Source organism: Vigna umbellata, chromosome 9 (assembly GCF_029865625.1).
Source record: "Vigna umbellata cultivar VRB3 chromosome 9, Vumbellata_1.0, whole genome shotgun sequence".
NCBI lineage: Eukaryota > Viridiplantae > Streptophyta > Magnoliopsida > Fabales > Fabaceae > Vigna > Vigna umbellata.
In genome coordinates, this window is record NC_142173.1 from 25,984,805 (window position 1) to 26,056,893 (window position 72,089).

Genomic DNA, 72,089 nt, shown 5'->3' on the forward strand with positions numbered 1-72,089 from the left:
TGGAAAACTACGGAAAAACCATAAAATGATAAGGCATGGTCTACAAGAACCAGATTCTAGGCTCGGGAGTCGGTTACGTGTAGGGAAGGTGTTAACACCCTACAACGCCTGCCTTAAGGCAGTACCTTTAACTAAATGCACGAATATGATGTGGTTTTCAAAATGTTTAACTATCCCCTAAAATAAAACTCTAAAGAAACAAAATATATTTTTTAGTTTTTTGGGCCCGACAAGGATTGACCTTGCTCCTACGTATTCTCATTCAGAATGAGAAATCAGGGTTACGTAATTCTTTTGAATCTATTTGAGAAATTTGTTTGGAAATTGTTTGAAAATTTGTTTTGAAATGATTTTGGATTTTTGGGAAGTGAACCTGACAAGGACTAACCTTGCTCCTACGTATCTCCACTTTTGATGGAGAATCAAGGATAACGTAGTTCTGGCTAGAAATTGTCTGTTGCTTTGAAATTGTTGATGTTTTTAGTTTTTGAAAATTTTATATTTTTTGATATTTTTATAAAATAAACGGAAAAGGTATTTAGCACAAGGACGATGCGTGCGATCACACGTGTGCTCAACCTTTAAAATATTTTTGTAATTTTATTTAAGAAAGAAGAAAAGGTTTTAGCACAAGGACGACGCGAGCGGTCACACGTGTGCTTAAACCTTTAAACGTATTTTTTGTAATTTTTAAGAAAGAAGAAAAGGTTTTTAGCACAAGGACGACGCGAGCGGTCACACGTGTGCTTAAACCTTTAAATGTATTTTTTATAATTTTTAAGAAAGAAGAAAAGGTTTTTAGCACAAGGACGACGCGAGCGGCCACACGTGTGCTTAAACCTTTAAACGTATTTTTTATAATTTTTATAAGAAAGAAGAAAAGGTTTTTTAGCACAAGGACGACGCGAGCGGTCACACGTGTGCTTAAACCTTCAAACGTATTTTTTGTAATTTTTATAAGAAAGAAGAAAAGGTTTTTAGCACAAGGACGACGCGAGCGGTCACACGTGTGCTTAAACCTTTAAACGTATTTTTTTATAATTTTTAAGAAAGAAGAAAAGGTTTTTAGCACAAGGACGACGCGAGCGGCCACACGTGTGCTTAAACCTTTAAACGTATTTTTTATAATTTTTATAAGAAAGAAGAAAAGGTTTTTTAGCACAAGGACGACGCGAGCGGTCACACGTGTGCTTAAACCTTCAAACATATTTTTTGTAATTTTTATAAGAAAGAAGAAAAGGTTTTTAGCACAAGGACGACGCGAGCGGTCACACGTGTGCTTAAACCTTTAAACGTATTTTTTTATAATTTTTATAAGAAAGAAGAAAAGGTTTTTTAGCACAAGGACGACGCGAGCGGTCACACGTGTGCTTAAACCTTTAAACGTATTTTTTATAATTCTTATAAGAAAGAATAAAAGGTTTTTAGCACAAGGACGACGCGAGCGGTCACACGTGTGCTTAAACCCTTAATCGTATTTTTGTAATTTTTGTATATATATATATATATATATATAAATATTTTATTTTTTTTATGTATTATTAATATGTATTTTAACATAAATAGATATTTAGAATAAAATAAAAACAATAAAAAACCATAACAACAATAAAATAAAAACAAATAGAATAAGAAAAATGAGGGAACAAAATAAATAAAGAAAAACAAATAAATAAATAAGTAATAAAAATGAAACAAATAGTGAGGGGTGTCCAAATGAGAAAATGGGAGTGTCTAAACTAATTTTCCTTTTATAAATGGATGAAGCCTAAACCCAAACTGAAAGGGGTGAGAAAGTGAGAATAGGGGGTACAGGCAAGAAAAATAATTTTATTTCTTTTGTTATTATTTTTTAAGAACAGGATGGGCCTAAACCCAGGCCCAGAGAACGTATGGGGGTGCGTGGGTGAGAAACGGGGGCTGCGTGAAGGAGACAGTGTTTTTGTTTGTTAGGAACAGAACGGGCCTGAGCCCAAGGCAGGGGATGGACGTATGGGTGTAAGGGTGAGAGATGGGGGTGCGCCTAGGAAAGAAAAGAGTCTTCTTTTTTTTTTGTTTCTAAAAATATTTGGATCGGCCCAAGGTTATTTTTCCAAGCAGAAGCATTAGGGGTTCTGCCACTCTTCTTCCCATTCAAACATTCAGAAAACCTAGAGACCTAGAGCCCCTCTCCCAAACGAGGCAGCTAAAAGTGGACCTCCGCCCGTTCGCGCACACGCGCCACCGCCTCCGCCAACACGGCCGCCGCCAACCGCAAAACCAGGACACCACCAGTGCGTCGATTGCCACCACAGACCCTGCCGGTTGCCGTGCCAAGCTTCTCCCCTCCCTTTCTTCTCCGCTTCTTCGCGCGCGAGAGAGAAACTTTCGCCTCTCCGCACCACGCCGACGCCACCCCCGGTGAGGCCAACCACCGCGAGCTGCCGCGGCGTCACTATCCTCCTCCCACTCTTCTTCTTTTTTTTTTTTAATTTTTGATTGGTTTCAGTGTTGTCTGATATTTCAGGCTCTGTGTATTAATTTAGGGTTGATGATGATGGGTGTTGGAGGTTCAGTGAGGATGAAGACACGGTTCTATGGTCTCTGTTACATGATTTTTCTGTTGTGCGTTTTGTGTTTACTGTTTCAATTTCAGTATTGATGATTGGAGATGAACAGAGGCTTGAAGGCTTAGTATCAATATCTGGTTTGGCTCTTGGATTCTTGGTGGTTGGTGGATGGATATGGACCGTGGGGGTTGACAGAGAATGGAAGAATCAGCTTAAGCAAATTTGGGTTTCTGTTTGTTGGGATGAATGAGTAACAAACAATGTGCAGAAGCAAATCATGTATACTCAATATAATTGCAAGTTCAATACGAGCAGACAAAGCCAGGCATTATCAAGTCAAATGGAAACAGATATCAACCCAATAAGCACATAACAACCATCAATATCCCAAACATTCATAGTATATGAGCAGTTTAAGAGTGAAGACTTACCTTGCGTGTTCTAGCTTTCCTTGCTTCGTAAGTGCCTGCGAGCTACGACCATGAAGACGCTAACGAGATGGGATAGATGAAGATACTAACGACAGTGGACAGTGAGGGTCCTATTGTGTGAATGGGGAGGGGTCAATTTTTCTTTTTTTTCTGTGAAAATGTTTCTGGGCCTTTTTCCTGCTTGGTGGAGAATTCCATTCTCAGAGCCGTGTGAGAGTGAATGATAATGGTGTTGGAAGCGAGGGGGCCTCCAGAGTTTGGAGTTCGGCCCTGGTCTCTGCTGTGAGACTGATAGGATCCAGTCAAAAAAAAGAATCCCTATCCCCCTAAACGACTCTCCCCCTTAGCCATCTTCACGGGTTCGATCAAACCAAAGTCAAAAGCGTGCCTGTTCAATGGTTGCTTCCTGCCACCACCCCTACTCTGCTCTACTGCGTTTCCCCTTAAGGTAAGCTAGCTAAAGGCAGTGTAGACGCATGCATGGCGCAACAGAGAATTTGCACAAGAATGGGAGATAGCATGGAAAAAAGAAACAGACGGGAGAGTTGAACTTTGCCATTATTTTTGTCTCTTTTTGAAATAAAATAAATAAAATACAATATAATAAAATAGACAAAAATACAATAACTCAAAATAACAAAGTAAAATAATTAGAATAACATATAATAAAATAAAATAAATTTTATTAGTCACCCGGACGAAATTGGGTGTTGACAGCTGCCCCTCTTTACTTAGATATTACCGGATAATATGAAAATTTGATATTTTCGTATTATTGGTGTAAAAGCTAAGTAAAGAAGGAAACACTAATTTCGTCCGGATTTCAAAATGAAACAAGGAACAAAAGGGAAAGAATGAGGTGTAACAACCTCGCGGAGGGTGTAACAACCCTATGAATGAATGAGGTGTAACAACCTCGTGGAGGGTGTAACAACCCTATGGATAAGTGAATGAGGTGTAATAACCTCGTGGAGGGTGTAACAACCCTATGGATAAGTGAATGAGGTGTAACAACCTCGTGGAGGGTGTAACAACCCTATGGATGAAGTGAATGAGGTGTAACAACCTCGTGGAGGGTGTAACAACCCTATGGATAAGGAATGTGGTGTATCAACCTCGTGGAGGGTGTAACAACCCTATGGATGAAGTGAATGAGGTGTAATAACCTCGTGGAGGGTGTAACAACCCTATGGATAAGGAATGAGGTGTAACAACCTCGTGGAGGGTGTAACAACCCTATGGATGAAGTGAATGAGGTGTAATAACCTCGTGAAGGGTGTAACAACCCTATGGATAAGTGAATGAGGTGTAACAACCTCGTGGAGGGTGTAACAACCCTATGGATGAAGTGAATGAGGTGTAATAACCTCGTGGAGGGTGTAACAACCCTATGGATAAGGAATGAGGTGTAACAACCTCGTGGAGGGTGTAACAACCCTATGGATGAAGTGAATGAGGTGTAATAACCTCGTGAAGGGTGTAACAACCCTATGGATAAGTGAATGAGGATTGGGTTCGACCATTGCCAAACAGAGGGCCGTTGACAAACTAAAATATGAACTTGACTATTGCCTTGCAGAGGACCAATATACCAAAAGAAAACTTGAGCTCAGGATTTCAAATAAATTGGGTTTAGGTTGTTTAAGCAAAATTAGACCTTTTGTTTTGTTTTTTTTTTTTTTTTTTTTTTTTTTTTAAGAGCCAGGTGAAACTGGGCTTAGCGGCCAGTATGGAAACTAGGCTTTGGGGGCCAGTGTGGAAACTGGGCTTTGGGGGGCCAGTGTAGAACTGGGCTTTGTGGGCCAGTGTGGAAATTGGGCTTTTGGGGGCCAGTGTAGAAACTGGGCTTGGGGGGGCCAGTGTAGAAACTTGGCTTTGGGGGGGCCAGTGTGGAAACTGGGCTTTAAGGGCCAGGCGAGCTGGGCTTGGTGGGCCAGTGTAGAAACTGGGCTTTGGGGGCCAGTGTAGAACTGGGCTTTGAGGGCCAGGCGAGCTGGGCTTTGGGGGCCAGTGTAGAAACTGGGCTTCGGGGGGGGCCAGTGTGGAACTGGGCTTTAAGGGCCAGGCGAGCTGGGCTTGGTGGGCCAGTGTAGAAACTGGGCTTTGGGGGCCAGTGTAGAACTGGGCTTTGAGGGCCAGGCGAGCTGGGCTTTGGGGGCCAGTGTGGAAACTGGGCTTTGTGGGCCAGTGTAGAAACTGGGCTTCGGGGGGGGCCAGTGTGGAACTGGGCTTTAAGGGCCAGGCGAGCTGGGCTTGGTGGGCCAGTGTAGAAACTGGGCTTTGGGGCCAGTGTAGAACTGGGCTTTGAGGGCCAGGCGAGCTGGGCTTTGGGGGCCAGTGTGGAAACTGGGCTTTGTGGGCCAGTGTAGAAACTGGGCTTCGGGGCCAGGCAAGACTGGGCTTTCAAATTTCGAAATTCTTGAGACTTGTAATTTTGTGAGATGTTTTGTAATTTTGACAGAAATCTGATTTTTGCAAAGACATCAAGGCGTTGAAACCCCTTCATTACAATGTATTAAAATCTTGATGCGGGATGATGGATGTCAAGACCCTAATATGAGAGAAAAAGTTTGATCAACATGAAACAAATTGCTTGAAAGAGAAAATCTGAACGTTATTCTTTTTGTGTTTTTGAAGAAGGATTCGATAACCATTCATATGAATGAAGATGGTTTCGATCAGAAAGACTTTCTTTTTGAGTGGATTGACGCCACATATGAAAACATTTGTTTTGTTTTGTGTGTTTTTTTTTCGCTTGAGTCAAACGTCTTACTTGCAATCATCAAACTGGTCATTATTTTCAATGCTTCTAAAAGTGAGGAATGTCATACATCCGAGATCTACTTTTGAGATGATTACATTTTGACTTTTCCTTTCGAGACTTTAGGGCACACATGCTTGAATTTACTAGCAAGTGAAGGATGAGAGTTGTTTAGAATGGTTTGGAAGAGAATGGGATAGTCATGCGGGCATGTCACCTCATATGCTCCTTAACGGAGATGAGTGCCAAAGTGAAACACGAGGTTTCTAAAAAGTTGCCCCGGTTTGGTGTAATGAGTATGATGGTGAATCCATAATAATTTGGGCGAAAAAATCAAGTAAGATCCGCAAAGCTGCCCCAGTCTTGAGATTATGGGTTGATGAATTTCAAGAAAAAAATGCGTGGTGAGATCCACCAAGCTGCCCCAGTTTTTGTTGTTATTGTTTTTTGGCAAGGTGTTTCGTTTGGGAGAGGTAATGGGCATGAAAGGATCGGCTAACAGGATGGCGCAAATTGGTTTTATTTTCTTTTGCATGCTTTTGCCTAGTTGGCAAAGAGATCCCTTCTTCCTGAGACATTACTTTTTTCTTTTTTTTATTCATTTTCATAGTTTTTGTTTTGTTGTTTTTTTTTTGTTTTTTTTTTTGTTTTTTTTTTGTTTTTTTTTGTTGGACACATTGTAAGTCATTTCGTCTTATCGCAAAATTAAGCTTTATGAAAATTTAAGCAAACATTATTCAATCTGTGTGGACTTTATTAGGCTTGTAATGTGGCTAGGGCTAGAAGGTATCGAAAGAAAGGGTTAAAGGCCCAAATGAATGTTTGTCGGTTATATATTTTTCGAAACAAGGGGTATCATCTAGGCATCGCATCAACTATTTGACTTTTTGAGCACTTTGCTTTTTTTCTTGAACTTCGTTTTTTCATTCTTTCGTTTATCACCACTTTGTGATTTTTCTTTTTTATTGTTGTTTTTTTTGTTTTACCCTTTTGAAGGATTCTCTTCCTTTGATTACTGAGTGCTCTTTATTTGTACACTGAGTTGACTCCCTACTGATGAAAACCTTTGCCTGGGAATAATTTTGAAAAAGAAATTATTTTTGGCTCAAACGGGGTAACAATGGTTATAGTTTTTGCTTTTTGGATAAAGAAAGAAGGCCACACATCATTTTGAACTCTGATTGTTTCTTTTTCAAAAGACTAATTCTACGATTAGATGACCTCAACATGAGTCATTTTTTCTTTTCCCTTCTTTCTAGACCGCCCTTTCGGGTTTTTGATCTATGGGACTTATTCTTTTTTTTTTTGGAAATTCTTTTGTTCTTTTGTTTGCCTCAATGGATTCAGGGATCACTCAACTAGCGCGAACGACGATAATGTTGGCCAGGCCGATCTGCCCCAGTGTAAAGGTTTTCGTTACTGAAGGCAGTGACAGTGTTTGTTGGGGAAAATCCTTTATTTTAGAGAAAGTGAAGGGTGAAGGCTTTCAAGCAACACGTGCACAAACATCTCGAAAAGAAACATCAAATTGTTATTTTTAGACACTTGACCTCGGAAAAACTTGACATTCCAATTTTCTTTTTGATTATTCATCATTTTTCCTTTTTTCTATTTTCGGAAAACAAGAGTTTGACGATTCACAAGAAAAACAAGTGACTCAAGATTTCTTTCATTTTTTTTTTTCAATTTCGTTTTCCTTTTTTTTTTCCGTAATACCCTTTCAGGACTCGATTTCCAGCACTATTTGGAGAAACCCTGTAGTGAATGTTCGCATTGAAAGTCATGGATGAAGACGTGATACCGATGAGCATACTTCTCCATAGCAAGACACTCCACAACATCAAATTCATTTGTACAATGACTTATGCTCTCTTATGTGGTCCTAAAGCCCACTTCATTTCTTCATGGCATCTGTAGAGACATTCACAAGTCGTGCCTCAATGTTGGGTTGACTTCCTTCATACTTTAACCATCTTGAATGGATCAAAGTTTGCCTTTGCGCTTGAACCAACAGCACTTTTGGTGGAATGACCGATAGCCACTCCATGGTAATCACCTTTTGTATATGATGCATCACGAGTCTTGAGGTATTGAGGCTTTAAAGGCTTCATGTAACAAGTAGGGACCAAGCCTTTTTATGCAGGAGACTTGGAAGAAATGTTGCATAAGTCAGAAGATTAGGAGTGAAACTCATATGCCTTTCGTTTTGATCAACATTTTTTCTGCCTGACAGCTTGGTGGGAAGTTGAGTTTGGGTCGAGTCCATTTTTGTCTCAGAGCAGTTTCAAAGGGTAGGCCAATGGTATTTGAGCAGTGAGATGTGATTGAGCTCTTTCTTCTCTCCTTATCCCAAGCTTAGACCGAACTTGTTAACATTCGCCATCATGGTAGTATCGTGTCGGATTTTTCCTCACATTAATGTTAATTCTTTCTCCAAGTATCCTCAAGTCTGCAAAGTTTGAGGAAATACTACTCATCATATGCTCATAGAAGGGTGATTGTAAAGTTTTTGAGATCATGACGACCATTTCCGTGTCACTCATAGGATACCCTACTTGAGCAGCAATCTCTTTCCACCCTTGGGCGTACTCTTTGAACGATTTGAACTCCCTCATCACGCTCTACAATTGCAATCTATCAGGCGCTACATCCAGATTGTACTTGTACTGCCTCAAGAAAACATCCACCAGATCCTCCCAAGACCGGATGCACGAAGATTCAAGATGAGTGTCCCAGTTTGGTGCCATGCCAACCAAACTATCTTGGGAAAGATGAATTAGCAACTTTTCATCACATGCGTGAACAACCATTTTCTCCCCATATGTCATGAGATGGGTCTTAAGACAAATGGTCTCTCTTTTTCATCTACGCTTTGGGAGGTATCACCACATCATCTGAGACTAAGCATAACCCTGCAACATTTGCAAACTTAGTGCATCCTTCCCCTTCCATGACTCTTATCCTTTTTCCAACATTTCAAATTTACGCCTGTCAGCCTCAACATCCACTGGTGCAACGACATGAGGAGAAGATTTCAACTCGGGTTGCTTTGTCATTATCTTGCTCACAACACTAGGCTGAATCATTTCGATAGGGACCATGAAAGTGCCCCAAGCTTCTTTCCTCTTTCAACTACGTTATTTCTGGCCATTTGAATGCAAAGTTGTCCCGAGTCCACTCCCAAGGGTGGAGTGTAATTCAGGAAGAGGACATATCGAGGGAAAATTGGTGCCCCTAAAACACTGTGTTGGGGATGTGGTGTGGGCGAACCTCTAGGATTCGGCTCATTTGCCTATTCAATTGTTGGATATCAACTTTCAACCCTTCTTGAACTTCTCCTTGGTTCTCCAAGATTTGGTAACTGGTTCGAGTCCTTTAGGGTATCTTGGATGTTTAACCGTATTTTGTTTTTGTTTTTTTTTTTTGAACTTTATTAGATGAAACAAATTAAGAAAATGAAAAGAAAAAGAAGAGACAATGTAGTTCAAATACTCTGGTCGGAAATTATAAAGCTGTGAAACATTGCCCCGGTATAGTTTGGAAATTAACATGAAACATAGTCAATAGGTTGGTTCAAACAATGAAACATCCACCAATCCAGAAGTTCACAAAATGTGAAGCATAGAAAGTCTTGGTCAACCATCTCGGGCCTTAGCCATCACATTCTTCATTTCTCTAGTCAGTTCTTGCAACAATTGAGGAAAGTTCAATCCCCTTAGGCAGACTCAACATCAATTAAGAACTTAGGGACGCCTTCAATGGCTTCATAGGCAAGGGAAGCTAGCTGTGAGAGACTTCTTTTCCAATTCTTTGTAACTTGTCCTTGTTCAATGACATACTCTTTCATCTGAATCATTTTTTATGGATGTCTCCTTTTTAGCTTGATGCTAACATTCCTTTTCCAGTTTCTCAACTGCTGCTTTCATCTACTGCTTTCATCTGCTGCTCAGCATTATGAAGTTACTTTTCACAGTTTGGGTAAGGAGAAATTAACTTGAATGACAATTTGATTGTCTTAACCATCTCTGTGATTCATTGGCTATTTATTAAAAGTCCGTGATCTTGGGTCTCCCTTGAAGCGAACAACATTGCCCCAAGCATTCTTAACTTGATGAAGCATTTTAGCAAAGGTTCATTCCTCATAAGATTTGCAATGTGGCCCGAGATGCAGGCGTTGGCGATCCTCTCACAGGATACCCAAAATTGTTTTTGTGCTGACACATAGGATCGTAATTAATGCAACATCAGATCCCCATGAGGAGGACATCAGGATAACTCCTGCAATGGTGTATGATACACGATCTTTGCTGCCAAGAAAACATGCCTTTTAAATTGTTTCCTTCTCTAAGCTTGCACAAAGTTACGCTCATCCATTTGCCCCTTTCATATCTGGTTTACACTGCAATAGCTAACCCGAGGGACATGTGGCATTCAATGTGTCTTTACTCATTCGAGAGGTATATCACACATACAACATTGGTAAACAACATAACATCTTCCCACCCTTTAGCTCATAACACTAATTAAGCTTCTAGGACAATGGTGACTAGATTCTCAAAGGGAATCTTATACCCCATCAATGCATTATAGTCGACGAAATCCTTGGCGTTAGAAAAGAGCATGACATCATAGGGGATCAGAGCCCGTACATTCATGAATGTTTCTCACTTTTCGATGCAAGTACCAACTCTAGGTATCCTTTAGAAATGCCCCTTGCTTTACCCTTAAGTATGAATTCACTTTCCAATCTTATAAGGCGCACTCTTATGATTATCACTTGCTGCAAGATATGGGTATATTGTCCGATTTAGTTGTATAGAGCTTTGGCCTTGAGAGGTGTATTTAAGATTTGCCCAAACTCTTCACCTCTGACAGGCTTACCAAATTCTTATACCCCTTCTTGAATGCATCTTTTTGGGTTGTCTTCATTTTCTTCAACAGTTCTCTCAGGCCATCCATATTACCCTTCTTTACTTCAATGGCTATCCTTTCCTTTAAAATGTCTAAACTTGAACCACCCTTGACTTCAGATCTCATGTTAATTTCCATTTTATCTTAAAGGCTTAGTCACGAATTTATAATTTCTTGACTAGAACCAGTGATAAGACCATAAAAATTCATGAGAAAAAGAAAAAAAAAAAAAATGTATCAAAAGACATAGTGATATGTACAAGGTGCTGGATTTTATTAAGCAAAAATGAGGGTTATAAGACTGCACACATCTCCCTTTGTGCCCTAATAAAGGTTCAACGCTTTAGATTGAAGGTCAAGTATATGCAACCTCACAAGGATGACTCCCTGAACCTAAAGGTCGATGGTCACTAGAGCTATGGCCCCCTTCACAGCATCTCCACAACAGTCGAGTAATCAACTAGATGTGGAGACACAAGTGAAGAGAGCAGACTCTAGCTGGAGTTCTCACGATAGCCAGACAGGAAGTACATCCCAGAATGACACCGCTACACAACTCCTCTAATTCTAAGTTACGCTCAGACCCGGGTATAGGGCCCCACTCATGATATGCACAAAGTGTGTGTGTGAAGGGAGAATGCAATGCATACCCAAACCCTCACCTGCAAAACAACCAGAAAAATTCCCAGGCAGATATGAACATGTTTCCTACCCTAGGGTTCAATATAGGACAATCCAAGCAACTCATGCAATTATTCAAAACATCAAACATAGATAAAGAAAATGGGAAGGAAAACATAAAGCAAAACCACATCAGAATCGAGCATCTAATTAAACGGCTTGACTCTCTAGCAGTCCCCAGTGGAGTCGCCATCTGTCGCAACCGGAATCGCGACGGGACGACGATCCAAAAAAGGAAACGGGTTTTAAAAAGAGATTTGGAGTCGCCACCATAGTTTATTCTGGAAAACTACGGAAAAACCATAAAATGATAAGGCATGGTCTACAAGAACCAGATTCTAGGCTCGGGAGTCGGTTACGTGTAGGGAAGGTGTTAACACCCTACAACGCCTGCCTTAAGGCAGTACCTTTAACTAAATGCACGAATATGATGTGGTTTTCAAAATGTTTAACTATCCCCTAAAATAAAACTCTAAAGAAACAAAATATATTTTTTAGTTTTTTGGGCCCGACAAGGATTGACCTTGCTCCTACGTATTCTCATTCAGAATGAGAAATCAGGGTTACGTAATTCTTTTGAATCTATTTGAGAAATTTGTTTGGAAATTGTTTGAAAATTTGTTTTGAAATGATTTTGGATTTTTGGGAAGTGAACCTGACAAGGACTAACCTTGCTCCTACGTATCTCCACTTTTGATGGAGAATCAAGGATAACGTAGTTCTGGCTAGAAATTGTCTGTTGCTTTGAAATTGTTGATGTTTTTAGTTTTTGAAAATTTTATATTTTTTGATATTTTTATAAAATAAACGGAAAAGGTATTTAGCACAAGGACGATGCGTGCGATCACACGTGTGCTCAACCTTTAAAATATTTTTGTAATTTTATTTAAGAAAGAAGAAAAGGTTTTAGCACAAGGACGACGCGAGCGGTCACACGTGTGCTTAAACCTTTAAACGTATTTTTTGTAATTTTTAAGAAAGAAGAAAAGGTTTTTAGCACAAGGACGACGCGAGCGGTCACACGTGTGCTTAAACCTTTAAATGTATTTTTTATAATTTTTAAGAAAGAAGAAAAGGTTTTTAGCACAAGGACGACGCGAGCGGCCACACGTGTGCTTAAACCTTTAAACGTATTTTTTATAATTTTTATAAGAAAGAAGAAAAGGTTTTTTAGCACAAGGACGACGCGAGCGGTCACACGTGTGCTTAAACCTTCAAACGTATTTTTTGTAATTTTTATAAGAAAGAAGAAAAGGTTTTTAGCACAAGGACGACGCGAGCGGTCACACGTGTGCTTAAACCTTTAAACGTATTTTTTTATAATTTTTAAGAAAGAAGAAAAGGTTTTTAGCACAAGGACGACGCGAGCGGCCACACGTGTGCTTAAACCTTTAAACGTATTTTTTATAATTTTTATAAGAAAGAAGAAAAGGTTTTTTAGCACAAGGACGACGCGAGCGGTCACACGTGTGCTTAAACCTTCAAACATATTTTTTGTAATTTTTATAAGAAAGAAGAAAAGGTTTTTAGCACAAGGACGACGCGAGCGGTCACACGTGTGCTTAAACCTTTAAACGTATTTTTTTATAATTTTTATAAGAAAGAAGAAAAGGTTTTTTAGCACAAGGACGACGCGAGCGGTCACACGTGTGCTTAAACCTTTAAACGTATTTTTTATAATTCTTATAAGAAAGAATAAAAGGTTTTTAGCACAAGGACGACGCGAGCGGTCACACGTGTGCTTAAACCCTTAATCGTATTTTTGTAATTTTTGTATATATATATATATATATATATATAAATATTTTATTTTTTTTATGTATTATTAATATGTATTTTAACATAAATAGATATTTAGAATAAAATAAAAACAATAAAAAACCATAACAACAATAAAATAAAAACAAATAGAATAAGAAAAATGAGGGAACAAAATAAATAAAGAAAAACAAATAAATAAATAAGTAATAAAAATGAAACAAATAGTGAGGGGTGTCCAAATGAGAAAATGGGAGTGTCTAAACTAATTTTCCTTTTATAAATGGATGAAGCCTAAACCCAAACTGAAAGGGGTGAGAAAGTGAGAATAGGGGGTACAGGCAAGAAAAATAATTTTATTTCTTTTGTTATTATTTTTTAAGAACAGGATGGGCCTAAACCCAGGCCCAGAGAACGTATGGGGGTGCGTGGGTGAGAAACGGGGGCTGCGTGAAGGAGACAGTGTTTTTGTTTGTTAGGAACAGAACGGGCCTGAGCCCAAGGCAGGGGATGGACGTATGGGTGTAAGGGTGAGAGATGGGGGTGCGCCTAGGAAAGAAAAGAGTCTTCTTTTTTTTTTGTTTCTAAAAATATTTGGATCGGCCCAAGGTTATTTTTCCAAGCAGAAGCATTAGGGGTTCTGCCACTCTTCTTCCCATTCAAACATTCAGAAAACCTAGAGACCTAGAGCCCCTCTCCCAAACGAGGCAGCTAAAAGTGGACCTCCGCCCGTTCGCGCACACGCGCCACCGCCTCCGCCAACACGGCCGCCGCCAACCGCAAAACCAGGACACCACCAGTGCGTCGATTGCCACCACAGACCCTGCCGGTTGCCGTGCCAAGCTTCTCCCCTCCCTTTCTTCTCCGCTTCTTCGCGCGCGAGAGAGAAACTTTCGCCTCTCCGCACCACGCCGACGCCACCCCCGGTGAGGCCAACCACCGCGAGCTGCCGCGGCGTCACTATCCTCCTCCCACTCTTCTTCTTTTTTTTTTTTAATTTTTGATTGGTTTCAGTGTTGTCTGATATTTCAGGCTCTGTGTATTAATTTAGGGTTGATGATGATGGGTGTTGGAGGTTCAGTGAGGATGAAGACACGGTTCTATGGTCTCTGTTACATGATTTTTCTGTTGTGCGTTTTGTGTTTACTGTTTCAATTTCAGTATTGATGATTGGAGATGAACAGAGGCTTGAAGGCTTAGTATCAATATCTGGTTTGGCTCTTGGATTCTTGGTGGTTGGTGGATGGATATGGACCGTGGGGGTTGACAGAGAATGGAAGAATCAGCTTAAGCAAATTTGGGTTTCTGTTTGTTGGGATGAATGAGTAACAAACAATGTGCAGAAGCAAATCATGTATACTCAATATAATTGCAAGTTCAATACGAGCAGACAAAGCCAGGCATTATCAAGTCAAATGGAAACAGATATCAACCCAATAAGCACATAACAACCATCAATATCCCAAACATTCATAGTATATGAGCAGTTTAAGAGTGAAGACTTACCTTGCGTGTTCTAGCTTTCCTTGCTTCGTAAGTGCCTGCGAGCTACGACCATGAAGACGCTAACGAGATGGGATAGATGAAGATACTAACGACAGTGGACAGTGAGGGTCCTATTGTGTGAATGGGGAGGGGTCAATTTTTCTTTTTTTTCTGTGAAAATGTTTCTGGGCCTTTTTCCTGCTTGGTGGAGAATTCCATTCTCAGAGCCGTGTGAGAGTGAATGATAATGGTGTTGGAAGCGAGGGGGCCTCCAGAGTTTGGAGTTCGGCCCTGGTCTCTGCTGTGAGACTGATAGGATCCAGTCAAAAAAAAGAATCCCTATCCCCCTAAACGACTCTCCCCCTTAGCCATCTTCACGGGTTCGATCAAACCAAAGTCAAAAGCGTGCCTGTTCAATGGTTGCTTCCTGCCACCACCCCTACTCTGCTCTACTGCGTTTCCCCTTAAGGTAAGCTAGCTAAAGGCAGTGTAGACGCATGCATGGCGCAACAGAGAATTTGCACAAGAATGGGAGATAGCATGGAAAAAAGAAACAGACGGGAGAGTTGAACTTTGCCATTATTTTTGTCTCTTTTTGAAATAAAATAAATAAAATACAATATAATAAAATAGACAAAAATACAATAACTCAAAATAACAAAGTAAAATAATTAGAATAACATATAATAAAATAAAATAAATTTTATTAGTCACCCGGACGAAATTGGGTGTTGACACTTAGAAACCATTTTTTTTTTCCTTCTTCTTGTTTATGGATTTAGGTTTTTAAAGGTCTTCAATGCTTGAGCTATGTTAAACATTGTGAGGGTAACCTTTGGTTACACATAAAACAAATTGTTATAGTAATAATAATAATAATAATTTAGGCACTTAATAATCAAGGTAAGAGAAAGCCATTATTGTGAAAGTTTGTACATCAGAAGTCTATTGGTATAAAGTTTCCAAAGCAATAGTGATGGTATTCTTTTGTTTTGTTTGTTTTTTCATGATAGTGTATTTATTATATTTGGATTGCAACTTCCTTTTCAAATATCCTTTTCAAATATACACGATAAACACTAGTAAAGTTTATAATTAATAATAAACAGATATCTTTAATAAATACATTAATAAACCGCCAATAATATTATGGGATTCAATCAATAGATACTTATTTAGTGAATTTTACTTAGATATTTTTTAAAAAATTAAAAAATCAAAATAAAATTAATAATAAAAGAAATATTAACCATTAAATAATTTTTTAGAGTTTAATTTTATATTTTCATTTATATTTATGAAATTAAAATTATTTTTCAAAAGATTAATTTTTAAACTTTGTGGTACAGCTTATTAAATTGGTTTTTAAAAGATCAAATTACTTTACGCTAACATATTGTGTCATTTTATTTGGATTATACTTTAAAGATAATTTTTTATTTAAATATATTCGAAAGAATTATTTTAAAATCATTTCATTTAAAAAAAAAAAATCCTTTAGACTAATAATTTTATATGGAGTAGGTAATATTCGTCCTCGCCGTGATACTTTATCATTCAGGTACTCATACCCTTTTGATAAGAAACTTTCGTTTTATTATGTTACACTCACGTAACTTCATCTTGATAATTGAAACCTTTATTTCATCCTTCCATGTTGTAAATACCCATTTTTGGACAGTGTCAATGTCACACATATTCTTTTTCTTTTTTTAAATACAAACTCTTGACTATAAAAATGTGAGCCCAACGGCAACCATATATATTAACATTAAAGTTTAATTAACTCCATTCATATTTGTCTTTTAACTATTGTAATCGTCTATAAATGTCTATAAAAATTTAAAAGGAATAATAAAAAATGTTTTATAAATTCTTACAATAAAGCAGTCTCACCATATAATAATTAATTAAACTATCATTAAAAATCTACAATTGGTGAAGCACTCTATTATTCAGCAAAAGAATAATATCATTGCATGATGTTGCTATCGAGATAATGGCACAAGTAAAACTCCATTGCCGCACAAGAAAACAACGTATGACACACTTCCCATACTGTCGTGTTTGTCTTTGCATGGCAAAAAAAATAAAAAAGCAACAAGAAAGAAACGTCATTCACATCATAATTCCTTCACGACAATGCATTCTTCCATCACCATTAATCTTTTCAACCTCTTTTTCTCTCTTTATATCAACTTTCCTCACACAAAATAAAACACGGGGTAAAGCAAGACAAGAACATGTCTTCAACATTGGATTCCGAAGCCACCGTAGTAGAAGAGTGTCGCGGTGTTCTTCACGTTTATAGCGACGGTTCCATAGTACGCTCTTCGCGCCCAAGCTTCAACGTCTCTGTAGTCGACGACGGCACCGTTTTGTGGAAAGATGTCGTTTTTCACCCTGCCCATGATCTTCAGCTTCGGCTCTACAAGCCAGCCGACTCAGCCGGCTCCAAGCTTCCCATCTTTTTCTACTTTCACGGTGGCGGCTTTTGCATCGGTTCACGCACTTGGCCTAATTGTCAAAACTACTGTTTTCGTCTTGCTTCCCAGCTTCGAGTTATAGTAGTAGCTCCAGATTACCGGCTGGCTCCCGAGAATCGACTCCCTGCCGCAATCGACGACGGCTTCGCGGCTTTTAAGTGGCTTCAGACTCAAGCCGCGAGTAATGAGCCGGACCCATGGTTGAGCAACGTGGCTGATTTTAGCCGGGTGTTCATCTCGGGTGACTCGGCTGGAGGGAACATAGCTCACCATTTGGCGGCTGGACTTGGATTCGGGTCGCCCAAGTTGGAGCCGGTTCGGGTGAGAGGTTATATTCTATTGGCACCTTTCTTTGGTGGAACTGTCCGAACGAAGTCAGAAGCTGAAGGACCAAAAGATGCTTTTCTGAATTTGGAACTTATTGATAGGTTGGTAAATTTGATTAGTCATATATGCATAATGTTTTACACCAGTTTCTAATGGTTCAATGATTGAACAGGTTTTGGAGGCTTTCTATTCCGATTGGGGAAACTACAGATCACCCTATTGTGAATCCATTTGGACCAAACAGCGAGAGCCTTGAAGGGAAAAGTCTAGAAGCAATTCTGGTGGTGGCCGGAGGAAGTGATTTGCTTAAAGAGAGAGCAGAGGATTATGCAAGGAGGCTTAAGGAGTGGGGTAAAGATATAGAGTATGTGGAATTTGAAGGACAGCAACATGGTTTCTTCACTATTGATCCCAACTCAGAACCCTCAAACAAGTTGATGTTCATCATCAAACATTTCATAGACAAGAATGTTTGAAGACCTTCAAACTCTGCTGCAACGTCATCAAATTCTAAGCATCAAGCATCCATTGCCCTAAACTTGTGTTAGATTGCTGTTGTAATAAAACTTTCTCCTTCTAAAAGTTAATGTGTATGTTTGTGACAGTGGCAGTAGAGAATGAACTGTGAGAATAAATTTCAAAAGTAATTCGTTTATGTTGCTAAGTTCTTGTTTTATATCATGTATTTTTTTTTTCCAACGATGATATTTGTTACTATATGCTCATAGCCGACCGAACGGTAAAAGTGCAGAAGAGTCGTTCGGTCGATGATACCTCTCAGGTCAATGAACCGATCGGTAAAATCAGTCCGACCGATGATACCTCTCAGGTCAGTGAACCGATCGGTTTAAAACAGTCGTTAAGGTAATTAATAGTAATAATAGTCGGGGAGTTAGTGAAAATAATTGTTATTTATTGACAATTAACATTGTCATTCATTGGTGGTTAATGAGTCAGACCTAACGGTAAGCTCATTATAGTTTATAAATATTTGTCTAGCAGAGGAGACACTTGAACTGAAACTTAGAGTTCTGATAATTAAATCTTGATTACAAGATTATTACGCAAAGTCACTGACTTGAGCGTCGGAGTGTCTTTTGCAGGCACCCTCCCCCGCGGCTCGGACAAGGAGAAGAGAGAAGACAGCACAACTGGATATCGGAGCATACAACTTTGAATGTTTTGGATTAGGATTCTAAATCCTGCCAAAACAATATTTTTTATTTTTTTATTGTTAAGAATGATGAACAATGGAAAAGTCAAAAAGAAAACAAAGTGGAGAATTGTAAATGAAGAATAAAAGGATGGTCAAGGATTTGAATGTAAATCGGAGAAAAGAAAAAGTAAATTATGAAGAATAAAACACCCTCTTGGTGCGTTAGACGAGCTTGCTAAAATCATTTCAAATGCGTCGATGAATGTATACTGGGACTCTACTACATTTGGAAGAGAAGCTCAGATCCCATTGTGCTTGCATCATCAAGATGTTAGGGAGCTTGCGTCGGAGAGAGAAGAAATTAATATTACACTCATTCAGTTGTGGATGATGTAAGTTTATGAGAACTTTTTTATATAATTATTTTTTATCAAGTTACTTATATCAGATTATTTCTTCATTTTAGGTATATGTTTGATGTTAGTAACAAGAAGGGGTTCAACGATGTATATGGGTTCATTGGCCCCTCTATAACTCATGAAAGAAATAAATTTGATGATATTCAAACATACATCACCACCTGCTTTGGAATGGGGAAGGAGATATATTTTCCCTTATATACATGGGTAAGTGAAGTTTGTTAACTTTAAAGTTTCATTTATCAATTTTGGTATATGACAATGAAGTTATTACCAATTTCAGGTGTCATTGGCAGCTACTTGTGATCTCCATATCGGAGAACACTGCTGTCTGGTTTTGTTCATTGCACAAGTCTCCTCCCAACCCTCTTAGACATGTAGTAGATTGGTAAGAACCTCAATGTTTCAACTTTCTTTGTTATATAAATGTATGCTAAAGCAATGCAACACATATGATGTTATCTGGGAGATCTACTGCTACAGCTAAAAAGCTTGCATGGGTTGCCCTTAAGGTTTGGTATTTTAGTCCATACTTTGTTACATTTGGTTCCATTCAAATGATGTTACTTAACATTTTATAATTATGATGATATATTGTAGTGTAATAGACAAACGTGGTCATATGAATGTGGTTACTACGTCATGTTTTGGATGATGACCATTATTCGTGCACATTACACCAGTGGATGGGAAACGGTAATATTTAGGTTTGAATTTTATTTTCTCTATAGTTTAGATTTCATATACACTAATTGAAATCATTGTGTTTTATGCAGAGATTAAATAGGACTACTCCAATTCCAGAGAAGTCACTTCAACTCGTGAGGAAAACACTGACTAAATATGTAATTCAATTATATAATAGTATGTAGTAGATATTAGGATATAGTAAGTTCTAAGTTTATGTTTCTAAGTTGTTTTATGCTTTTCTACATTATTATTAGTTTAACTTTGTACATTGCATTGATTTATTCTTCAAACTTGATTTATGCTTCAAACTTGATTTATGATTACATTGGATTGATTTATGCTTCTAAGAAGTTGATTTATGATTCCATTGAATGTATTTATGTTTTAATATAATTTTCATTCAAAATATACGTTTCTGGATTATCTGGACTGTTATGGACTGTTATGGTTGTAAATGTATATGCAGGTTTGTTTCTGTAGTTGGGAATGTAGTAGAAACATACCTCATTTTAAAAAAAACATGGGAATATGCCTCGGTTGAGGTCATAACCGAGGTAGAAAAGCCCCCTATGGCCTTGGTTAAGGTCACACCCGATGCAGAAAGACTGGTGGATGAAAAAAAAACAAAAATGGGCTCTACTGCCTCGGTTAGGGTTTCAACCGAGGCAATAGAGGGGGACATACGGCCTCGGTTCAGAAGGAACCTAGGCATAAAGTTCTACGAAAAAAAAATAAAAAAATCAAAACATCTACTACTTCGGTTAAGGCTGGACCGAGGCAAAATCCTCTCCTTTTATGCCTCGGTTCGCACCCGAGGCAAAAAGTACGCCTGGATATGCCTCGGTTCGGGAACCGCTGCCTATGGCCAAAAATAACCGTTGTCGTTTCCCTGACTGCACTAGTGACTGCTGTGTTTTTCAAAGGTTGATCAACTTGCACATTTGGGTGTCATTGAGCGATCAGATTCTGCAATCTTTTGAAGGTTGGTTTTAGGTTCCCTGTTGATTACAGGAAGAAGAACAATGATGTTCTTGACTTTGAGAGTGTCTCAAAGGGTTTAGGCAGTAGGAGAGAGGATTCTTGCTGCTGGTCTTGTTGTGTACTGCATATATTTTGATTAGAGGGTTAGAGAGGTGTTTTATATTTTTACGTGTGGTCGCTATAAAATTCTTATTGTAAAAGCCTTGATCATTATAGTGTATTGACTTCCTGTGGTTGGAATGACACTAGATATAGGCTTGGCTGAACCAGTATAAAAACATAGTGTTTGAATTTTCTCATCCATACACTCTTTATTAAATCGATTACATTCTGCATTCATTCGATTAAGTTTCCGCTGCATTGCCATTTGATTATCTTGCAATTCAAGAAAAGTAAAAGCATCAATTTTTGTGAAAAGTTTTTTAAAGATTATATTTTTTACACTTCACCAATTCATCCTTTTTAGTGTGAGAAATTGAGTCATTCTATTTTAACAATCTATTTGATTGTTCCTTTCAATTCTCTCTACCTTAGTATGTTTACTTTCCCTAGCATCCTTCGATCTTTTTTCTTATCTTTCTCCATGCCCTTAAAACATATAAAATTAGTTACCATCGTAAAGTAATTCGTATTACGCGATATTATCATAAAAAAGACTTTGATTGGAATAATATTACTACGTCTTACTGTTCCACTATAAGAAGACAAAATAATTTACATTAATTAAAAATTTATTTAGTACCATTTAATTGTACTATTTTTATTCTTAAAAAAGAAATATAATTAAATTATAATTATTTAAAACTTGATATAAAAAATAAAATAGTTATTAAAAATATAATCTCAATTAAAAAATTAGGTAAAATTTATTTATATAATGTATACAATTTATTTAAAAGCAGATTATATTGTATTGAAAATTGAGAACATCAATTAAATAAAAATTAAGTTAATATACCTCTTCAAGAAGGGTTCTATTACTTTCACATTTAATAAACTTTTATATTCATTTTATATCTATTATTTTACTTTTTATTTTTATAAATATAAAAGTTTATTCTTACTATATTATTTTTAGAAGTAGTTGTAACGTGATTCTAGTGGATGTAAAAAACATTTTTCAAAGAATAAAACAGTAGCACTTGAATGATATAGCCACACAAATAACCTATAGAAGTAATCCACGTTTACATTTTCTGTCTTTCTTATCATAGTACGTCCTTTTCAAAGTAGAATACAATTTCTACGCTACTGTGGCTATACTCATTCATCAACCTCATTTTCTACCTGCATTATCGCAAAACATAACATCGTAAACAAAAACAAAACATGTCTACAACGTTGGGTTCAAAAACCACCGTGGTGGAAGAGTGTCGTGGCGTTCTTCATGTTTACAGCGACGGTTCCGTAGTACGCTCTTCGCGGCCAAGCTTTAACGTTCCTATTAACGACGACGGCACCGTTTTGTGGAAAGACGTACTTTTCGACCCCACCCATCATCTTCAGCTTCGGCTGTACAAGTCAGCCGATTCAATCGGCCCTAGGCTACCCGTCATATACTTCTTCCACGGCGGCGGCTTCTACATCGGCTCCCACACTTGACCTAACTGGCAAAACTACTGTTTCCAGCTCAGTTCCCAGCTTCGAGCCGTAGTGGTAGAGCCGGAGTATCGGCTAGCTCCAGAGTAATGAGCCAGACCCATGGTTGAGCCATGTGGCTGATTTCACCTGCTTGTTCGTTTCGGGTGACTCGGCTGGAGGGTACATGGCTCACCATTTGGCGGTTCGGCTTGGACTGGGGTCACCTGAGCTTACGCCGGTTCGGGTGATGGGTTATACTCTGTTGGGACCTTTCTTCTGTGGAACTATGCGAAGCAAATCAGAAGCTGAAGGACCAAAAGATGCTCTGCTCAATTTAGAACGTATAACAGGTTGGCATAATAAATTTGATGCGTCTTGTTCCTAAAAATGGAACATTTTTTGTGTTTTGTCATTTTGGTGGTGAAATGTGCTAGTGTTGTTCCCTTTTGAACAGGTATTGGAGGCTTTGTTTACCTGTGGGGGAAACTACTTATCTCTCTTGAAGGAACTAAACTAGACCAAATTCTAGTGGTGGCTGCTGGAAGTGATTTGCTTAACACTAGTATAAAGACAGAACGAAGGATTATTCGAAGAAGCTTAAGGAAAAGATGTCGGGTATGTAGAGCTTAAAGGACAGCAACATGGATTCTTCACCAACTCAGAAGCGTCCACCAAATTGATGCTGGTCGTCAAGCAATTTGTAGAGAAGCATATGGGCCAAGATTGAAACTTTGAGTTTACTATTAGCAACTTTTACTCTTGCATTTTAACTCATGTTAGGCTTTTGCTACTAGTGAATACAGAGCCAACGATAACATTCTAAGCATAAAGTATAGATCACATTGAGAACGCTATTTTTATCTTTTTCTTTTTAGAAACTTAATCAACTTTAATAAAATATCAAAATGTCCTTTATTAAAGTAAGAAGAGAGATTAATTTTAATAACTTTAAAATAATCCCTATAACTTTATTACCTTATATTCTAATAATCATTACATGAGAATCTTTACATCAAAGTTATACTTTAAATTACATAAACCAATATTAAATTAATATAATTTAACATTCTTCCACTTAGTTCATGTGATGACTTGAATATCTAAAACTAAACTTTAAGTGCGCACCATTCATTAGAATTATCAAGTCATCATCCTATATGAATTGAAATGATCGGATCATGGCGAGCAAAAGTCATGAACGACAAAATTCCTTCGATGTATCACATAATCAAACTAACTCAACATAACTTTAATCAATCTTATAACTTTTATATCTCTAAAAGAGATATATCATGTTACCACAATCAATAATACATGTATATAACTTAATCTGGATAATAAGAGAATAAAGAGAAACATAACTTTAATTGAATTCACAAGTGTCATGACAGTACAAGCATATAACTATACATATCATACAGATAGATAACATCATCATGTTAATATTGACTTATCTATAATGCCCATACTTTCAACGTTTTGGGCGGTAGTCCTTTAGTTAACGGATCTGTTATCATCAAATCTGTACCAATATGCTCAATCAACACTCTATATTTCTGCACTTCTTCTTTGACTGACAAGTACTTCAAATCCATGTGTTTAGCACCCTTTGAGTACTTGTCATTTTTAGAGAAGAAGACGGCTGTAAATTATCACAATAAATCCTTATCGGCCTAGCAATACTGTCAATAATGTCAAGCCTCGATACAAAGTTTCACAACCACAAAGCATGAACCGTGGCTTCAAAGCATGCCACGAATTCAGCCTCCATGGTGGAAGTAGCAATGACTGATTATTTTTCACTTTTCCAAGAAATTGCTCCTCCAACTAATAGATAAACATACCCAAATGTGGATTTTCTTGAATCCACACATCTAATAGTCTAAATCTGGTAGCCAATCACTTCAAGATGATCTGACTTTCTATAGGTGAGCATGTATTCTTTGGTACCTTGTAAGTACCTAAGAACTTTCTTTGCAGCTTTCCAGTGAACCATTCCGGGATTACTTTGATATCGGCCTAACATTCCAACAGCAAAACTGATATCTGGCCGAGTACAAGTTTAAGCATACATCAAACTCTCAACCACTAACGCATAAGGAATGGACTCCATGGCCTTTCGTTCCAAAACATTCTTGGGACATTGCATTTGACTAAACTTGTCCCCTTTTTGAATTGGAACTACTCCAGGAGAGCATTTTTCCATTCTGAATCTTTCTAACACTTCGTTAATATAGCCTTTTTGAGACAAACTTAACAATCCTTGTGATCTATCACGGAATATTTATATTCCTATCACATAAGATGCCTCATTCATATCTTTCATTTCAAAGTTGCTAGAGAGAAACTTCTTTACATCATGTAACATACCAATATTATAGTAGCAAGAAGAATGTCGTCAACATATAGAACCAAAATAACAAACTTACTCCCACTGTACACCGGTCAACGATGCTCTCTACAAAACCATCTGAAGTTATGGTATCATTAAATTTTAGATACCATTGTCGGGAAGCTTGTTTCAGTCCATATATTGATTTCTTCAATTTACACACTAAATTTTCTTTTCCTGTTATTGTGAAACCTTCTGGTTGGTCCATATAAATTCCTTTTCTAAGTCACCATTTAGAAAGGCGGTCTTTACATCCATTTGGTGAAGCTCTAAATCATAATGAGCCACCAAAGCCAAAACAATTCTTAAAGAGTCCTTCTTAGAAACAAGAGATAAGGTCTCTTTGTAGTCAATGCCATCCTTTTGAGTGAAACCTTTGGCGACTAATCTAGGTTTATACCTTTCAATATTGCCTTTTGAGTCATGTTTAGTCTTAAAGACCATTTATAACCGACTCTTTTTAAACCCTTAGGCAATTCAACTAGATCCCATACTTTATTGTCATCTATTGATTTCAATTCTTCTTTCATAGCATTCAACCAATTCTCTAAATTATTACTTTCCATGGCCTGTCTGAAAGAGACTGGATCATCATCAATGCTTAAGTCACATTCATGTTCAACAGAGTAAACCACATAATCGTTCGAAATAGCAGGTCTTTTCTCCCTTATAGACCTTCTTAATGTTGCTTATTGTGGTTCCTCTATCAATTGCTCATTTAAGACTTGCTCATTGTCAATTGGCTCAACATTTATATGTTCATTTTGTGGGATTGGAACATTAACCTGTTGTCTGCTTGTTGTGTGACTGTGATACAACAAGAGGGATGACAACTTCAGAAGAGACATTAGGTGTAGAAACACTATCAGTATGCTCTTGAATGTCCACTATTCGTGATTCCTCACTCCCACTAAATTGTCCATTTTCAATGAACCGAGCATTTCCAGACTCAACTATTCTTATACTATGGTTATGGCAATAAAATCTATATCCCTTTGATTTTTCAGGATAACCGATGAAGTAACCACTAATGGTTATTGCATCAAGTCTTTTCATGTGGATTGTATAACCTTACCTCTGCCGAACAACTCCAAACATGAAGATGTCTTAAACTGGGTTTCCTTCCAGTCCATAGTTCATAAGGAATTTTAGAAACTGCTTTACTAGGAACCCTGTTAAGCAGATATACAACAGTCTTTAATGAATACATCCACAAAGATAAAGGAATATTACAATGACTTAACATACTCCTAACCATATCCATAAGAGTATGATTCTTCCTTTTTGCTACACCATTTTGTTGTGGTGTACCGGACATTGTATATTGTGCACATATACCTTGACTTTCAAGATTTTGCAAATGGACCTGGACATTTTCCACTCTCATCATATTTACCAGAATATTCACCACCTCTATCAGATCTCACCACTTTTACTTTTCTATCTAATTGTCTTTCAACCTCATTTATGAACACCTTAAGGGCGTTCACTAATTGAGATTTTTCATGTAATATATATATATATATATATATATATATATATATATATATATATATATATATATATAACAATAATGTGAGAAGTCATCAATAAAGAGATAAAATATTTTTCACCACTTCAAGATTTAATGTCAAAAGGACCACAAATATCAGTATGTATTAACTCAAGAAGTTGACTACTTCTTGTGGCGGGATATTTTTATATGTGTTTTGTTTGTTTACCCTTAATACAATCAATACATACATCTCAGTCATCAAAATCTAATTGAGATAAAATATCATTTTTCACTAACCTCAACATCCTTTCTTTGGATATGTGACCCAATCTGTTATGCCATAAGAAAGCAGATCATTCATTTGCTACACTACATTTTCTATCAACAACATGTTCAACATTAAACAGGGATTTACAAAAATTAACATCAAGATTTAAACGATATAACCCATCCAATAATGTACCAGAATCATAATAGTACGAAAGTTTATACAAATGAAAAATATCATTTTCAATCTTAAAGTTAAAACCTAAATAATCCAACTTTGCAACAAAAATTAAATTCCTAGCACAACCAGGAACATAGAGACACTTTTCAAGATTCAGACAATAACCAGTGTATAGAATCAATCTGTAAGTCCCAATTCCTTCTATTCATGCCTTCATTATGTTCCCCATATATAAATACTTTTCAGTTCCTTTTATGGGCTGGATTGAAAGGAATCCCTGCATAATATTAGAAACATGAATGGTAGCTCCAGAATCCAACTACCAGGTACTATTAGACACTTCAATTATATTTGCTTCAAAACTTACATAAACATAAAAAGTACCTTTCTTTTCGAACCAAGATTTTCTTTTCGTACAATCTTTCTTGAAGTGACCCACTTTCTTGCAAAAGAAACATTTATGGTCCTTCTGGATACTGCCCTTATTCACTTTCATTAGGGCTTTGTCCTTCTTGTTCTTCTTTTCTGGTTTGGCTTTACTGAAGCTATCACTTTCATGAGTTGTGAGATGGATAGAATGATCTTTCATTTTCTTCAATCTCTCTTCCTCTTGTACCAACATGGCTTTGATTTCTTGAAAGTTCCATTTATCCTTAAGAGTGTTATAGTTCACTTGGAACTGACCAAATTCAAGAGGAAGAGAGTTCATGATGAACTGTACTAGAAAAGATTCATTTACCTCCATTCCCATTGACTTCAATCTTGCTGCTATATTAGCCATTCCAGTTACATGGTCATGTATGGGCTGTGACCAGTCAAACTTTTTGGTAGTTAGCTCACTCATAAGAGTTCCTACAATAGACTTGTCAGTTATGCTTGATTGTGAGTACTCATTGATCATTTTCATGAATTCCTTTGCGTTTTCTGTTTTAGGCATAGAAGGCTCATTCTCTGCCATATACATGCGCATCAAGTTTAGTGACAACCTGTTAGACCTATGCCAAGCCTCATAAAGAGACTTCTCATCACTTGTACTAATCTCTATAATGGTTGCGGGCATTTCATCCATCATAATTGCCATATCCAAGTCTAACACACCAGTTGGAGCTGAATTTGTTCTAACCAATCAGCATAATTGAGTCCATTAAACTTGACCACATTGTTGCTCAAACCTGATAAACTCATGTAAGCTGGAAATAATATACAAGCTCATACATTAATGCTTTGATAAAATTAATGCATTCAAACAAAATAACTACAATAGTCATACATTTATGTTCACCTTTGGGTGACACTTAAACGGATAGGTAATCATTTAAGTTCACCTTTGGGTGATTCTTAAACTGACAAATTCCATACAATTAAGAAACTAAAATGAATATACTTTAATAAACAATCAATCATACTTAAGTCTATATGTATGCTATCTTTGGATATACAAACATATTTACTAAGTATATGAAATGTCTCACTTTAACGTCATCAATTATAAACAATGGTTCACCTTTGGATAATCCATAACATCCTTATAACAATGACTAATTATTATATATTCATAATTTAACATTCTTTATATTATGAATAATTTTCATAATACTTCTTCAGAAATTGACCACATAATGGTACACGTGATAAATACACACTCCAATGGAATTTCAAAATAATACATCTACATTCTCTTAACAGTGTTTTTGGATTCAAAACACCATAACATGAGCAATTTAAAATAACAACAAAATTACTAAAACTTTTAATTTTAATTAGAATTATAACTCACCCGAAATTCAACTTAATTGAATTTCCTTCATGTAAGTTTAATTAACAATTACATATAATTCATAAAACAAAGCATTATGCCATGTGTGTCAGTAGATGCACTTTTCTAATTAAAAGCATTTGTAACCTTCAAACTTTTAATTCACATTTGATTTCCATTTAATGCACAACCATGTTTAGAATTTAACATAAGCACAACAGTAAAATTGCTTTACTTTCAGAATAGTGCCGCAACAACAAAGTTGCGTGACAACCAAAATTAAAAACTTTCGGCTTCTAGGAGTTAAGTTCAAGGGATTTGACTTTTCTTTCATGCAGGATTTTAATTTTGGCATATTCACATTGTAGTAGTCGTGCAACAGTAAAGTTGCTTTTAATGTGACAATCAAATAAAAAGACTTCACTAGTACAAAAATCGCATACAACGTCGAATATTTTGGGTTTTTAACGACGATTAGTTCCTACTGTTTCATGCTGGTTAAATGTCTCTTTAAGACTGCTTCAACTTCTTCCTTAACATGTAAAGAGACCACATATTTGATTCTGACATCAACTATCAGTAAAAGTGGAACTAACATTTATAGGATCAAAATCTAAGCACGCTACCTCAGATGAGAGGGAGAGAATTAACATAGGATATCTCTTAAAAAAACACATCCAATTGTTCAATAATGAACTAGAAAGGGAATTCTGTTTTGCTGCATTACTGGACTTAACACTCATTGCACAATATGAACAATACTTCATCTTGTTGATTCATTTATCTCAAAAATATCACAGGATGAATGCAACACAAGGTATCTGCAACCTGCAAAGCATGGTGTTACTCACAAGCAATACTTTAATTGTCTGATTAAATTAATTCAATTATTCCAAGAAGCATAATCATGTCCACAGACTATCAAGAGACGCGCAAGAATATTAGACAGATCATATCTTCATGAAACAACATAAACAGAAAAGAACATTAAAAATTAGAAACATAAATAAATGCAAGTAATATAATCCATAATGTTATGAAAGGTAAAATTTATGTCAATCTTCTTCACCAAGTTGTTGGAACCGTTCCGATCCTCTAGATCCCGCAACGTCTGTCAGCAAAATTAGCTTCTCGCGCCAAGCGCTGCAGCCAGTTCTCTAGTGATAGTGTCGGCGTTAATGTTGTAGGGCTTCGGAATCCTCAATGTCAACGGCGACGGAGGTGACGACCGAGATGTGGTTGGTGTCGATGAGGGAGCAGAGGACTGTGGGGTCGACTCTGGAGACCTCACTGACGAAGCCTAGATCGGCGACCTTGGGGCTGGGACGGGCGGTGAGGAGGCGACCATCGAGGTTGGAAAGACCTACAACAGTTGAAGCAGGTTAGCAACCCGCGTAAATGGCACGGTGGTGGCGGAGGCTAGAGGAAGGAAAAGAGCGATATGTGTTGGGGTTTGGTTGTGAATGGAAAAGAGGAAAGAATATATGTTAGGGTTTTAGCATTTAATATTACATTTTTTCCACCGCTTTATTTTTACACCAGTTATAAGTTTAATAGGTATAGGAAAAATATCTTTTTATTCCTGTTTTGATTCTAACCGGTGTAAAAGTTTTTGTCATTTATTACATTTTTGCCACCGTACTATTTTTAATACCTGTTTTATGTGTAACTGGTATAAAAAATCTTATATTACTTATGATATTGCCATTGTGTCATTTTTTATACCTGGTGGATTTCAACAGGTATAAAATATCGCTATAAAAAGTGTATTTTGCACTAGTGAACATTTTCCCACTTGGTTTATGTGATGACTTGAAGATCTAAAACTAAACTTTAAGTACGCATCATTCATTAGAATTATCACGTCATCATCCTTATATGAATTGAAATGATCAGATCATGGCGGGCAAAAGTCATGAACGACAAGATTCCTTCCATGTATCACATAATCAAATAAACTCAACATAACTTTACCAGTGATTACAGAGCCAACGATAACATTCTAAGCATCAAGTATAGATCATATACGTTAAGACTGCAGTTGTAATGAAAGAAGATTTTTTATAGTAAAAATGTATGACAATGGATTGTGACTTGAGAAAAAAAATACCAAAATCATTTTATTCAATTAAAAAATTATATTTATAAAAATCTTTTGTGTAATATATATAATAATTTTTTATCCGATGTATAAACTATAATAATAGTTGTATGTCCTCATTTTGACTCCAATTCTAATTATATATAGATAACAACTTTAATGAAAGTATAGATACATTTGAAATAGAAACATAATTAAACAACTAAAATGAACATACACATTAACAACAATAATTATGAAAAAGGAAGAGTTGAACAAGTATATACACCATTCACTAAATTAAATTAAGATGTTTTAACCTAAGGCCCGAGTGTTAAATCCTTTCTTGTTTTCTCCACAAACAAATCTCTTGCTTGTTCAAGTAAGGAAACCTTCCAACCAATGTCATAAATAGAAATTGTGCGACTGCATGTTCAACTCTTTAGGTCTCTTTATGTTCCTCAAACTAAGGTTTTTATGACAATCCTTATTCTAACATCTTAAGAACTCATCCCCTGTCTAAAATAAAAGTCCAAACAATTCTATCTATGCCCTTCTACACATATGATAAATAATGGACTTCCATATTCTACAATCAATTATATCATATTTTAGATTGATGCTAATATTGATGTCATAGATGAGATTACTTAATTGCATTTAACTCTCAATTTGATTCCATCATTCACAAAACTAAGCACAATCATGTTACACATGAACATAAAATGTCATCACATACAAAAACATCGTCAATACATACTCAAGCCATTTTCTCTATTATATATTTTTCTTCTTCTACTATACTAGTATTCTCAAACACCCTTTATAAATTCATCTAACTCCCAAGTTTATGCCCCATTCTCTTACTTTAATCCTATAACACATGCACCATTATACCCAACACTAATATGTGCTTTTACTCTCATAGTTCATCCATGTTCGAATTAAACACATTCGAATCCAACCTTGTTGCAAAAAATTTGATTACAACCATATGATTACTTTGATTTCGACTAAAATAAAAGCAACACGAGACCAACTTTTTTATTACTCTTAATCACAATCACGTAAATTAGTTTAACCTAATATTTTTGGACTTCCATACTCCTTATATATATGTGTCTCTGTGTGTGAGAGAGAGAAAACATATACATGTCATAATATTTATTATAGTTTTATTATTAAGGAGTTTCTTTAAATATAAAAATAAAATGCTATTAGAAGATAATGAAAAATAAGTTATTTTAAAATTAAGAAATATAACAAGTATTTTCTGTTTAAAGAAAACCTAAAAAAATACTTAGCCTGTATTTGATGAAATATTTGAAGTATGGCATTACTCTTTCGCATAGAATGGGTTCTGGGGACCATTTCGAATCATAGTCCATGTATACAACCAAGTACAACGTACCAAAGACTGGACATCGTAATCTCAAATGACAAGTTGTTAGCCATTTATTTTAACAAATATCTCATCTATGAATTTATTCTTTACAGAATTTAAAATGTTATACGTACTGAAATATGGTTTTTGAAAAGAAATTAAAAAAGAGGGTAAAGTTTTAGAATTTTTTTAATGTTTGATATTTAATTTTTGTTTTGCTAAATATTAAAAAAAAAAAGTTGTATGAAATTAAAACAGTTCAAATTTGGAGCATTTCATTTAAGTTTTACTTTATTTGCTAAGCACAATGTAAAAGTTAAATTATAATTAATTGAAAATATAACATTATTATATTCTAACATTACATTTTTTTTACATAAAAAATAAATTTTTGAATAAATAAAATAAAATGTTAGAATTAATTGACAAATTAATTTTATTATTTGATTCATTTAAAATATTAGGATGGATTTAATCGAAGATTTAATAAAATATAAAAGTCTATTAATTATTATAAAAAGTTATAATATAATAAAATAAAAAAATAAAATAAAATAAAACACTTTCTAAAAGTTAGTTTACAGTAGAAATTAGGATTTTGTCTTTTTGTCATATTGTTTTGTTCATAATGAAAGGAGAAAAAAAAAGATAAAAAGATAGATGGAAAAAATATTGAAGACATACTCTCTTGTGGATAAAGGTTAATATTCTATTATAATTTATGGATGTTAATATATGAGAATTATATGTAATAGATTTTTTTAGAAAGAATTAATAGTTTAAGAAAACAAAATTAATAATGAGCATGTCTTGAATTAAATTGAATTGATGTTTTCTTGTGTGACGTGATGCTTTCCCTTGTAACGTTAACGCTGGAAAACATATCCCAATGAATCATGATATTAATTGAATTGGGTTATTCTAAAGATTTTATGCATTGCGATTATGTTATTTGTTTATTTGTTTATTTTTTTATCGTTATATGCCATTAAAGTTTTCCTCCCGATAGTGCAAATGCTTAGAAAGTTAGATTCACGTGTAGCGTTCTTATTGGTTTACGTCATCGATAAAATTAATGTTGATATTTTATTATATGAGTAATGTATTTTTAATTTGTAGTAATGGATATATTTTGTTATTGTTAAATTAAAATTAATGAAAAATACTATAAATGATTAATAACAATTAAATGTATTTATTTATTTGAAATCAAGTATGAATTTTGTTAGTTATCAGAGGCCAATTTTTTTTAAGTTATTTAATTTTAAATTATTAATGTTTTTATTTCAAGATATTAAATTATGACTAATTAATTTATGGATTAATTTAAGTTTATTATTATAAGATGTTTAAGGATCGTTAAAGGTTAATTAATTGTTTTTATAATTAATGAACATGATCTAGATAATTTTGTATACATTACTAGTTTTATTTATATATCCAAAGTAGTAAGTAATTTTAGTTTAGGTATAGTTTAATTATCATTAATATTATAATATGATTAATATCATTATATTTGTGTTAATGAATCTTCTAAAGGAAAACATTAATATGCATAGAATGATTATTTATGTCTATATTTGTGTTTAGTTTTTAAAACATGGGTTAAATATGTTTTTAGTCCCTAAATTATTGGTCGTTTCTGGTTTTCGTCCCTCTTTCAAAATAAGGTACAATTTGGTCCTCATTTTTTTCGAAAATTTGGTTTTAGTCCTCGAAAACTAACACGTTAAAAATTTGGTAGTTTTCGAGATTAGTTTTCGAGGACTAAAACCAAAGTTTCGAGGACTAAAACTAAAGTTTCGAAAAGAATGAGACCAAATTGTACCTTATTTTGAAAGAGGGACGAAAACCAGAAACGGCCAATAGTTTAGGGACTAAAAACATATTTAACCCTTAAAACATTAATGTTAGACATATGTTAATTGCAAGTATTTGTTCTTGTATTTCTACATTCGCTCGCTACATTTGCTCTAATTTTCAATGGATTGAATTTTTGTGACTAGAATGAACAAGTCCAATTTTACTTAGGTGTAATAAATCTTGATTTAGCTTTTCAAGTTGAAAATTCGACTGTTATCATTGATGCTAGTAGCCATGAAAAGAAATTTTATTATAAAGGTTGGAAAAGGTCTAACAAACTTAGACTATTGTTTATGTGATTGAGCATAGCAAGCAACATTAAGTCTGCTCTTTCGAAAACTGACATGCAAAAGAGTTTATGAATTTTGTGGAAGACAAATCCCTTATTGGGACATTGATGAGTACCTTGACCACCATGAAGTTTGATTGTTCGCATATTATGCACGAGCACGTGATCGAGATGACAAATATTGCAACAAGACTCAAGTCTCTAGGAATGATTGTAGATGAAAGTTTTCTCGTGTAGTTCATTTTGAACTCGTTATTGTCTGAGTATGGCTTGGTTCAAATGAATTATAACACCATGAAAGACAAGTGGAATGTGGATGACTTGCACAATATGTTGGTTCATTAGTTATCCAAAAGAAACTTGATAAAAGAACAGTTAGTGAATATTTCATTAGTTATCCAAAAAATAAATAAAAAGGGCATATGTTTTACTCTCCTACCCATATACAAGATTCGTTGAAAATGGAAATGTTAGTTCATTGAGAATGATGAAACTAGTGGGAGTGAAAATTCACAAAATGTAAAGAGTAAGGAAGTTAGAGTACATGTTCCTATAACTAGTACCTCTTCTACAAGAGTTGTTGCTCTTCACGTTGTAGAACCACACAACAATTAAGACTACAAGCCAGTAGTAGAGCAACCACATGAGTTGGGTGTAAATGGGTCTTTAAGACTAGACGTGACTCTCATGGCAATATCTAACATTATAAGGTTTGACTTGTTGTCAAAGGTTTTAATAAAAAAAAGATGACATTGACTATAAGGAAACTTTTTGCCTGTTTCTAAGAAATATTCCTTTAGAATTATCATGGCATCAGTAGCTCATTATGATCTTGAGTTGCGTCAAATGGAAGATATCCTTTACGCGTCTATTGTTGGGAGTTTGATGTATGCTCAAACATGTACGAGGCTTATTAACTTTATTGTTGGCATGCTTGGTAGATGCTAGAGTAATTTAGGTCTGGATCATTGGAAAGCTACAAAGAAAGTTTTAAGTGATCTACAAGGAACAAAAAATCACATGCTTACTTATAAGAAATCTGATCACCTTAAGGTGATTGATTATATAGATTAAGACCTTGATGGTTGTACGAATACAAGAAAGTCTACATTTTGTTATGCGTATGTTTTAGTCAGAGGAGCAATTTCATGAAAAAGTGTGAAGCATTCCGTCATTATTGCATGCTTTGAGGCCACGATTTAGGCTAATTAGTTGCAGAGCATTATTTCAAGACTCAAAATAGTCAACATATTGTCAAACCAGTAAGAATTTATTGTGATAATTTTGTAACAATATTCTTTTCTAAGAACGACAAGTATTTCAAAAGTGCTAAGCATATGAAATTGAAATACTTTGTCGTTAAAAAAGAAGTTCATAATAGAGTGTCAATAGAACATATTAGCATCGATCTTATGATTGTTGACCCTTTGACAAAATGGTTACTGCCTTAATTGTTTGCTAGCCATGTAAAGAATATGAACATTATATCTACTAGTGAATGTTGAATGTTATTAATGCTTATGTAACATTTTAAGTTCTTTCATGTCTAAGTTTTTAAAATTTATGTTTTCTTCCTTATGTTTATGCATGCAAATTAAGATGAAGAAAACAAATTTTGTTATTGTTATTAAAATGACATTATATTTGAATCTATTATGGACTTTTCATTATAAAGTCACATTAAGTAGAAAGAGATGACAATAATACACGAGAGGAAACATGTCGACTAAATGATATGCAATCACCATAACTTTATATCTTTAATCACGAACAATGATATGGAACCAATTTATGTAACTCCTTAATGTGCATTATGTTTATGTATTAAATAACAAAATATTATGACATCATGAATCAAGTGAGAGAATGTTAGAATTAATTAATAATTTAATTTTATTAATTATGTGACTCATTTGAAATAATTGACAAATTAATGTTATTATGTGACTTATTTAAAATATTATGCTGTGTTCAAATGTGATTTAATAAAATATAAAGATTTATTAATTTTGATAAAAAATTATAATAAAATTAAATAAAGATAAAATAAAAAGCTCAACTTAATGAACATTGATTTATATAATGATTATAATTATGTCTCTAGTCAAAGTTATTTCAAAAGAAATCATCAAAAAAGTGTGAAATAAGAAAAAAAAGACAAAAAATAAATTGAAAAGAGAAATTTAGAAAATAAAGATATTAAAATCACATTCTCATTACATCTCTCTTTGTGTATCAATGTTAGTTTCGTGAAAAAATTAAAAATCTAAGAAAATTTACAAATTGATTTACATTATTAAAGTGTACTTTTTGCAACTAATAGTCAATTTCAACTGTCATAAATTTTAATCCCAATTTTTTCAATAAAGTCTAAAACATCGCTCTCATTTAGCCTCCAGGGTCAAAAAAACTACGTTCACTTAAATATGTGTGTTATTCCGTTTCGTTAAGTCGTACTCAAGTGACGTTAATAGATATCAATTTTTTTCTTCTGTTCATTAATAAGCTACTACTAGGGTGTTGGAGTCAACCACATTTTCACGTTTTCAACCAAAATTAAGATAAGTAAAATAGATTAGTGCCCTTAATCCCACCTTAACAAAAACTCAAACAATTATCGGAAAGAAGAACATGAAGCGAATGTAAAACAAAAGGTTATTAATTTCTTATATTTATGTACAAAGAAAATTTAAACTAATGTACAAAGGAACCTTCCTCGTATCAATATCAGTTCAAGGCAAATTCAAAATATTAATTTTGATCTGGTTCTATCAATTTTACCAAAAAAATGTACATCTTTTTCCAAAAAAATCGATAATTGTCCTAATTAAAATTATCCGAAAGAACGAAAATAAAATAAAATCCAAGCACACGTTGAACATAACCGTAACCATCGACACGTCGCCGTCTCGCTTGTCCCTACTCACACGAACATAGCTTCGCCGAATTCGTAAACCACACAACACGTGTCGCATGACCTCGTCACGACATGGTTTGGACACCCTCTCCTATAGGCGTTATGGTAATCTTCTTATCTTATATGTGCAAAGGCTGGACCGGTCCGGTCAGAGTTACGGTTGGCGCTGAGACTCGCTCCGCCAGAACCCGGTTCCGGCGAACCGGGCCCACATCTCCTTCTCGAACCCCTCTTCATCCTCGTCCATCTCGTTCTCCGGTAATTGCCTAATAAACTCCTCCAAGCGCGTGTCTTCCACGCCGTAGCTCCACAAATCGACACTGCTAGCCCTGTGCGGGTGCAACACCACGATATCATTGCCCTTGTTTACGACAAGGGGGTTGATGCTGCTGCTGTTGTTATCATCGTTGTTCTTGTTGTTCCTCAGCAAACCATGTCGTCTCTTGCGCGCGGCTTTAAGGACAAGCTTCTTGGGGACCTTGTAGACGGCCAGCACGGCGATGTGGACGACCACGCACGGGAAGCAGCAACACACGGCGGCGCACTCAGCCGCGCCTCCCCCGGCCACCTCGCCAACGCCACGCCTCCGGCGGTTTTGCACCGGCTTCGGAGGGAGGACGACTTGGTGGACCATCGGAAGCAAAGTATACGAGAAAAAAAAATAGCGCGTCTGATTGCGATTATTGATTTGAACGGTTTGGTTTGTGGTTTTTTTATGTGTGGATGTTTGGCGAAGGGAAAGAAAGAGAGAGTGGAGGAGCTTGAAAGAAGGATGATCAGAGAAAGAATTGAGAGAATCTGAAGAAACAATGATTAATAGAAAATGCCGTCGCACTTCACACTCAATGAATGAACGAAAGAGACTTCTAGATTAACTGAAACTGCGGTTTTCTTTTTTTTTTTCTTATAGCTCCATACATTCAAACTGCCTTAATTAATTATTAATTAATTATGCTTTTTTGAGATCAATTAGGATTGATTGTAAAATGAAAATGGCACTAAGAGGTAGTTCCAGCCTGAAATCTGGTGTAACCAACCATACCACAACCTTTAACCAAATTATGGAAAATAAGTAAAATAAGTCATTATTGGAAAACAATTAACCAAACATACCTTAAGGGAAAAACTACTTTTTATTTTAAAACGAATTTAGTTTTAATTTTATATATATATATATATATATATATATATATATATATATATATATATATATATATATATATATATATATATATATATATATATATATATATATATATATATATATATATATATATATATATATATATATATATATATATAATTAATAAAATATTAATTTGCTTTTTGTTAACTTGCGGATAGCCAATTATAAAGGAAAATGTCACACTCAATCGACACGTATTTTAAACGGAATTTATTTTTATGATAAAACAAAGGCGTGATTCATATGATATAATAAGACATTGTGGAAAGTTTAAAAAGGCTTCTTTCTTAATTGTAATTTCTGATATAATTTATTACAAGAGATTTATTTTAATATAAATTCTTAAAAGTTTTTTTTTTATATAAGTTGGATCCTTGTAAGTTCCACGTCACTAGCTGGTAACTAATGTTGATGATAATCATATGATGCTTATCGCTTTGGTTTCACATCAACCTACATATATAACTTTCTCATAGCTAGTTTAAGAAAAAAAAAATAAGATTTTGAGTTAAAACTAATATATTTGCAAATAATAAAACAATTTGGAAAAGTTATATGAGAAAACTAATTTATATATTAATTAAATTTTGTAAAACCTTAATTTTATTTCTCTTTTATGTTAAAAGAGTTTTATTATATAGACTATAATTGGTTTTCTTTTACATCTTTCTGAGTAGTCATATATAATTAATTTATGGATAAATTAGTTTTATTAAACCAAAGTTGAATAGTTAGTACGTTATTGAAGTTATTGATGATAAAAGAATTTTGATTAGTTTTTACATCAAATTATCTGCTGAAATTTTAGAATAATAATGGATTATGTCATAATATAATGTGTAAATAAATAATACATCGGAATGATTTTTATCGGATTTACATTGTCTAATATATTTTAATTAAATTATGTTTTCAAAATTTACAATTACATTAAAAGATATCTAAATAGTTTATACGTGGAATGCAAAATCGTTGAATTTTTCATTCGTGTCCCTAGGTTAACTAAGTCCTTGATTTTGAATGATATCTGAGTTTTTTTAATCGTGCTACCTCATAAATAAAGAAGTTGGTTTAGATGATTTTAATATTGTATTAATTACTTTCCAAGAAAAAATTATGAACAAGTATGCTAAATGACGCCACCCAATATAATATATACACTAAGTGATAAATGGTCCAACGATCAAATAATATTTTAAAATATATTTAATATTTCATATATTAAAAATATGATTAAATACCAATAATTTAATTATGTTTAATCAGATATTATATTATTATGATTATTTTGTTGATTATCATATATATATTAAGTTATTATTTTTATTCATATTATTTGATATCATTTGTTAAGAAATCTTATAAATACACGTTTGGTATTTCACTAGAAAATATACAATTCTCTCGTATACTTTTTTTTATTCATAAAGATTTAAGACTCTTTTATTAAATTAAGCAAGTCGTCATTTTCCTAGCAACGAAATCATTTTAAACCTTTAAGAGATTTTGAGTCTTACTTCTTCATTTTTGTGTGATTTGTAGAGTGTTAGATTTTGGAATTTGCACGGGTTTTTTTTTTTTGCTTGACCGTGGATGCTCTAAATATTTAGGTATTTTTTGTTCAAATTTCCTAGCCAAAGAGCCCACCCAACCATATATCTCCCATTGCACCTTTGTTTGGAACATTTTAGCCTTTTTTTTTTGTTTTTTTTAGCCAATTACAATCCCTTTAAACCTAAAAAACCAAAATAAATACCTAATGTGGCTGAGTTTAAAAAAAATGATGAAAAATAGAGTCTGAAACACTAATTACAATCCCTTTAAACCTAAAAAACCAAAATAAATACCTAATGTGGCTGAGTTTAAAAAAAATGATGAAAAAAGAGTCTGAAACACTAACATAGTTTCTTGGTTTGAGTTTGAAAAAAAAAAACTAGAAAAGAAAGAAAAATGTGAAAGTTGAGAAAATCACAAACATAGTATGAGTAGCCTAAAATATATATGTCTTGCACCTGGTTATTTCACAGTTTTTACAAACATTCTCACATGCATTTTCTAAATTTTTCAGTCATTGATTTTCATTCATTTAACCAACCCAGAATCAGATCACATACAAGCTAAGTTGAAGTCCTAGTGATTTGGAGTGTATCATGGATTAGGTGATGCTAGTTAGAAGCTTTTCAAATTCATGAAATGTGTTTACATGTTTTGTTGAGTGATATATATAAGTCTATACACATTGAATTGTTAAGTGCAAATGAGGTTAAATCCGAGATGTTGTCTTGATTGTTTCCTATTTGATTTTGATGAAATTAATATATTATTTTGACTTGTTAGCTTTCATGAAACTTGAAATGAGATGGTTGTGCATATTTGTAATTAGAAGTGAATTGTGATATTTTGTTTAGAAGTGTTTGTTGTTTTATTTGTCTTTATCCAGAAAGGCAATGTTCTAAGTGTGGCGATGTGTTATAATATTCTATTTCTTCTCCTTTTTCCTTAATAAAATTTCCTTTTTAGTTTTAATTAGTTTGTAAAATTCTAGAATTAGGTTATATTTTACTTTTTATATAAAAATTAGAATTTTCTGAAAGTTCCTTTAAAAAGTTTTTAGTAGTGTTTTAATGTAGATAATAATTCTTATTTCTTTTAGAAAAATTAAAACTGAAAATATAAACTATTTTTCCTAGATAGGATTTATGTTTTATAATTTGACTACCTCTTGCTCTAACTTTCTTTTTATTACATAATAGTTCCTGACTTGGCCAACTTAACTTTTGACTCTAAGGTCCAATAGGGTAAAACGCACAATTGAATTGTTAAGGTGCTTTAGTCGGGCTGCCAAGGTGCTTTAGTCGGGCTACCAAGGTGTTTTAATGGGACTACCTAGATGCTTTAGTCAGTCTATCAAATGCTTTAGTTGGACTACCAAATGCTTTAGTTGGACTCGTCAGGCTCCTATATGCTTCAATCGAGCTCCCAATGTCTTCAACTTTTAGGCAAGTAACTCGGTTGAGTGGAGGGTTCTTAGGGTGTTGAATTCATAGGACAAATCTCTCTAAACAGAAAGCTTTGATAATTGTGTTTGGGCTTACTTGTTTTAGAAGAGTCTTTAGACTATCAATTCAAAATACAGGTGTTTCTGAACAGAAAACAACCTTAACTCTTAATCACTTAAATGCCTTAACATTATAAAAATTATGTAAATTATTTAATCAATTCAACTAATTTGACCTATTTCAACATGTTCTAAATATTAATTTCCACCTATTAGTTCAATCAAAACTACAATTTCATCATTATCTTATTATAATATGATCTACTCATTCTTGATTCCACAAAATCAATAGTTCAAAGTCAACCATTTAACATTCAACTTACAAGTAACTCATCCTAACCAAAACACAAATAATTTTAATTATGATCCAACTATTCTTACAAAGACATATCACCTCCAACTGAAAGAAATAACACAGAATACTCACATTTCAACCTAACCTACATTTACTTAACCAAACAAAATAAAACATTTTCAAATAGTATAACCGAATCTTATGATGTGTGTGCATATATAAACCAAAGAGAAAAAAGTATATAAGATTAATAAAATAAAAATTTATCCTAAAATAATATTTGATTGAATAAGATTGATCTAATGAACAGAGATCACATTAGCATAAAGCTAGAGAGAATATAGGAAAAAAAGAGTTTAGAGATATATAATATTTTGAAAATGAATAACTAAGTCATTTAAATTGTAATTTATGCACTTAAACATGATTTTTTTTTATAATAGACTCTTTCATATCTTTATTATTACCACTATATTCATATGTATTTTATTTTCTCAACTAGATCATTTTAATACTCAATTTATTACATTTTTAATTTAAAAAAATATTTTTTATTCTAAAAGAAAAATAAAGATAAATATTTAATGCGATATCCTATAAATGTTAATAACTAAAAGCTGGTTAAATATTTTTAAGTAAAAGATAAAACGGTTCGGTAGCTATAATTTAAAAGATTTATTTTATTTTAAAAATAAATAAACTTTGGTGAATAGAAACAAAATATTATTAAATATTGTGATATATTCTTGGATATTATTATATGTTTATAAATTAAAAAATATCTTAGAATATTATTAGATATAATTAGATATTATTGTTTGATAATAATAGACGTAATTCTGGGATGATCTTTACTTTGGTGAAAGAGTTTAAATTGGTTTTCACTTTTAAAAAAGTTTGAAAAATATTTCAATTAAATTCTCTTTTAACAACATGTCACGTGTGAATATGTGATTTTTTTTTATTTTTTTAAAATTTATTTTGTAAAAAAAATTTTGGCCATGTGTCAAGCCTCTAGTATGACATATGGAATTGTCTAGGTCACGTGATAAGAAACTCCACATGTCAGTGTCATGTGTTATTGTCTTATTTCAATTTAGTCTCTCTACATGTATTTTTTATTCAATTTAGTACTACTTTTTTCTCAAAATGGAGCAATATGATCTCTTTCCAAATTGAGACAAAAATTATTATTTGTATAAATATTATATTGATATTTTTATTAAAAATGACTTTTTAACATATTACATTATTTTATATTACTAACCCATGTTTTTTTAATCACTACATTTTAATATAAATATTAGTATAACAGTTATATAAATAATAAATTTGGTCTCAATTAGAGGACCTAATTTATTATTTGTATAAATGATATTACTTAATTTATTCTTATAAAAATGATGGATTAATAATATATTAGTTTTAAATACTTGCTATTTGTCATACCTTGGAAATTGAACACCAAACCCCACCCGTTAGCTTTAATTATTACTCCCAAAACCCTGCTCAGGTGCATTTAAAACGCACTCCCAAACTCTGCACACTGACGCCAGGTGTCAAGAATGGAAGGTTCGAAAATCAGTAGTGGAAGACAGGTGTCAGTATGAGAGAGTGCGTCCGTTTTACCTTGGGAAGAAAAAGGATTTTCTGAAACCTTCTTCCCACTCTCTCTCTGCATGCACCCTTCTTCCTCCTGAAAACTGATTTTCATTTTCTCCTCCTTATCTCTAGAAAGCTTCCCTCTTCTCTCTACTGTAACTCACCATTCTCTTCTCCGATCAACATTCAGAGACCGTAGACGTATTCCAGGCGTCGTGAGCTTCATTCTGGACCGAACAGTTCCAGATTCTGAAACTGGTAAGTTTCTTGTCCCTAGTCGTTCGTTCTTGGGTTACATGCAAAACCAAGTTCTGGTTGCATGCATGGGTTGTAAGTCTAAGTTGTTCCTGATTTTTATGTGGTTAGATTAAGTTGGAATAGTTAAGTGATCTTGAGGATAGAAAGTTGTAAGCGGACGAACCAAAATCTTGCGCTTAGAACGTTTCACTCACGAATCCAGGTAAGGGAAGCTTATTAATTTAATTTATATGAATATGTGTTGCATGAACGTTCGTTGAATTGATTTGGATATGAAAATGATAAGGCTATGTTATGATGCATGAACTGTATGAGATTTATGTGATTTAATGATATAAGATATGATTATTTGAATATGGTATGATTGTAGATGGGTGAGACTATATATTAAAACTGAAATTTGATAACATTGACTATGATAAGAAATTCCCTTATGAGTGTGTACGTACGTTACTGGACAGTCCTTGACCGTTCGGTTTTCTAATGAAAATGATTTGGTAATGGATTCTTTCATTCGGAAAGAATCCTAGTTGAGGACGAACGCCCTCTTATATTAGTGCTACGTTTGAGCGTTCGGCCAAACGTAGATGCCCTGAGTATTATGTGAGGAGTTGAGAAACTTTATAAATATACCTTTGAACACTCAGTTATTCCTAAATCCTAACTTCACCATCTCGTATTACCTTTATTTTTATCTCTATTATGAGTACAACTCCACGATGGGTCTTGAACCAAAGCGTACGTTACGAGTGGCGCTCGGTCTTATACCGAACGTTCGTCCTTGTCGTTACTTACCAAACGGGTGGAAATAGCGTTCGTCCAAAATTCTGTAAATCTATGTACCGCATTCGGTCATTGACTGGCAGTCGGCTTCTATAATTAAATTGTTCTCGGTATGGTCATTTAATCATCTTGAGGTGTCCTTATCTAATTGGATTCGGCCTAGAGCCTTCCTACTTAAATTATTCTTTGAGGAATGATTTGATCTTCTTAGAGTCAGTTCATTCAACTGATTCGAGTAGAAAATGACGTTCGTCAAATATGATGTGTCGGTTTTATTCGGTTCTGAAACGAGGAGTTCTCGATCTCGTTTTCACGTTCGTCCTTGTTATGAAGAGGGCTGAACGCTCGTTATTTTATGTAATTGTAACGGAAGACGAAAATGAGGTTAAAGTGAAAAATTATAAGGAATGAACAGTATATGAGATGAAATAATGGTTGTGGAATTTGAACGAGCGTTCCAGGGAGGAACAACTCATGTATGAATGAATATGGAATTTTGTAAAGTATGACTGTGGGCATGCTAATGCTGGTTGTTCATCCTGATGTTCCGTGAGTACTCGTCCTCACGTAGAGGAGGGTAGGTCATGTGTGGGAACGGCAGGAGGTCCTAGTCTTTAGGGGTACTTTGGATAGGGCTAACCTCGGATGGCAGCTGATGTGATTATTCCAGTTACTACATCACCCGAGTGCAAGAACGCATGTAGCTACACAGATTCATACAGTCCGGACGGTCTGGCTAATGTGAGTTTTTGGATGGTTATATGTGTTGAAATATTCTTGTGTGATTGGAATGTTTAAATTATATGTTGACGTATGAATTAAATTACATAAGCTTACCCTGTGTTCTCTCCTTGTGTTGTTTCGTTCTTGTGCGTTCGTCCTGTCAATTGCAATGATCATCCGTGTGGATGTGAGCAGAAGGAGATGCCTTGTTGGAATATATAGTTGAAGAGGAGAATCTGGTAGATGTGGAAGTCAAGGCCGAGCCTTAGAGAGCGTCCGGTTATTAATAGATGAGAGCTAGTTAATTTTGATTTTTGAACGTTCGGTTATTTGGTTTTGTAAAACCGTTCATCCCGAACTCTTGTTACCTCAGTATTAATGTATTAGATTCTGTACTTAAAGTCGTTCGGTTTATGAACGTTTTTTTTTTTGTGTAAGACTGCATTGTTTGATTATGCAATGTAATCAATTCTAAATTATGGTTATTACTGTATTTTGGGATGTTACACTATTTTTGTAAAAATATTTATAGTTAATTAGTTTCAATCTTATAAAAAAACATTTATTAACCATAGGTTAACCCTCTATTTCGCTTTGAACCTTGGTTTCTTCTCCCTCAATTTATTCCTCCCATTTCGTCTTTTCCCTTTTTCCTCTAAGGCACTTGAGAATTTCCCTCTTTGCAAAACTTCTAGTTAGCCAATTGGATTTGGATATTTTCACAGCCTTAGTTTCCATATAACTCTTTCCTATGGATAAAAATTTAATTTTATCTTCCACTATTTGGATTGTCATCGTCAAGTCAGCTAGTTTTGAGGTTTATACAACTTGACTTTAGCCTTGACCTCATCCTGTAACACATTCAAGAATATCCTAATGAGATATTCTTGATTCATTCCTTTTAACAAACTCGTATATTGCTTGAATTGTATCACATAATCTTTGACATTTCCTATTTGCTTTAATGTCAAAAACACTTCAAAGAGATTTCACAACATATTTGGTTGAAAATGTTGCACTACTATTGTCTTGAAAGATTCCCAAATGGGAAACGGGTTGCAAGATTTCCACCTGTGATATTAGTTCAAAGCCTTTCCTTCCAAAGCCACCAGCATTGCTTGCATTTTTTCAATTTATAAGCCTTCTTGCAGATGGAAATATCTATCCAGGCTAACACATCTTTTGCAAATATTGGAATGTCAAGTTTACGCAACTTTGAACCTTTTAAAGACCTAGAAAATGGTATTTTAGAAATTGTAGTAGGTTTAAAATAGTGAGACTCAAATATTTTAATATTAAATGGTTTAAATATAAATAGTTTCGTTATAAACGAGTTTCATTATTATAAAAACACATCATCTCTTTAGAAACTACTTTTCTAGAGTCTCTTGCCTTCTCTCTAAGGGTTCTTGAACCCTGTTCATCTATTTGAAGATCAAAGATCGCTAGTGTGATCCTCGCGGTGAGATCTTCAAGTCTATTCGACCAGTTTCTCAAAAAGAGTGTTGTTTGGTCTCTTTGATCTAAGGGAACAAAGTAGGACTCTCTAGAGCCTGTTTGAGTTTCTAATAGGTAAGGAAAGCTAGTATTTTCGTTAGTTTTAAATTGAGTAGTGTGAATGATAGTTGTTAATCGGTAATACTTATTTGATTATGATTTGAGATTATTGTTTTAGTGAAAAGGGTGTATAATGAGTATATTTGATAAATTGATGCATGTTGTTATGAATAGTAATGAATGGAATTGAATGATCTTGTGTATGCTGCTGTTTTGGAATATGTTTGGTGTGAATTTGGTGTAACATTGAGAAATAAGGTTTTGATTGAGTTAAAAGTTAGTCTTTAGTCCAAAATAGGGGTTTTAATAGGTGAGTTAGAGAGATAAAGGTCTAAATGGAGATATGGTAATTTAGGTTCTGTTGAATGGTTAATTAGGACTTGTTGAGTTGAAAGTTTGGTAAATTTATGATCTAGAACATAGTAGTATACAATTGATTATATTTTCAAATGTTTTTAAGTATGTTTTGCGGGTTTGGACTAGTGAGATTTTGAATCAATGGTTTTGTGTACAAATGGAAGGTTTTATGTGTGTTAGTAAGTCATTTCTGACTTTTTAAGAGTTCTTAAATTACTTAAAAATAAGCTAAAATAGATAGAATGTGATTTTGGTCTCTAAGTTGAGAATTTAGAGGTTTTTTAGTTGATATCTCGTTGAAAACAATTTATTATTAGCTTAAGATAGGTTATACACTTTTGTTTAGGTCTAAAATAGTTTATAGTCCAATTTAAGAGTGTTAGAAGTTAGTGAAAGTGATTAGAATAAGTAATGGATGGTTTAGAAGTGTTAATTTTATAGTTTTAATGATGTAGAATTATGCAATCCAGCTGGACGAGTAGAACTGGCTAGCTGGGCGAGTGTAAGGGAGTTTTGGTAGTAAGTTAAAGTGGTTGAGCGAGCTAACTCGCTTAGCTTGTTGTTTTGCCTCTCGTTGAGCGAGCAAAATTTACTAGTTAGGCAAGTATTTAGGGTTTTTGGCAGAGAGTTGCAGTGGTTGAGTGAGTCAGCTCGCTTAGCTTAGGGCGCTTGTTGTTTTGGCTCTGGCTAGGCGAGTAGAGTCTATTAGTTAGGCGAGTAGATCTTTGTTCTTAGATGTTTTTGAATCTTTTATTTTATGTGTATGACTTAAAGAGTTATAATGAATTGTTGTGTGTTATGTTATAATGTTTGCAATATATTTTAATAGAATGAGATGTATAAGAGTCTTAAGGAGGATTCTTAAGGGTTATATAAATGTTGTTTGTATGAATGTAAGAAGCTCAGTTTTGATGGGTTATCCTAACATTCTAATGATCATTCATGCTCAATTAGAAAGTGATGATGAGTTATGTCGTGAGAATAGTAGGAGCTTCTAGGCTGGAGGTTTTTCTCTAGTTGGCAAAGGACATGTTAAAGGACTAACCTTATATGGTAGCTCTGAGTGGGTCAACTGTTCCACCACACAAGTGCATAACCCACGATTATTTTAGCCTGAAAGGTCTTTCTCCATTTGGAAAAGGGCGTTTTAACAGACTAACCTAGTGTGATAGCTGAGGGGGATCAGTTGTTCCACCATACAAAGGGTAGAACATGTTATAACTCGACATTCATAGTATATCCAAATGAGTCAAGTCTATAGTCATTATGTGGTTCAAAAATGTGTAAATTTCCTAGGTTGAGCTTATATATATATATATATATATATATTGGATTTTAAATATTATGTGATGATTCTTTTCATACTAGCTTACCCTTGCTTTTGTCTTTGTTTGTCTGTGGGTGTTTCTCTTTTGCGATGATCACCTTAAATGGTGTGAGCTTAGGAAGGACATTTTTTCAGTCATTTCAGTGTGAAGTTGAGGGTGAAGCATCAGCGTAGATAGAGTTTGTTCTCCAAGTGTAGGATCTTCTACATTGGTAGTTTATAGATCCTAAATAGTTATCATCTATATAATGTTTTTATTTTAATAGTTTTGTACTATTAAAATAAGATGTTTAGAACTTCCTTGTATCTTCTCCTTACCCATGGGCTAAAAGTTTATTCTAATTTGACTTAGATGTTGTAGTTCATGTTATCTTTTCCACCACCCCTAATAATCCATTGATTAAATTTTCCATTCGCTGCATATGTTCATTTGCTCCTTATCCACTCTTTCTTTATCATACTGATTCTTGAAACAAACGTTCCAAGGTCTCTAATCTTGAATCCATTCTAATGTTAACCATAAGCACCTACGTTGTTACCATCGGGCCAAGGAAGCTTTGAATATAAGTTGATAGAACATCCAAAATTACAAAAAAAAATCCAAGACATGTTCATGGATTATGTTATTATGAATTCTTCTATACTACCAATGTAGTAGTGATAGAACACCATATGTTTCAAAAACATCTAAGTATTTTAGGAGGACTGAAATTCTTCTTATCTTTTCCTCCTAAACTCCAAAAAAAAACTAAAACTAACAACAGCCTACACACAAGCTACTTATAATAGTATGTTTTACAAGATTAACTGTAAGAAGTTATAACATTCTCCTCTGTTTATTTCTCTAACTATATAATTTGTCATTGAACTTATCACCATCCAGTTAGGAATCAAGTTTATTGGTCTGCATGTATAAGACCAAATTTCAGATCTCAAACAAAACATTAAACATTGAAAAAATCAACTACTACTCATTTCCATAATAAAATGGATAAATCAATTTTGAATAAGTCAAAAAGACGTTCTTACTGTCACCATCATAGGATAACTTATCCATTTCATCATTAAATTGTGATGCTTCATATTTTTCATTAATTTATATTATCAAATTTAATTACTTCATTTTTTTCAATTATTCTATTATTATTGATATAGTATCACATTATAAATATTATAACACACATATCTTATTACAATTTATATTATTAGAAAAAGAGATAACTTAATAAATTACATACATTATCATAATACATATATGGAGAGATGATTTCCGTGCTTCTTCATAGCGCCAAGCCTAGCTCTCCAAAAATGTTTTCAATCGGAAAACGTAGGGGTGGGACACGACAGGGGGGGCACATTCATATAAAACCAAATTTTTTAACCACCCACATTTCTCCAGATCAAATAAACCCAATCGGTAGAACACCACCACGTAAACATTTCTCCAAGTAAATTAGAAGAGTGGGACCCATTGAAACTCGACAGGAGGACCACGACTTCAAATGCTATATGTTGGTAATACTTCTATTTCAAATTTTATAATTTTCTATTTGTCCCTTTTTCGTTTCTATCATGATTGAAGTTATCTAATTTCATGTACTAGCCAATGGAATTAAAATATAATATAGATGCTATTGTGCATGGTAGGTCCTAATATTATCGCATGATATGATATCTTTCGAGAAAATCATGATAATTTTCTTGAAGACTTCTCAACACATTGATTTTGAAACTGCTCCATCAACAGAAATTTTGGCTATTATTCTTTATCTCGAAAGTGCGTATAACCATGAATAAGAATCTGTGTTTGATAAGAAAACGTGAGAACATAGCAGCCACACATGACCAGAAGACTCAACAGTAAAAATGAGTGAAATCGCAACTCACAAGTCCACGTTTGACTCGGGCATGGGACAACATAATGACTAGATAAAGCATAACAAATTTCAGACAGGGATAAAACTATATCCTCTAATTAGTAGTTCCATAGAATTGAGTGAGCAAAACATCAAAAAAGGTAATTGTGTACATTTTACAAATAATCTTACCAAATCAAACGCTACATTAGGATTAGGATACCAAAATGATAAAAGGTTACCAATTTATTGAATGGTGGGGTTCCTCCCAGTGCTAATTGGCAAACAACTCAAAAGCTAATATATTACAAAAAAAGTCAGTCACATTCTCAATTTGGACACATCTGATGAGATGCCAATTTGGCACTGCTTTCGAGGTAACCAATAGTCTGTCCCATCCTTTCTCCATTGTCTCTTGGCTTATATTCAATCATGCCATCACACAAGAAGATTATGGTTGAATGCCTAGGGAATCTCATAATGTTTTACCCTTACTCTAGCCACCAATGAAGCCTAACCGGTGAAGAATGATAGCCAAAATGAGCATGCATATTGCAAAGATCATTCCAGGCTTCCCTAGCAGCCAGTTCTTTGTCTTTCTTGCAGATTCAACTCCTCTTTGAATCCTGTCTGCCCAAAGCATCTACAAAGACAAAGTGAAAAGGTTCATCTTAGTACTAAAACAAGTCTACAACCAACCAACCTAAGCTTGTCTAACCCTATAATGTGTTTTTTCAATTAACCAAGGATCTCACTTTCACTTGCATTTTATCTTACCTTTCCTATAATTGCCACAAGTCTAATTTACCATCCTCATCTTAGGTACAAAATTTTATTTATGAATGCAGACTAAATTTTATTGATGAATGCCAGGCTAAATGAATATAGTGTAGAGTTTGGGCTTGAAGATACCATTTTATCCAAGCTCTCTGGTGACATGGATGAGACGGCTTTCTGAGCTTTTGCTGCCTCTTCTGGTGAAAGCTTAACACCAAATTGTTCACCCATGTTTGCCATCATTTCTGGGCTCATATTTTTAATCATGGATGTGAACATCTGCAAAACAACATTAAGCTTTTGTAAGAGAATATATACATAATACTGAAGACAAGAAGGTTGCTAGATAGAGAATCTATAGTGCTTGCCAAAGGAAAACACAAAAATGAGCATGCGAAAAGTCAATCTCAGACAAGGGAGCCGGCGACTAAAAAGTAACACAGATTCATAATTAAACAAAATACCCAATCAGAAATTACTCACAGTAACGTGAGTAATAAAGAGGGAAACTTGATTCCATTTAAATTCCAGACAGGTATGTGAAAGAAAGCTAGTAATCATTTTATATACTGAACCAGTAATAGAAACAAACCTGCCGCATGGCTGGATCTTTCATCTGGTTTCTCATCTGTTCTTGTAGATCAGGACTGGAGGAAGGAAAGTTTGACTGAGAAGCGTTTCTCATATTTGAAAACACATTATTAGAAGAACTTGATTCCCCAAAATGACTAGTTTCACTAGTACTTGATGATGGGATGTTCGACTTATAAACATTTCTTTGGATCTCATCTACTGCTGCTGCTGATGGAATAGATTCTTTCCCTTTGAGTGATGATGCCATTTCAAACATCTTCTTGAGGTCATCAGCTGGCATTTTACTTATCATATCACTTGCTGCTTTAAACATGTCAGGTGTCACATTGGGAGGCATTGATCCTGGGTTAAAAGAATCAGGGGGACCTCCTCTTAAAAATTGGTTGTCCCCTTGAAATGAAGAAGCCATGTCAAGCATTTTTTGCAGTTCATCAGGTGACATCTTACTAATTACATCAGAGGTGGTTTTGATCATATCTGGGGACACATCTTTGAATTGTCCAGCATTCAAAGAAGCCAGCGTGGCAGGATTTGTATTTTGAATGAAGTTTTGGAATGACCTATAGAAAACACAACATGCTTAGATCCTGTTTGGATAAATTTCTCCGTTAACAAAAATTAGTTTGCGTAAAGTTAAAACTCATATCGAATACATCATTGTCAATATAAAAACTTCCAAAATTAGCTTAAAGAGAAGTTCATTGCCTTTTTTTCTCCTATAAATGCTTAGAGGAAGTTTTTCTAAACAGACCATTTACAGCTTTTATAAAAATGCTAACTACCTGACAGCTTCAGGATCCTTTCTCAATGCATCTAAACTGTCTGCATCTGATTTTGAATTTCCATTGTTAGCATTACTTGTACTCTTAGAGGTGTCACCAGATTTTTTTTGAACCGCTGTTTGTTCCAAAGAGCTTTTAGGAGGTACATCCTCGACTTCTTCAGTTATTTCTTCGATTACTACTCCTACAAGCATGATGTAAACAAGGTTAACTTAACTATGACATTTATTAGAACCATATAGCTGATGGGGTTAAGGCAAGGTGAAAGGTAAACTAGAAAAATAAATTGGGGGCACACATACCACTAGTCAATTGCTCACCACCTCCCATCGTCAATTTTTCCTTGGTATCCCTGAAATAAGCACTTTATATCAGCTTACTTCTAACATTAATTCTTTTATTACACATGATTAAATTGAAAACATAATAGTAAACATATAACAGATATACTTAATTCAGTATACAATCCGATATTTAAATGGACTTATAGTTAGAAATTGAAGAAAAATTACTCATAAATCATAATTAAAGATTCATTAATTACATCAGTAGATGTGTCATGCATATATTTAATAAGTAGATCAATAATTACTTATGTTTATAAGATAGGTGCAAGTATGTGGAAGGAAGTAACATCACACCGTAAAAGCTCTGCAACTGTATCATCATCAGGGGACACTTCACGCGCCTTGCTCAGATCAGAAACAGCATCCTAAGAAAACAGAAATCGTACTAAATATAACTGAAATAAAATGTCAATCTTGATGTAAAAATGTTAATGGAGTCACAACAAAGCTCACATTTAGTCGACCTAGTTCCTTGTATGCTTGACCTCTTCGATAAAGAGCCTTAAGGTTCGTTGCGTCATATGCCAAAACCTACCATAGTTAAAGCACATTAATGCAATTCTAGGATGAAACAGCCAATTTCCAAATAGCCAATTAAAATCACGACTGTATTTGCATTGTTACAGAAGCAAAAATAGAATTGAGAAATTATTTTTTTCTTTCCTATCTTCTAAGCTGAAGAATATCCACACAATACCCACTACTTAAACATTGAAGTTGGTTATTACAGTTTACGATTAACAGCATATTTCAATGGCAAAAGAAAGACTTGAGATTGAAACAGTAAAATAATCTAGAAGGCTTAATTGATCCATGTCATAATCATCTATTTATAAAAGAAAATTGATACAATAATACATGATAAATAGGGTAACTCTAGACATAATATAATCATGATAAAACTCCCCCTCAAGCTGAGCATACAAATTGGAATAAATAAACTCACTCCAACAAAATGCACATATGCTTTAGACCATCGAGAGAGAATGTCTATAAACCAAATTGAACTCACAAACCCGTGTAACCAAAGAAACTCCTCACAAACTTATGGAGAATAATATTGAACAGCCACGAAACTTCAACTAGCACCATGAACCTTCAAGTAGAATGACTTTGACAAAGTTGATTTCTATCAAAAGTGGATGCCGAGCGGTAGACAGCAACAAAGACGGGATTTCCATCAGGTATGGATGGGGCTTGCAATAGCTAAAAGTGGCAAACTACAAAGACTAAATTGTCATCACTGACTGATGGGGCCTATAGTGGCGGAAACAAATTGCAGTGACAAAACTTCCATCACTGTTTGATGGGGGTCTGCAGTGGCTGAAACATACTACAGTGGTTGATGGTGACAAACTTTCTCCTCATGGCACCAAACAACGACACACAGTGCCAGACAACTGCAAACGGCGTTGTACATTGACAAACAGGGCTAGATAGTTGCAGACAAAGGTTTGGAGACTAGACAGAAATCAGGACGGGACTGTTCAGAAAAGATGAAATTTAAGGCCACCGACGGCAAAAAATATAGAGTAGGAAGAGACTCAAAAAACCTGCTCTGATACCAACTTGAGATTGAAACAGTAAAATAATTCTAGAGGACTTAATTGATCTCTCTCATAATCTTCTATTTATAAAAGTAAATTGATACAAGAATACATGATAAATAAGGTAACTCTAGACATAATATAATCATGATAAATAGGGTAACTCTAGACACAATATAATCATGATAATTAGGATAAATATTCTAACAGAAATGAATTACAAATACCTCAGAACCTTCTTTGATGCACTCATTATATTGCCTTGTCTTCAAGTAACAGGACATCAAGTTGAGAGAACATGCCAAAAGAAGCTTTCTACTTTGGAAAGATGGAATCTCTTTGATGTTTTCTTTAGCCTATAATATTAAAAATTAAATTAGCGTATAAGAATACAAAAATGATAATTTAGTCGTATGTTTCAATTCTCAAAATAGGGAGAGATAGAAAAAAAAAAAGTGTGAGAGACGGTAAAGTGGCCATAGAAAGTTTACATACAAGCGTATACTTCTTCAAAGCTTCACTGAACTTTCTTTGACTATGAAGTTCATTGCCCTGCAAGTTTTAATTTTAGTTCGTCAAGACACACTATCGATATAGATATTTACAGAAACTGAAAATTTGTAATATGTTATGAGGGTAATAACAGTGCCACATTTGTGTCTTATAAGTATTATGCAATGACGGCATGTATATTTTCCGATTAGAACATTCCATATCTTTCTCAATGGATCAATAATTCTTGAAAAGCATTTTCCTCACTGTATCATAATTTGTTTTTCAGCGAATTATTTTAATTTAACAGGCTGCCACATTGGCTGCCACATTGTCATAGTATGCATCCAACAGGAAAAAAATAAAATGTGCCTGTTAACTACTCTTTCATACCCCAGCCTATCTTCCCTTTTGCCTACAAAATCTATTCATCTCATTCTCTCATCTCATGCATGACAAATCAATATATAAGATAAAAAAAAAAATTCCAGAGGTTTACAGTTCATGTTTTACAAAGACACTATCAGTTAAAGTTCTCACTAACAGCTCACCTGCTTCTTCAACATCTCAGCTGCACTCAACTGATATTTGATCTGGGCATCAACCCGGGATCGCATCGCTGCCACTTCATCAGGAGACGCATTGGCCATCTTCTCACCAATCTCAGCCATTTCTTCTGGACGAGTATGCTTTAGCTGCTCAGCAGCAAGTTTAAAGTCTTCAGAACTCATGTTCTTCATGCTTTCCGAGGCCATCCTCATCAGCTCTGGATTAGACATCATCTGCAATTCCAAGTAACATTGCACAACAACACAATTAATCTTGATCATATATACAAACCCCGGCATCAAAACCCAAGACATGTTCCCTCACATGAAAAAAAAAACTTATCCTAAATACTAACATTCCATACCCTAATATTCAAATTTAAATTCACAAAAACACAGACATTATAAAAAAGGTAGCCAAACCATAATTATAAAAAGCTTTAGATTTAGAGCTTCTTCAACAAAACCCACATAATTTTGCCAATTTTGTACCCTCCGAGAAGGGCATCATAGAGGGATGAGTTCATAACGAATTACAGTTAATTCTGAAAAGGATTTAAAAAAAAGAAAAAATCCCCTGGCACCAATTGTGGCCGCATCAATAAACTATTTTAGGAAATCAACGATCGCAAGGAAACTACAAATGCCACAGCAATTTAAAAACCTGATTCTGGCATTGCACCTCAGAGCCCAAAACATCATGCAACAAACCCACAAATACAATTGCAGAGAAAAGTAGAGAAGGATAAAAGGCATACCTGTTGTTGGATCCGAGCCAACTCAGCAGGTGACATGCGACTCATCTGCTCCTGAGCGATTCTAATCAAATCGGGATCCATCATGCCGTTGAACATTCTCGATACCCAACTCAAATCTGAGCAACCCCAGAACTTCAAGAACGAAGCTTGAGACAAATGTTGATGAAGGGGGAAAGGGGTGCGAGGCTTTTGCTCTTTGGAATGGAACAAACCTTCCAAAGGTTAATGAACGTTTTACTTGTTATTTCGTTTTGGGAAACTTGAAGAGAAGGTGTTGTGTTGGGTAGAATTGAGGTACTATGAATTGGAAAGAAAAAAGGGTTCGATTTGGAGGTGCCGCCTACCAAATCTGAAAAGAGGAAAAACAAAATAAAATAGGAATGAAACAGGAAAGAGAGAACCAACCGATCAGACAAGACTCGAATATGCGTAAAGATGGTCGATTGATATTACTCTCTTGTCCTTTCCACGTTTTTGTGATCTTAAACTTCTTCCCCACTCACGGCTACGATTTTTGGCTTTCTTAATTATAAAACACAATTGCAGTTTTGTTCTTGTGCTGTAATTGGAACGTGATGACTACTTATTTACCACCAGATAAGATAGATTATTATATCTTATTTTGAATAATTTTTTCATGTATTTATGAGATATAACTACTTCCTCATAATACTATTATTGTGTTGATCCATGACTTTTGTTTGCTTAAAGAAATTTTATATTTATGTGATATTTGTTGTTATTGTACCTTTAAATTTTATGTATTTAAAAATATTTTTAAATTGTGGTAAGAAATTCTGTTATCTCTAAATATATCTATTTTAATATTATGTATACATTATTTCAATTTTATAATCTATATGTTGAAAATAGTAAGTATACAGAAGTTTTTGAGTAATTGGTTGAGGTAAATATTTGTTAACAAACATAAGCATCATCAACAAGATGGATAAATATGTGACCATGTATAATGTTTCAAGCATTTCACATGTTGCATGAAGCTTTAACAAAAAGTTTCATAATTTTGAGATAAAATAAATATGTTATCAATATTGACACAATATTTATTTTATTTTATTTTATATATGTACTTGGATGTTCTAACAAATATATAAAAAATGCTATTTAACAAATACATTCAATAATATTAGTTTAAAGTGGTTAATATTATCAAAGATATTTGATGGTGAATTATAATATATTAACATAAATATATGATCAAATACTAATAATTTAATTATATGATATATTGATATTATAAATATTATTTTATATCATATAACAATAAAATATATGGTATTAAATATATTATTGCTATTATAATGTTAATTTATTATATATGTCATAAATTTTTATTATCTTTTATTTATAATCTAAATATGTGAATTTTTTTAGGGAGGTCAATAATAATTTATTATTACTTCTTTACTGTTGATATGGAGCTCTTTTAGTTTCTATTTGGATTGAAGAGTGAATACGAGAGGGTGGATATGAGAGGGTGGATATGAGGTGAAAGAAATGGGATTGTATCAAATTTGATAAGTTGGCGTTATCAAAAGAATAGTACTTTACAAGTATGGTTAAGTTAATACTTAACAAACTAGATTTATAAATACTTGATGTTAGTAATATTTTAAATATTGTGACAGTTTTGGTTCCTTTATTTAAGGAACATAATGTGGTTTATTAAGTTGTTAAACATTTTTTTTTCAATTGTATGGAGGTTATGCAATAGTTACTAATTTTTTGTTTCATTAACTTATACAATAGTAACAAACTCATTCATTTGAATCCTATGATGGCCAGACTCTATAAAAGAGATGAGATACTCTCAATTTTGATCACTAAGTCTCGAATAAACACAACATCAAGTATTGAGTGAGTGAACCTTTAGAAAACAAAATTACACATTTTGTTCACTTTTTTGCTTTCCTGTGTTGATCTGGATGTGTTATTAAAATTTTATGTAACATGTTTAGGTCAGTTTGTACACATTTTATTTAACATTTGATATGAGAGCCTCTATATGTATATTCATTTGCTTGTGTAGGGAAGGTATTAACATCCTACAACGCCTATCCTAAGGCAATACCTTTAACTAAATCCTCTATATGTATATTCATTTGCCTTGTGTAGGGAAGGTATTAACATCCTACAACGCCTACCCTAAGGCAATACCTTTAACTAAATACGTGAATAGGATGTGATTTTTAGATTGTTTAACTATCTCCTAAAATAAAACTCTAAATAAACAAAATTTTTTAGGTTTTTGGGCTCGACAAGGATTGACCTTGCTCCTACGTATCTTCACTTTTGATGGAGAATCAAGGATCGTTTAAAATATTTTTTTGATATTTTTTATAAAAGAAAGAGAAAAGGTTTCCAGCACAAGGACGATGCGAGCCATCATAGATGTGCTAATACCGTTATTTACTTATTTAGGAAATTTGAGGGTATTGAGTGCTAGGGTGATGCGGACGATCGCACGAGCACTCGAGTACCTATATCATTATTTAATTTTTTATTATTTTGGATAATGAGTATTAAGCTGATGCGGACGATTACTCATATCATTAGAACGATATTTAATTATTTTTTGCTTTATAATTTTTACGTTTTATCTTTCATTTTTTTGTAATTTTTATAATATAAAAATAGTATTTACAAAAATATTTAAAATAGATTATAAAAATAGTAATAATATTACGTAAGGATTTAATATAAAATAAGAATAACATTTATTAAGTATTTGAAATGAAACAATGATATATTTACATATCTATTTATAAAAATGACAATATTATTTACATAAGTATTTAAAATGAAATTATAAAATATAAAGTAAAAGTAATATTTACGTAAGTATGTTTAAAGAGACCTAAAATTGAAACAAAATAAAATTATACTACTATTAAAAGGTACTAAATAATTAACAAACAGTAAGGCTATTTTTGTTATTTTATAATCTATATAATAAAAAACTAACAAATCAAAATTTTATTTATTTATTTGCAAACGGAGATGTATCAGATGTCCTAAAACCATTTTTTTTAATTTTATAATTTTATCTTTTTTCTTTTTATCTTTTTATTTATTTATTTTTTATTTTTATTAGATATTTTCATTAGAATAATAGTGTGTGAAATGGAATACAACAGACAAACAAGCCTAATAAAATAAAACACAAGGCAAAGGGGTGGGATTATCTTAAAAGAGGTCCCATGCAGCAATAAAAAAAAACTAATAATCAACAAAAACACAACAGCATAAAATAAAATTCAAACAACAATCAAAACAAAAAAAAAGGCTCAGTAAGAGAAAAACCAGGGGTGTGTGTGGTCCAAGCCCACGAGGACAAGGGTGCAGCAATAAATTTGGAGTGTTACTCCCTTCACCACCACATTTTCTCCCTCCACCTCCCCAATTCTATTACATATTTTTTAAATTACAAAACTAACCTTTTATAATTACATAAATAACCTTTTTATTTTTTAATTCTAATTATTTACTTTAACCCTAAAATCTATCTTTCTACCCCTTCTCACCCACCTCCCAACCCCTCAGATTCTCACCTAAACTCCATCAGATTTGTTTCTCATCTTCCATTTTTCCTCACAAGGCTAGTGATGATATTTTTAATTTTTTTTAAATGCAATGCATATATATCTGTGTTGTGCTCTGTGTTGTGTTGTGCTCTGCGTTTTTTTGCTGTGTGCGTGTGTTGGGAGAAAGGAAGAAGATAACCAGGCCAAAAACGGATGTCGGGTATACGTTTGGATCTGAAACGGATGTCGATATCCGTCGACGGATGTTGACATCCGTTTTCCCTTAAACGGATGTTGACATCCGTTGACGGATGCTCACATCCTTTTAAAGATTATACGATTTATATTTTAGGGTTTTGTTACGCACCTTTACGTCTCTGAACCTCTCACACCTCTGAACCAGCACCTTGAAGCACCACCACACTGTGAGAAAAAATGGAAGATGAGAAACAAATCTGATGGAGTTTAGGTGAGAATCTGAAGGGTTGGGAGGTGGGTGAGAAGGGGTAGAAAGATAGATTTTAGGGTTAAAGTAAATAATTAGGATTAAAAAATAAAAAGGTTATTTGTGTAATTATAAAATGTTAGTTTTGTAATTCAAAAAATATGTAATAGAATTGGGGAGGTGGAGGGAGAAAATGTGGCGGTGGAGGGAGTAACACCCATAAATTTGTAGGGTAATGCTGGTGAATGTTGGTGCCGAAGGCCCATATTTTATTCCCAAATCAGAAAGCGCTTAGGATTTTCTTCTTCTTCCGCGTAGAACCAAAGGAGGCTTAGGGGCTTCTTCATCGTCCACGACAGCTCCATGGCTCCAGACTAGCATCGTCGAACATCTCCTTGGCCGGCCAAAAGTCACCGTCGGTGCTGTCTCCTGCGCCGGAAACGTTGTCGCCGTTCGTGGCGGTCTAACCTTCGTTTTTCTCCTTTCGCGCGCGCGAGAGAGGTAAGCTCCGACACCGTTGCTCGCGCCTCCGTTGCTCCTCGTCGCAACGACCTGGACCGACGAAATTGCCGCTGCGACCAAGCCGGGGCCGTCGCTTTTCCTCACCGGCTAGGAGCGCCGCCGCGGACCACCATCTTCGTCTTCTCTCGCTCAGACCTTGCCTACCCCAAACCAGCTACCATGGCGATCTTCAAGTTCAGCTAAAAGGTGCTGCCACCGGTCCTCGCCAAGACCACCGGCGACGTTACTCACGACAAGAGCGTCGTCCCTCTTCGTAGCGTTCCAAACCTTTCATTCTTCCTCTGTTTCTCTTCTCTCTGTTTCTCTTCTCCCTCTGTTTCTGTGCTTTGTATTTTGGCGCTAGCAATGAAGGTGGTGAAGCTTAGGGATTACTTGTTCTCTGTTTTTCAGGTGCTGAACAAATGAAAGATGAATTGATGATGAGGAAAGTGTTTTTCCGTGAGTAAGAAATGGATGTTGTGAAAATAAAGAGCAAGTCCGCACATGCCTGAGTCAAGTATTCGCATCCAAAAAGGAAGATAGCGTGGAAACAAAGAAAAAGAAAACAGAGTTGACTTTTCCCATTTTTGTTTTGTTTTTTTAGCACGTTTAACAAATAAGAAAAGTTAAAAATAAAATAAAATAACAAAATAAACTAACGTAAGAATAGAATAAAGTAAAATATAAAATAAAAAAAGAATTAAAATAAAAACTAATATGGAAAATGAAATAAAATCAAATAATATAAAACAAAAAAAAATAGTATTAACATGATAAAAAGACATCAATATATATATATATATATATATATATATATATATATATATATATATATATATATATATATATATATATATATTATTTAGTTATCCGGATTTTTGTTGGTTTAGATCTTTAAAATTCATGGGCTTTGTTGTTTTGAATCACTTAATCTAAACGAATACTACCAAATGAATGTAAAACATGTTTACAATAGTCATGTAATGTTAAACGACACTTTTAACATTAAAAAGCAAAGAAAAACAAGTCGGATCGTCACTTGGGTTTGTAGGTTGAAACATGGTCAAGATGACCGATCTAGAGGTTGAAGAGGATGAACAATGTTCACTTTTAACATTCTCTTTGGCATCTCAGATTCTTTATCCTTTTGGCAAAGCTTTTCGTTTTTTCCTCATTTATTTAATAATAAAGAAAGAAGGATTATGTTAAAGTGGACTTTGTTTTTTATGTTTTTGGTTTTTGGGTCAATACAATGACCAACTCTCTTGCCTCTTTTGATTTATGAATATATATTCATATGCGACTACTATTTGCAGTACAACTTTTATTAGTTGAGATTGAATGCTTATTTAATGAAATTATATGTTTAAATTTTTGTTTTCTTAAACATGTAATTAAATGTTTATGATATATGTTTAAATGTTTTGGGGGTAATAATATGCATATACTATTATTTTATTTGTATGTATAATTTTTTTGTTATACGCTGCAAAACTAAAATATACATTATTATCATTTTCTTTAATAAATTAAGAGTAGTTATAACATCTTCAATCAATTAAAATTATATATAAAGTTTTGTTACGTAAGAAACATTAATTATAACTAATCCTATAGAATAGGATAAGATCTATCCACATGAATTTTGTCATATTTATATAATTAATTAGGATAAAATATTAAATTATATTTCTAATTTACTCACATGAATTAAGAAAATAACATAATTTTATAGTTTTATCATTAAGATAATAAATCTAATTGATTGAGACTTTAACCCACATACAAGTTATGTCACTAGATTAATGAATTAAAAGCATGCTTGTATTGGTGAAACGTGACATTTAATTTTGTCTCAATATTATGATGATAAACATGTATTTTTTTTTCAACCCATGAATATTTCTGATATTAAATGTGATATTTCCGAGTTAAAAAGTGATAATTATAAAACTTGGAAGGAGATAATTCTTTTTCATTTGGGATAGATGGAATTAACTATCCTATTAGGAAGAAAGAACCACTTGCTATTACTGAAACCAATACTTCAGGTTGAACTTTATGAAAAATGGGAGAGGTTTAATACCTTTTTGTGACTTTCGTAAAGACCAACATTTATGCTAGTATATAAAGTTCTATTGATCAATATAACAAAGTCAAGGATTTATTAAAGATTATTGATGAGAAATTTACAACATCTGATAAATCCCTTGTCAACATCCTTATAATGCAATTTTCATCCATGAAGCTCCTTGGGATTAGAGGAGTGTGTGATCATATCATGCACACAAGGGATATAGTTGCTTAACTGAAAGCCTTAGAGGTCATCATATGGGATTCTTCCATAGTACATTATATTTTGTGCACCTTGCCTCAATAATATACTCCCTTTAAGATCTCTTATAATACACATAAGGATAAATGGTCTATTGATGAATTGTTGACCATGTGTGTTCAAGAAAATGAAAGGTTTACTGTTGGAAGCAGGGGGAAATGTGAACTTGACTACTTCTAAAAAGAATAATAAGATTCGGGATAATCACCAAGGGAAGATTCATGCTAAGCCAGACATAAAGAAGGAGTCGAAGTGTTTCTTTTATAAAAGGAAAATACACGTGAAAAAAGACTACTTAAAATTTAAGAATTTTCTTGATAAGAAAGGTACTCCATTTGTTTTCCTTTGTTATGAATCAAATATGGTCAGTGTTAATCATAACACATGGTGGACTGATTATGGTTCTATAATCCATGTTTCTAATACTTTGCATGGTATGGAAAACCTAAGGATGCCAGTAGGAAATGAGCAATACATCTACCTAGCGAGTAAGATGAGTTCACATGTGGGTCATCAGGACGTGCAACTTAGTTTTAAGTAGTGGTCTTGTTTTGCGTTTGGAAAAGACATTTTATATTCCCGGTTTTTCTAAACATTGGATTTTTGTTTCAAGACTTATACTTTTGGATTTTCTTTTAATTTTTCAAATTTCGGTTTTACCTTAATGAATAAATCTAAAGTTGTTGGTTTTGGTGTGATGGTCTTTATTCCATTATTTTGCAAAACAATATCGCTTATAATTCTATACACGTTACTGTCGGGTTAAAACAATGTGTTGTAAATGAGGAATCCTCTATGTTATGGCATTAAAGATTAGGACATATCTCCATTGAGAGAATTAAGAAGTTAGTAAATGAAGGAGTACTTATTACTTTGGATTTTATTGATTTCGAGACTTGTGTGGATTGCATAAAGGGTAAGCAAACTAACAAGTCTAAAACTAGTGCCAAGAGGAGTTCAAACCTATTGGAAATTATTCATACAAATATATGTTATCCAGAGATGAATGCAAGTAGTTCGAGGTGCGGTAGAGGACAACTCGAACTATCCTGTTTTGGTGAATAGGTTCTGTATGGTAAGGTACAGGAGGACGACACATGAGTTGTAATTAATCAGTATTGATACGTTTTGGGTGTTCATCACGTTGATTGCATTGATTTGGTATATGTTGGATATTGTTTGTACTCTCTAATTGAATGTTTTTATTTGATAGCTCATCCTTACTTTTTGTTATGTATTGCGTTAATCGTATAACAACTATACAAGAGCAGATGTTATTAGAAATGCTTCAGTTAAGAAATAGAGCAGTGAAATGCTGAGGAGAGTTTGAGAGTTCTTAGTGTTTTACATTTAAAGATTTCTTTTTAATTATAATAAATTATAGAGGTTTTGTATAATTAAACTACAACTAAAACATTTTTGTTTAAAATGTATTTGAGTTATACTTTTAATAATTTAATTATCATCACAATTTAATTATGCACGTTAAGATTATACATAGATAGAAAATTTATCTAATTTTTTCAGGTTTGTCAAACACTATTATTTTGTTGTTGCTTTTAAGTTACTAAATTCTTTGGAAGATTGTTCTTTGATGTTATATTAAAACCTAATTAATAATATATCCGTCATTGACATTGAGAGATTTTTCTTAAATTGCAATGTGAAATTATCAGAGGTAACAGAATAAATAATATGTAAAATATTATTTATTAATTTAATTTTTTTAACTTATTTATGTTTATTTCCTTTATAAATCTTCTACTTAATCATAATTTTATTACCATTATATTATTTTGGCTTAATATCCTATTTTATCCCCAGTTTCGCTCGAAAATGTCAAATTAGTTCATCCTTTAAAAAATGTGTCAATTACGTCCTCACTTAATAAAATTTGCATCAATGAAATCCCTTCCGTTAAATCCGTAATGTACGGATTTAACGGAAGGGATTTCATTGATGCAAATTTTATTAGGTGAGGACGTAATTGACGCATTTTTTAAAAGATTGACTAATTTGACATTTTCGAACGAAACTGGGGACAAAATAGGGTATTAAGCCTATTATTTTCTATTCTTTTAACTTAAAACCTTAAATAGTTTTTCAAAATCCGACTTTTGTTTTAAGAAATTATATTTTAGGCTTAATAACACTAATGGTCTCTAATTTTGTCAGGTTTATTCTAAATGGTCATAATTTTTTTTTCTGTTCAATGTTGTCCTAAAGAATGTAATTTATATTCAATTTAGTCTTTTTTTAGAACAACATTGAATAAAAAAGACCATTTCGAACAAACCTGACAAAAACATGGACCATCAATACGATTAAGCCTATATTTTAAAACACAAATTGTACACAACAAGTTTAAAATTGACCATTTTTAAAAATTTATGGATGAATTTACTCATGTACCTTAAAATTTTCAATAATAAGAGACTAAAATAAAATTAATAATTTAAATGAGACCAAAATTGTATTTTAGCTTAAATTATAACTTTAAAGTACAATTTATATATTAAAGATATTTTATAAGATTAATTGCGATATATTTTATATGTTCAAATTATTGATTATTTGAGGTACAGTGTGTTTGTTTCTCACAGAATCATCAGTTCAAATTACAGAATTGGAGGGAAACCAACCCATTCCCGTTTCTCCCAAATCTCTGCGTCTCTGATTCCGATTTTCCCACTTCCGAATCAAACCCTAACACCGGTCCGCAAACTCCATGGCGGAAACCCTAAGCCCCAACCCATTGGTGGGTCAGAAGCAGAGGTTCCGCATTCAGTCCCCCACCAGCACCTTCTTCTTGGGCTCCAACAACGACCAGCTCGAGCGGGCCGAGGCCCGCGCGGCCCGCGCAGCCGCCATCCGCCGCAAGAGCCTCGGCTTCAGCCAACCTCTTCTGGCCAACTCGGATCCCTGCCTCAACAAACAGCAAATCCTCGATTTGTTCCAAAACTGCATCAAACTCGCCAGCGAGAACGTAAAATCTAAAGCAAATATTTTTAATTAAAGACTATTCTGTTTTTGTTTTTTGTTTTACCCTTTTTGTGTTTGCAGAAAATTAATCAGAAAAATACATGGGAGTTGAACCTGATCGATCACCTTACTGATATCATCAAGGCCGAACAAGAAGATGACTCGGAGACTAATTTTCAAAAAGTATGTTCTCATTAATATGCAGTTTGATAATTTATGATTTTTTTTTTGTTTTATGGAGTTTACTCGCATAGTCAGATGTCACGTGTGATATATTTAAATTTAAACTTGAATTTTATACAAATTCTGCCGTCAAAGTTTTTAAAAATGGATAGCCACTTCAATTTCGTCCCCAACGTCGTGGTTTATGAGGCTTTTGCGACCATATCTGCAATTTAAAAATTCCCGCAGCATCAAGGATTGTGACTTAATTGTAACAGCGTCCACAATTTAAAGCCCTGTTTATCGCCAAGTAATTTAGAATATTTGCTTGCTTCTTTGTTTTTGCATAGCACAAATTAGCTTACGAGAGTGAAGAACTACTTTCAATCTCACAGCAATGACACTTGAAGCAAAGTTATGTTTATGTAGAATGCAGATGTTCATTGGAATTTTGTTTGGGCAGGCAAGCTGCACTCTTGAGGCTGGAGTCAAAATTTATTCATTAAGAGTAGATTCAGTGCATTCTGAGGCATATAAAGTTCTTGGTGGGATGAATAGAGCAGGCCAAGAAGCTGAGCAAGGTTACAATTTAGTCTTATCATTTTCTTGTTTTTTTTGAAAAATGAAAACTGCGTTTATAGTGAGCTCCCGAGGTGATTTATTTGTCGTAGGAGTCAAGCGGGATTGTTTTGATTCCTTATCGACTTACTAGTGCTCTAATTCTAAAGAATGCTTGGTAACTAGCTAATGATTAATGAATGTCTGCATGATTACAAATTCAGAGTGTAGTACATTTACTTTTGATTTTTGTAATATTTGGCTCTTAACTAATGCTAAGCCATGATGCCATCATGTCAGTCAGACACTAGTCTGGATGGTGTTAATATCGAAAGTGGAGGAGAAGAAAGCAGGAAAGAAACAAGCAAAAAGGTCTGTGATCTATGGATCTCTGGCCTTGACTGGTTAAACACGTTGCTTTGTTTTAATAGTTGTTTTTTTATGCAGTTGTCACCTTTGTCAACATTGGAATCATCTTTCGAAGCACTTAATGTAAAGAAGTTTGATGGTGATTTCAAATCCTAATCTCTTTCTGTTACTGTTTGACAATGTATGGAGTCCAAGTTGTGCTGATAATGGGTATGCCGTTGTGTGTTTTTTCAGCTGCATTTGTCGTGGATCCTCTCTATCGCCAGACAACAGCAAAATTTGATGAAGGTGGAGCCAAGGGTCTTTTAATGAATAATCTTGGTGTATACGGTGGATGTAGGGTGCTCTTTGATTCACTAGAAGTGCCTGCGAAGTGTATGGCAAAACAAAATCAATCTGATATTTCAGATACTATTGATCTTTCTTTTGTCAAAGGTGTGTTGCTTTTTACAAAATATGGTGAAACTGTCGTTAGTTACATCTGAAAAAGATCGCATTCAGAGCGGACTTACTTTGTTCTGTAGATTGTATCGAGCAGATGGTGTTGGACATGCGTGTGAAGGATGAAATTTCTCCAACTCTGACGACTATAGTAAACTTATTTGATGAGAGTAACAGAAGGCCCACTGATGTTCAACATCACGACAATAATTTAGCTGAAGATCTTGACACTTCTTTTAATAATGAAAGTGGTTTTGACAGAGAAGAATATGAGAACAGCAATGCCTGGAGTGACGATCACGATGACCATACGGTTGTTGCCGATGTAGGCTATAATGATGATGCAGATCCAAGTTTTCCCAATTACCCTCAGGTTCTTTTTAGTTTTCAACTATAGAAACATTTAATACTTGAATAATGTACTTGTATTAATATCATTCCAAATCTTGTACTTGCAGGACAGCGATGGGCCATTTCCCTCCCCAGACGCTGATATGGATGACAGATTTGACAGTGTTGACGGATATTTGTTTTTGAGTCTGGGTTTTAATTCAAAGCAAAACGCATGGGCAGGCCCAGATCATTGGAAGTATCGAAAATCCAAAGGTGCGGTTTGGATACCAGATAAAAATTTGAATACTTTCATATTTTTTAGAAATCACTATGGTAATTAGTTAAGAGTCTTTGTTGTAGCCTCAGAGGTTCATCCTACTTCCGAAGATGGGTCGACCCTAATAAGTAGGCAGCCAAAGAGTAAGAGACAGGCAGAAGTTGAATTAAATTTCACAAATTCTCTTGAGAAGGAAATGCTAGATATATTTTCTTCTCCCAAGAATCCCAAATCGTTACTACTCCCCGAAAGCAAATTGCCTTGCAATACAAAACTTCCCGAGGACTGCCACTATCAGCCAGAGGATCTTGTCAAGCTGTTCCTTCTGTCTAATGTGAAGGTAGTTTCTTTTAGTTATGAGGTTTTTTTAAGTGTTATACTGATGAATGTGAAGGCATGGGGTGATGCTTATTTTATATCACTGATGGTTTTCTATGCTTTCTTTATTAGTGTCTCGGGATGAGGGCAAACAGGTTCCCAGGTAAAATTTGCAGTTGTAAATTTGTGATTTCAATATATATGTATATGTGTGTGTTTTAAGTATGAATTAATTTTTAAATTCTATAATAATTTATTAAAATCTTCTGTTTCACTCGACCGTCGAAGTTGATAAAATTATAATATTTTTAAAAAGTAGTTAGAGCATAATTTGATCATATTTCAGGAGATAAATGTCATTTAATTACATCAACATCATATTTGGTATACTGTGATCATATCTCTTTCTATATATGTAAAATGTATATCAACAAATATTAAAAACGATACATGTAGCACATTTTCATCTGTTGCTAAGTTGTGTTTTAACATCCGGAGTTTTTCTGTAGACGGAGCTAGAGAACAATCCAATGAATATGAATCATTCCCTACTTGGGACAATGGAAGTGTTGGTGGGGATGACTTTGGTGACTACGGAGGTGATCTTCATAGTGATGTGGAGGACTCCAACACTCTTATTAGTCAGCCTCGCCAGGTGGCTTTTAGTGAACAATTTGCACACTTACTCTTGACATAATTTTCTTACATTTAGTGCAGAAAGGAGAACAGTTACAAATAGTCCTTATCATTAATTTTCAGTCGAAAATATTGCAGTTAGAACTCATGTATATGCATATTTTCAAATGACAGGTCAATAAAATTGAAGTCCAGTATGACAAGACTTCCAAACAAGTTGATGTTCATGCACTAAAAATTACTATTTGGGACCATGTTCAAGAATCTGTTAAACTTCCTTCACAGGTATGTCAAGATTCCACCATTTCGTTGAAACTGCGGAGTACAAAATATTAGTTGTCTAGTTATAAATTTTTAAATTAATCTTTCGCTTTTGGGTTTCCTCAAGACAAACTAAATGCTTGTTACTGTGAGACTTCTTCACGACATTTTCTGTTTTCTTTAGGATTCTGTTCTATTGCTAACGTTGTATATATTTTTCTTAGCTTTATGTTAAAAGTAAATCAACAATTTAATATTTTCGCTCTTTGCTGTTGAATTATAAATACTAATTTTTACATTGATTTTGTTTTTTTGACTCTTTATACTAAAGGGTCAAAAAGATACCCTATCTTTCAGGAGTATATTGGCCAACTTTCCTAGCGAATGCAATGCTGCCGCAACCGTTAGTGACATATCTCCTCACTTGTGCTTCATATGTCTATTGCATTTGGCAAACGAGAAAGGATTGAGCATTCAAAACTGCTCCAACTTAGATGATCTTACCATATTCCTTCCACACGTTGCTGACTCTATAAGGGGCACAGTTTAGATTCTCCTTCACTCAATTATTCGCTCAGGAATCAAAAAATGTTTTGGTATGTGCCCTTTACTATTTGCTTTAGGTACTGTTCTTGTCAAAGTAAGATTAATGGATGCTAATTTCGTTGGTTTTTCTTTCTTGTTCCGATATTAGCGCATTTTTGAGGAATGCTTCTTTTACCTTCGAAAAATTCCTGGAAAACCTTTTGACTACACTTTCCTTACTCGATTAATCTAAAAAACAATTCGAGGTATTTCGCCCTTTTTTTTTTAATTTTTATGACAAACATCTGCTTATGAACTTTCTCAAGCATTTTTTTAGAATGGTAGTTAATATTTGAGGATTGCAGAAAACAAATTTGGCTCCTAAAACCTTGATAAGAAAAAAAAGCTTGAAATCAAATTGGTCATGAGGTTGGAGTTCAATGTCCTTTACGTATGACTCTAGTTAAATTTGGCCTTCATTCATTCAGACGTGACATGCATTTCTGTTGTAATTTTCAGATGGGGACTTTGTTAACGGTGTGAAACATGTCCAAGAAAGCATAGAAGTGAGTAACAGGTTGTTGAGTCTGGTTGGAGGTTATGGAGGTTTAACACTCGTTAAGAAGATTTCAGATCTTTCATGATATCTTTGTCTTTGCCTAGATGAAAGTATTCAAGGCTCTTATTTTATGTCAACTCCAGCCCGTTTCATGTGTGACTAATGCTAGCGTTGTATAAATAAAGTCAAAGATTGGTTGATGACTTGCTGATTATTGAATTACACTTCCCTCTCCCCTCATTTTCTATTAATTATCAAACTGAAATAAATACATTTATGGGTAATTAATGTAAAATCGTTTTTTAGCAATTTTAAATGCTCGTGTTTATTGTTAACTCTATATCTTCAAATAAAAACCAACAATATCAATGTAAAAAATAAATTTTAATTAAGTTTAATATTCATTGTACATTTATGTATTTTTCAAAAGACTTTTATTAATTTAAGCACTCACAAATTAGGTATTTTATTACTTTAAGTGCTCATATATTTCATATTTTTAATTAATTTACATATCTCTATTTTTTCTATTAGTTAAGTGATGTTAGTGTTATGTTCTTTGTAATTTTGTTTAATTGAGTTAATTAGTGATATTTTGTAACAAGTATAAAATGATTTTGGGATTAATATAAAATGATACATGACAAATAAATTAGATGACAAGGTAAAAATATCAATCATATCATTTTGATGATAGAAAAATTACACATTGAAATTCATTAAAAAAATAAAAGAAATTGAATACTTACAAATCTTTTTCAATAAAGAATCAATTAATATCTAAATGTAGAATAAACTTAGAATTTTATTAGATAAAAGTTAATGAAAGAATAATTGTCTAATTTATTGAAATGAAGAGTTTGTTGATTTTTATTTCAACATAACGTGATAATTGATCAATATCGGTTTAGTAAATCTTCAGTCAATCAATGAGCTTTCTAAAAACTTTTGAAAATAAGTAATAACTTGGAAGAGTTACAACTTAATATTTCTTTTCAAGTTTAATACAGTAAGCTCTTATTTCCAATATTCTCTTTATATTGAATTCATAGGTAAATAAATATTTATGTAATTCAATTACCGATTTATGTTACACGCCGTTATTTATTAGAATAAGATAAAGATCAATTTGATTAATTATTTGTCAAATACACCGTGTTTCCACGATAATTTCACTAGTTTATATTTCATACCGTTTTAATGACACTGCACATGTTTTGCATCTGCGATTATAACACATTTTAAATTTGGTCTACATTATATTTAAATTTTATTTTTTTAAATATTTCAAAAGGTATAACTGTAAAAATAGTAAGGGTAAATGAGACATATGATATAGTTGAGTTTTTCACTTTACATTTGTATACTCAGTTATGATATATTTCTAGAGAAAATGTATGCTTTAGAGCAGGATTGTATTTTCCCTTTTTTCTACAAATCAACAATATGTTATGATTAATCTAGAACATGCAATTTTTTTCTTGAACAAAATCGAGCTCCTAAATAATATTATGACGTACACTTATATTATTAATCTAACGAGACCATGTATTGGTTAAAAACATGTTTAAATAGCCTTCTTTTACAAACTTCTTTAGATGAAATTTTTAGAGAGAAATACGAAAAGAAAATCAAACTTAATTTGTGCATAATTTGCTTTGTAACCTTAGTTTCTTATTCATATTGTTTTCTTTTTCTCAAAGTTATTGTAGAAAAGTTTATCTGTGTGGACTATGGGCACCATCCTTATACTACAAAAAGTATGTATGGAAAGTCATTTTGAACATTATTCTATACTCACTTTGGTACAAAATTATTGTACCAAGAACAAAAAAAATGATTCTTTGGTAAATTAAGGTCCAAGAACTGAATAACCATACTTCAAAATGACCGAGCAAAATTATTCTACTTGATGGTGCTTTTATCATTGTGAATGAAGCCTAAAATCGAGCAAATAATTTTTTATGCAGAAAGAAGTTTATCACAACATTTAAGAATTTCTTGCTTTAAAAGGTGATACACGTAGGTTGAATATCCAAAAATGAATGATAGAAATACAACATTTGTATGTTACACTTGATCTTTCACAAACACAAGTGAGAGACAGGATTACTTGCTTTTTCTATTATCAGTATTGAAAACTATTATGAAAGCA

At 33.8% G+C, this 72,089-nt stretch overlaps 5 protein-coding genes and 1 pseudogene across 6 annotated transcripts in view; 3 read left to right on the plus strand and 3 right to left on the minus strand.

Moving 5' to 3' along the window:
• The first annotated feature begins 16,729 nt into the window (after positions 1–16,729).
• Positions 16,730–18,053, plus strand: LOC124821083 (strigolactones hydrolase CXE15-like). Its single transcript, XM_047292898.2, has 2 exons — positions 16,730–17,490; positions 17,562–18,053. Exons 1-2 carry the CDS (start codon positions 16,820–16,822, stop codon positions 17,863–17,865), a joined length of 975 nt encoding a protein of 324 aa, XP_047148854.2. The 5' UTR covers positions 16,730–16,819; the 3' UTR covers positions 17,866–18,053.
• A 3,772-nt stretch (positions 18,054–21,825) lies between these two features.
• LOC148193073 (strigolactones hydrolase CXE15-like) lies at positions 21,826–22,943 on the plus strand (annotated as a pseudogene).
• Positions 22,944–36,564: 13,621 nt separating this feature from the next.
• LOC148193074 (uncharacterized) lies at positions 36,565–37,712 on the minus strand. Its single transcript, XM_088099698.1, has one exon. It carries the CDS (start codon positions 37,472–37,474, stop codon positions 36,995–36,997), a length of 480 nt encoding a protein of 159 aa, XP_087955824.1. The 5' UTR covers positions 37,475–37,712; the 3' UTR covers positions 36,565–36,994.
• A 12,241-nt stretch (positions 37,713–49,953) lies between these two features.
• On the minus strand, positions 49,954–56,130 carry LOC124821888 (outer envelope protein 61). Its single transcript, XM_088097933.1, has 11 exons — positions 55,688–56,130; positions 54,933–55,163; positions 54,385–54,441; positions 54,117–54,245; positions 52,796–52,873; positions 52,637–52,707; positions 52,298–52,347; positions 51,996–52,179; positions 51,212–51,773; positions 50,755–50,898; positions 49,954–50,485 (listed from the first exon to the last, which is right to left on the minus strand). The coding sequence occupies exons 1-11, from the start codon at positions 55,781–55,783 to the stop codon at positions 50,339–50,341; spliced, it is 1,749 nt and encodes a 582-aa protein (XP_087954059.1). The 5' UTR covers positions 55,784–56,130; the 3' UTR covers positions 49,954–50,338.
• Positions 56,131–65,108: 8,978 nt separating this feature from the next.
• Positions 65,109–70,243, plus strand: LOC148193075 (condensin complex subunit 2-like). 2 transcript variants are annotated; one of them, XM_088098279.1, is made up of 14 exons: positions 65,109–65,499; positions 65,577–65,678; positions 66,121–66,238; positions 66,520–66,587; positions 66,663–66,723; positions 66,819–67,019; positions 67,109–67,398; positions 67,484–67,631; positions 67,719–67,975; positions 68,086–68,116; positions 68,463–68,608; positions 68,764–68,874; positions 69,182–69,446; positions 69,895–70,243. In XM_088098279.1, the coding sequence occupies exons 1-13, from the start codon at positions 65,242–65,244 to the stop codon at positions 69,398–69,400; spliced, it is 2,010 nt and encodes a 669-aa protein (XP_087954405.1). In that variant the 5' UTR covers positions 65,109–65,241; the 3' UTR covers positions 69,401–69,446; positions 69,895–70,243. The 2 variants fall into 2 exon arrangements, with proteins under 2 accessions (XP_087954405.1, XP_087954406.1); XM_088098280.1 differs by having other exon boundaries at positions 67,725–67,975.
• Positions 70,244–71,868: 1,625 nt separating this feature from the next.
• LOC148193076 (uncharacterized) overlaps positions 71,869–72,089 on the minus strand; it is a 2,569-nt gene continuing 2,348 nt past the window's right edge. Inside the window, exon 3 of the mRNA XM_088098427.1 lies at positions 71,869–72,089. This exon is cut by the window's right edge and continues 357 nt beyond it. The gene's annotated coding sequence lies outside the window, so the exon portion shown is untranslated.

Excerpts from the sequence above, each read along its gene's own strand:
- LOC124821083 (XM_047292898.2), top strand. The coding sequence starts at position 16,820 with ATGTCTTCAACATTGGATTCCGAAGCCACCGTAGTAGAAGAGTGTCGC. Across the intron at positions 17,491-17,561 it reads AATTTGGAACTTATTGATAG|GTTTTGGAGGCTTTCTATTC; the intron begins GTTGGTAAATTT and ends ATGATTGAACAG.
- LOC148193074 (XM_088099698.1), bottom strand. The coding sequence starts at position 37,474 with ATGGTCCACCAAGTCGTCCTCCCTCCGAAGCCGGTGCAAAACCGCCGG.
- LOC124821888 (XM_088097933.1), bottom strand. The coding sequence starts at position 55,783 with ATGTTCAACGGCATGATGGATCCCGATTTGATTAGAATCGCTCAGGAG. Across the intron at positions 50,899-51,211 it reads AAGATCCAGCCATGCGGCAG|ATGTTCACATCCATGATTAA; the intron begins GTTTGTTTCTAT and ends GTTGTTTTGCAG. Across the intron at positions 50,486-50,754 it reads CAGAGAGCTTGGATAAAATG|ATGCTTTGGGCAGACAGGAT; the intron begins GTATCTTCAAGC and ends TTGTCTTTGTAG.
- LOC148193075 (XM_088098279.1), top strand. The coding sequence starts at position 65,242 with ATGGCGGAAACCCTAAGCCCCAACCCATTGGTGGGTCAGAAGCAGAGG. Across the intron at positions 67,976-68,085 it reads TCCTTCTGTCTAATGTGAAG|TGTCTCGGGATGAGGGCAAA; the intron begins GTAGTTTCTTTT and ends TTTCTTTATTAG. Across the intron at positions 68,875-69,181 it reads CTGTTAAACTTCCTTCACAG|GGTCAAAAAGATACCCTATC; the intron begins GTATGTCAAGAT and ends TTTATACTAAAG.